Source organism: Homo sapiens, chromosome 12 (assembly GCF_000001405.40).
Source record: "Homo sapiens chromosome 12, GRCh38.p14 Primary Assembly".
NCBI lineage: Eukaryota > Metazoa > Chordata > Mammalia > Primates > Hominidae > Homo > Homo sapiens.
In genome coordinates, this window is record NC_000012.12 from 4,405,076 (window position 1) to 4,466,023 (window position 60,948).

At 44.3% G+C, this 60,948-nt stretch overlaps 1 protein-coding gene across 3 annotated transcripts, besides 5 other annotated features; it reads right to left on the reverse strand.

The window, feature by feature from the left end:
- Nucleotides 1-29,066: 29,066 nt before the first annotated feature.
- FGF6 (fibroblast growth factor 6) lies at nucleotides 29,067-40,740 on the reverse strand. 3 transcript variants are annotated; one of them, NM_020996.3, is made up of 3 exons: nucleotides 40,150-40,740; nucleotides 39,058-39,161; nucleotides 29,067-29,316 (listed from the first exon to the last, which is right to left on the reverse strand). In NM_020996.3, the coding sequence occupies exons 1-3, from the start codon at nucleotides 40,493-40,495 to the stop codon at nucleotides 29,140-29,142; spliced, it is 627 nt and encodes a 208-aa protein (NP_066276.2). In that variant the 5' UTR covers nucleotides 40,496-40,740; the 3' UTR covers nucleotides 29,067-29,139. The 3 variants fall into 3 exon arrangements, with proteins under 3 accessions (NP_066276.2, XP_016874484.1, XP_016874485.1); XM_017018995.2 differs by lacking the exon at nucleotides 29,067-29,316 and adding an exon at nucleotides 33,802-36,321; XM_017018996.2 differs by lacking the exon at nucleotides 29,067-29,316 and adding an exon at nucleotides 36,672-37,377.
- Nucleotides 35,171-35,922: an enhancer, noted in NCBI's record as "NANOG-H3K27ac-H3K4me1 hESC enhancer chr12:4549412-4550163 (GRCh37/hg19 assembly coordinates)". NCBI's record gives its function as "activates a minimal SCP1, AML or CMV promoter by ChIP-STARR-seq in primed H9 embryonic stem cells {active_cell/tissue: H9 hESC(primed)}" and the evidence as "EXISTENCE:reporter gene assay evidence [ECO:0000049][PMID:30033119]".
- Nucleotides 35,923-36,673: an enhancer, noted in NCBI's record as "NANOG-H3K27ac-H3K4me1 hESC enhancer chr12:4550164-4550914 (GRCh37/hg19 assembly coordinates)". NCBI's record gives its function as "activates a minimal SCP1, AML or CMV promoter by ChIP-STARR-seq in primed H9 embryonic stem cells {active_cell/tissue: H9 hESC(primed)}" and the evidence as "EXISTENCE:reporter gene assay evidence [ECO:0000049][PMID:30033119]".
- Nucleotides 36,674-37,424: an enhancer, noted in NCBI's record as "NANOG-H3K27ac-H3K4me1 hESC enhancer chr12:4550915-4551665 (GRCh37/hg19 assembly coordinates)". NCBI's record gives its function as "activates a minimal SCP1, AML or CMV promoter by ChIP-STARR-seq in naive H9 embryonic stem cells {active_cell/tissue: H9 hESC(naive)}" and the evidence as "EXISTENCE:reporter gene assay evidence [ECO:0000049][PMID:30033119]".
- Nucleotides 45,429-46,131: an enhancer, noted in NCBI's record as "NANOG-H3K27ac-H3K4me1 hESC enhancer chr12:4559670-4560372 (GRCh37/hg19 assembly coordinates)". NCBI's record gives its function as "activates a minimal SCP1, AML or CMV promoter by ChIP-STARR-seq in primed H9 embryonic stem cells {active_cell/tissue: H9 hESC(primed)}" and the evidence as "EXISTENCE:reporter gene assay evidence [ECO:0000049][PMID:30033119]".
- Nucleotides 45,748-46,042: a silencer, noted in NCBI's record as "tiled region #794; K562 Repressive non-DNase unmatched - State 21:Repr". NCBI's record gives its function as "represses a minimal TATA promoter and a strong SV40 promoter by Sharpr-MPRA in K562 cells {active_cell/tissue: K562}" and the evidence as "EXISTENCE:reporter gene assay evidence [ECO:0000049][PMID:27701403]".

Sequence of the window (60,948 nt, forward strand, 5' to 3'; positions counted from 1 at the left end):
AGACTTTGGACTCTGGACTTTTGAGTTAATGCTGAAATGAGTTAAGACTTTGAGGGACTGTTGGGAAGGCGTGATTCGTTTTGAAATGTGAAGATATGAGATTTAGGATGGGCCAGGGGCAGAATGATATGGTTTGGCTCTGTGTCCCCACCCAAATGTCATCTTGTAGCTCCCATAATTCTCACATGTTGTGGGAGGGACCCAGTGGGAGATAATTGAATCATGGGGGTAGGTCTTTCCCATGCTGTTCTTGCGACAGTGAATAAGTCTCATGAGATCTGATGGTTCTAAAAAAAGGGGTTTTCCTTGCACAAGCTCTTTCTTTGCCTGCTGCCATCCATGTAAGATGTGACTTGCTCCTCCTTGCCTTCCACCGTGATTGTGAGGCCTCCTCAGCCACATGGAAATGTAAGTCCATTAAATCCTTTTTCCTGTATGAATTACCCAGTCTCGGGTATGTCTTTATCAGCAGCATGAAAACGGACTAATACAGGGGGTGTAAGCCCCAACTCATTAAAAGCTTTCTTTCAAGTGTGAAGGTTCTTGGAGCTCCTTGCTTGTACCTCTGGATTAGCCACAATTCAAGGACAACAGGAAAAGTCCCACCCAGCATGTACGGTATTTTAAATGAGACCATCCCAAACACTCCTCTACATTTGGTAGATGGCAGGAGATGGGCTGTAGGATGACATTGTTCCCATGGAGACACCCAGGTGCTGGGACTTCGGGACTCAGAAAGGTGGCAGCAGAATTGTTGTGGCTCTTGAGGCTCTCGTGTGATGGTCTCAGACGGAATGTGGAATAGGACAAGATCAGGAACCCCAAGGCCTAAGAGCTAATGAGCTCTGGTAGAACCGAAAGCCTGAGCTCTATAAGCTTGACTTTAAGGCACATTCTAGGTTCATTTCCTGGTAGTTCTTCATTAGTATTTAGAAAATTTATGTTTAGTGTCAGCTTATTTCAAAATACTAAAAAGAATTTAAAGCTGGTGAGGGATTTTGTTTTTTTAATAAGAGCATTTTTAATAGACCAATAGGTACACAATATTTTGGCTATGTATAATATAATATGTTGCTGTGGAGATGTCCTGTATTTCTGGTGACAACACTGGAAACACAAAAATCAAGAGGCATTGAACTGTATGGACACACTTGTGGGGACAGTGGACAGAGTATTTAAGATTGGGACTGTCCTGGAAGATCTAGAACATGTGCTCATTGTTCCTGTGGAGTGCAGCCACCTCCCTTGACCCAGTCGCTCTGCTGGGTTCTAGGCTGCCAGTACAAGGGATTTGGGAGCCAGAACAAAAACTGAATATTCAAGGTCTAATGGGAGCTTAGTCCCATTCTCAGATGGAGAAACTGAGGCCCAAAGAGAAGTGTGTTGTCTATAGTCATGTGGTTAATAAGATATTTAGATTTAATTCAGGGAAGTACACATTGACTATGCATGTCTATAAAAAACAGCCAGCTAGAAAGTGAAGGTAATTTACCCAGTCACTCAGATGTTTGGCCCACAAGATGTCCAACAAGTGTCTTCAGACATTTTTTTGTTGTTGTTTTGCACTAGTTTTTTTTTTTTTTTTTTTTTTGAGATGAAGTTTCACTCTTGTTTGCCCAGGCTGGAGTGCAATGGCACAATTTTGGCTCACTGCAACTTCCACCTCTTGGGCTCAAGTAATTCTCCTGCCTCAGCCTCCCAAGTAGCTGGGATTACAGGTGCCCGCCACCACATCCGGCTAATTTTTTATATTTTAAGTAGAGACGGGCTTTCACCATGTTGGCCAGGCTGGTCTCGAACTCCTGACCTTCAGGTGATCCACCCACCTTGGCCTCCCAAAGTGCTGGGATTACAGGCATGAACCACCATGCCCTGCCTGTTTTGCACTAGTTTTTAATGGTTGTCATTATCTCTGGGTGTGAGAGTATTTTACAATTTACAAAACACTTTCCTATCTATAGTCTTCATCCTCTTAATATTTGTGCATCGTGGTGTATCAGGAATGCATTTGGCTGCAATTATCAGGAAACCCAACAACAATGGCTCAAACACAGAGGGGGCTATTTTTCTCACATAACAATAAATTCATAGATAGGTGTTTGTTGGTGATGGTTTAGTGGCTGACATCACTGTGATTCTTTACCCCGTGGTTGAAAGATGGCTGCTCTAGCACCAGGCATCATATTCATTTTTCAAGTCAGGAATAAAAGAGAGGACACAGGTTGCTTCCCACAGCCCTGAGAATTCTTCTCATTGGTCAGAAGTGTGTCACGGGCCCACCTCTGGCTACAGAGAAGCTAAGTAAGTGACTTTTACCTGGAGTTGGACACATTGCGGGCCCAAGCATAACTGAGTTCCATCAGCAAGGCAACCAACAGTGCCTGCCATAGGTGGGCCTCAGCTGCTCCTTCTCCCCTGCCTGGTCAGCAGGGATGTTTGGCTTTGCTGCATTTTCATTCCCTTTTTCTGCACGAACCTATTTATATAATAACCTTCATTCCTCCTGTGATTACAGAGGAAGAAAATGCTCATTGTAAAGCCCTAGAAATTTCAGGAAAAAATAGAGAGCAAATCATCTATAATCTTATACCTAAAGATAATGACAAATGTTAGCATTTTAGAGTATTTCCTTCCTGAAATTTTCCCACACATATATAAATGATATTACATTATATGTTTGTGATTGTATCATGCTTTTTTACTCAATAGTATATTGCATGTTCCCAGGCCATTAAAGTTTTTCAAAGCAATAATTATTTTTTAATTTTTACCATTTTTCTGATCACCATAGTAACACATGCTTGTTGTAAAACATTGATGTTTAACATATGAATATTCCCTATATTTCTGCCTCATGAGAAAACCACTATAAACAGTCAGGAACTTTATCAGAATTTTTTGAACTATTCCCACGTTATTGGACATTCAGGTTATTTCCAATTTTTCATTATTAAGGACAACATTTTGTTGAATATCCTTATACATGGATTTCATTCACATTTCTGATTATTTTCTTTGTGTAGATTCCTAGAAGTGGGATTACTGGGTTAAAGGCTATGAACATTTTCAAAGCTCCTGATGCATATTGCCAAATTGCTTTCTGGAAGGACTGTACCATTTATACTCTGACTAGCATTTTATAAGCATGCCCAACTTACTCCACACTCACCAGGATTTCAGAATCTCTTTCAGCCCTTTTGCAAGAAAGCAATGTGGCTTAGCAGAATGCATAGCAGTCAGAAGTTCAACTAATTTTGACTAGTAGTCAGAAATCCTGATTTTAAGTTCTGAGTATGTCAGAACTTGTGTGTGACATTAGGTAAGTCACTTTATTTCTCAGTTTACTTAAAAAATATTGTGTAGTGTAGTGGACACTGTTGGTTACTTTTTTTTGTTTTTTGAGAAGGAGTCTTGCTCTGTTGCCCAGGCTGGAATGCAGTGGTGCGATCTCGGCTCACTGCAACCTCTGCCTCCCAGGTTCAAGCGATTCTCCTGCTTCAGCCTCCTGAGTAGCTGGGACTACAGGTGTGCACCACCATGCCTGGCTAATTTTTGTATTTTTAGTAGAGATGGGGTTTCACCATGTTGGCCAGGCTGGTTTCCAACTCCTGACCTCGTGATCCACCAGCCTCAGCCTCCCACATTGCTGGGATTACAGGTGTGTGCCACCGTGCTCAGCTGGTTACCTTTTTGGTAATTACCTCCTCTTTATTTCATTGTAACGGAACCCTGATCTGTTTAGATGTGCACCTCTCCTCTCCATAGCCTTGAGCTGCAGGAGGTGCTGACCTCCGCTTTGACGTGTGGACACCGATTAATATCAGCAGAGCTGATCAGACTTTTTGGCCTCAGACCCCTTTACAATTTTAACAATTATTGAGAAACCTGAAGAAGGTTTGCTTATGTGGGCTATATCCATTGATGTTTACTGTATTTGATGCTAAAATTGAGAAATTTAAAAACTATTAATTAATTTGAAGGTAACAACATATGGGAGGCCGAGGCATCTGTATGGACCACTTGAGCCCAGGAGTTTGAGACCAGCCTGGGCAACATAGCAAAACCCTGTCTGTACTAAAAATACAAAAAATTAGCTGGGCCTGGTGGCACATGTCTATAGATCCTCCCACTTCGGGAGGCTGAGATGGGAGCCTGAGGTGGGAGGATCACCTGAGCCCATAGAGCCAAGGCCGCAGTGAGCAGAGATTCAGCCATTGAATTACAGCCTGGGTGATAGGAGCGAGATCCTGTCTCAATAAAAAAAAGATAACAACATATAAGCCCATAATGTGTTAATCTGATTAACATATTTTAATGAAAATAACTATATTTTCAAAAAATTTTAGTAAGTAGAGCAGTATTGTTATGCATTTTTGCAAATCTTTTTACTGCCTGGCTGAGTAGAAGACAGCTGGATTCTCATATCTGCTTCTACATTCAATCTGTCGTGATCTCACACATTGCGTAGTCTCTAAAACTTCTTTGTGAGAGAATGAGGAAGAAAAAGGGGATAATGTTAAACGAAAATAATTTTGGCCTCATGGACCCCCTTAAAGGATCTCCAGGGACCTGAAACCACACTTTGAAACAGCCATGGTGATCCCATTCCCTTTGCGAGTAATTGCTGCAGGAGTGGGCTAGTATGCTTTCCTTTGGGAGCATGAATTTTCCCAAAGCCCACCGGCATCCTCTCCTAATTCCTTGCTGGTCAAAATGAATTTTTGCTCCCAAAGGAAAGCGTAAGAAATATATATGTTATTTTGTCTGTACGTGACATCAGGAAATGCTTCAACAATTTTTCTTCCAGCCTGAGGATGACAAAAGCCCGTGTGAAAAGCAAAGACTAGGGATGGTGTGCAGGCCAAGCCGGGGGCCGTGCTTAGAGTCCACCCTTGTTGTGTGACATAGAAAATGGATTTGGAGAAGGCATGTTATAGCAAAATTTGGTATGAGGAAGTAGAGGTGCCACACGCACCGTACCCTAAAATGGGGACTGGGGTGGATTGAGAAGGTGTCTCTGCAGGCAGCAGGAATCAAGAAGCCTGCTGTTCCAGGCTGGGAAGCTGGTGACTCTGTTATGTGGTTGTGAATTAATGGATCCCACTATTTTCCTTTGAACTTGGGGACAGTACGTGCCCATTGAGAGCACTAGGGGAAATGGTTTAACATTTAGGATATTAATGTGCACCGGCTATTATTTTGGTGGCCTTTGGTGGAGTCCTGTAAGAAAGAAACAAACTTATGCCTGTCTTAGAGCAGAGAAAGCAGGAATCTTATCTGCAGGAGATATTGGGGCCCAGAAAATCCCTACTGGCCAGGTCTCTCTTAAACACCTTCCTTTAAGCTTCTCCACTGACACACTGGACAGGCTTTGTCAAGATCAGCTTGTTGGTGGGGACTCCCTGCCTGAGAATATTTTGGACTGTCTCCAGGCAGAGGTCTTTAAAGTAGCTCCAGGGAGATGGGCAGAGCACAGAGGCCAATGACCAGGAGACTCAAAGAACATATATCCAGACAAAGTCTTTGACCCATGCTTAATAAGCCATGGAACTGACCAGAAACAAATTGATGGAAGCCTGCTAACTTTTAAAAGCCATACTGTCAAAGAAACCCTAATCTTGGCCAAGAAAAGCCATGGCATTTTTACTCTGTAGGGCAATCCCCACACCTTGAACCTATGGCTGCTAAAGCCCTTTTAATTTATTTAGTATTATTATTATTTTCAGATGTGATCTCTCTTGCCCAGAATGGTCTCAAGCTACTGGGCTCAAATGATTCTCCTATTTATTTTTAATTTTTCTAAAACTTTTACAAGTTTTGAGAGGGGAGCTTAAGTTTTAATATTTTGAGATTTGCTGTATAAAGTCTGCATTTACCCTTATTATCCTTAATTATTTTGCAGATTTTGATATCATTATATCTCTGCCGTTTTCTTAGTACTCACTTTTTTCTCTTTTAAATCTTTTTAAACTTAGAACATGATCTGGCTGATCTCAAAGAATTATGGAATTTTAAAGCCAGAAAGGACCTGATATGACTGTTCTCGAGTATTGGTTAAGTGACCTGCCTCATAAACCTTAAAAGAGTGACTTTATTTAGTATACTTCTAATACAATTTTTGTGTACCAAAATGATCTTTGGATGCAGTTTTCATGAAGACAGCTAATACATAAGCTGGTGTTAATCTGTGCTTCGTTGACTTCTGGTAACGGTCCTCTTTTTCTCCCCTTTTATGTCATCTTCCTGGTGAAACTGACCACCAGTAGAGGACAAGGGTGCACTCTCTTTCTGTAGTAGCTATATCCCCCTTCATAACTGTAACACTGGTCTGAGCACAGGAGATACTTAATGAATGTTTACCCACGAATGGGCTAAATGAATGGAGGCAGCCCAATGCCTGAGACTTGTCCTCCTTTATGGCGAGGCATAAATAACATGCAAATTCTGGAAACAGCAATAGGGATACCATTCCAGTAAAGAGAAGAAGAGACTTGTTTCCGGCCAGCATCTGCCAAAATTGGTCCAGGAAAGAGGACAGCAATGATGATTATTTCTCAGAAAATATTTTGCCCAGGCATGGATACAATTGCCCTGGGAAACAAAACCATGTAGAGGTGCAGAGGCCAGGGGTCTTTCTGACCACCTTACTTTTCCCCTACTCCAACTTCTCCCCTTTTTTCCCAGGCATGCTCATCGGCAGTGTACCCCAGTGTATGGTTCAGATTCCAAGAAGCTTTGGAACTTGGAAAGGGTCTGAATCAGTAGGACAGAAGGAAAGAGAGGCAACATCCAGAGGTCTTGAATGTTACGCTGCAGACCTGGACTAGTTGTAAATTGTCTGTTTCCTTGCTAATGAAGAGAGGCAGAGGTATGGCTCATACGGAAAAGTAGAAGCTTCAGAAATCATGTGTACAACACTTTGGGAGACCTTAAGAAGTGTAAGAGATACTCTTTGGAGCACACATCTGCTGATGTGAAGTTTTCAACAGAAATAAATATAATGGAGGCTCTATACAAGAGGCCAATGAAGACCAGTTTATTCAATGTAGTGAGGTCTGAGTAAAAGAACGTAAAAGAAAGTCTCTTTGTTAGTGTCTGGTTAACATGAGCTGTTTGATTTAGTTTTGATTGTTCAACAAGTTTTCTTGTCTTCTGAGTAAAGGCCATCAGTTTGACCATTTCTGAGAGATTTGCTCATCCTGGCTCAATTAAGGAGGACGGTCAAGCATAAAAATCATATAGGAATCTGGACTGATTCCTAAGAAAGCCTCAAGTGTTGAATGAGTCTATTGTAGACCACGCTTAGCTGAAACCTTTGGCACTTGGGATGGAATTTGCTTTATTAAGATGGGGAATGTTGGACTCTTCCAATTTTTTGTATTTATAAAATTATGACTGGTACTAACTCTTTTCTCTCCTTCCCTTGTGGAGGGCTTGAAGAAATTAAGGGTAACATTTAGCTTGATGCTGCATAGAGGGGAAAATAGTGAAAGGGCAGGAGAGTTCCTGCCCTCCCTTGAGTTCAAAGAGGAAGTTGAAGCTCATTATCATATAATTATAGGGAATATTGGGGGCAGCGCCAACACACTGCCTCAGAGGCTCACATGTGGGCACCAGATGTAGTTCCTATGAGATCTGAAAAGTAGTATTGTTCCTGCATAGTTGGAAGTGGCCTCAAGTTATTTATGCCCTCTGGGGCTCACTTTTCTCATATGCAAAATGAGAGGGCTGGCTGGGACTATTTATTCTGTACTCAAGCTATACATTATATCACCTGGGCAGCTGCAAAATATAACAATATAACAGACTGCACCGCAGGTGAATGATTGAAAAATGATTCTGGATTCAGAAGCCACAAATGACTCAAGTGGAAACCAGGCATCAGTATTTTTTAAAAGCCCCACAGGTGATTCTTAAATGCAGCCAGGTTGACAACCACCACCCAGGTGATCTCTGTGGTCTCATACAGCAAAAGCTTCCAAATTTTAGAGCTAATGGACAGCTGAATAACGAACGGCACCTGCATTGCAATCATTCTTTCCGGTTTGTAATGGACCTCTGAAGGGATACTTGTAGGAATGTACTTATTTTATAACTGATGATGGGCAAGGATGAACTTTTTAAAAAGTTCGGAGGGCCTTGATTTCAACTTGGGCCGTCTAGCTACATTAATCCTTTTCCATGTGGGGTTGTACCCATGAATATGCTTCTTGTGACCTGGAAAATGGTATGGCCAGAAAAGTATAACCGGTTTAAGAAAGGCTTGATAATTTGGTTAATAATGCAAGCAAGGAACTTTCAGGAATAATTCTCTAGCCCATCAAATCATCTACGCACCCAAAATCTTTACTGAATGGCTGCTTTTTCTAGAAGATGTTGTCCCAGGTGAATTCTTTTAGATTGCTCTGGGAGCTCTCTCGAGCTCCTGTCAGAGAGATTCTACCGAACAGAGAAAGCTACGCTTCCATGCTGGGATCGCTTTTCTCCTCCTCTGATATTGTTAATGGCTAACAATGAAGATAGCGTGGATCCACCTTCTCTTCCCACGCGGGCACTTCTGTCTCTGTAGTGTCAAAATAGTAGCAGCTAAAGTTGATGAAGTTCTTACTGTGTGCCAGGCATTGTGGTTTTTTGGTTTTTTGTTTGTTTGTTTCAGTTTTTTAAAATAGTTTGTATTACCTCCTTTTTTTCTTTTTCTTTCTTTTTTTTCTTTTCTTTTCTTTCTTTTTTTTTTCTTTTTTTTTTGACAGAGTCTCGCTTTGTTGCCCAGGCTGGAGTGCAGCAGTGCGATCTCAGCTCACTGCAACCTCCACCTCCCAGGTTCAAGTGATTCTCCTGCCTCAGCCTCCCGAGTAGCTGGGACTACAGGCACACACCACCATGCCTAATTTTTGTGTTTTAAGTAGAGACGGGGTTTCACTATATTGGCCGGGCTGGTCTCAAACTCCTGACCTCAAATGATCCACCAGCCTCCGTCTCCCAAAGTGCTGAGATTACAGCCGTGAGCCACCATGCCCAGCCTGTATTACCTCATTTAATCCTCCCAACCACTCTAGGAAACAGGCTGTATTCTATTATTACTCTGGACTGAATATTTGTGGCCCCTCCCCACCCAAATTCATATATTGAAATCCTAATCCCCAGTGTAATGGTGTTTGGGGTGGGGCCTTTGGGAGGTAACTGGGGTTAGATGAAATCCTGAGGGTAGAACTCCCATGATGGGATTAATTCCTTTATAAAAAGAGGAAGAGACACGAGATTACTTGTGAGAACATAACTGGGAAGAGGACCCTCACCAAGAACCTAACCATGCTGGCATCCTGATCTCAGATTTCCAGCCTCCACAACTGTAAGAAACAAATTTCCATTGTTAAAGCCACCCAGTGTATGATATTTGTTACAGCAGCCTGAGCTGACCAAGACAATTTTTTATTTGTTTGTTTTGGTTTTTTTGGGGACAGGGTCTCTCTCTGTCACCCAGGCTGGAATGCAGTGACGTGATCACAGCTCACTGCAGCCTCAAACTCCTGGGCACAAGTGATCCTCCCACCTCGGTCTCCCAAGTAGCAGGGACTACAGGTGCACACCACCACGCCCAGCTAATTTTTTGTATTTTTTGTAGAGATGGGTTGCACCGTGTTGCCCAGGCTGATCTCAAACTCCTGGGCTCAAAACAATCCACCTGCCTCGGCCTCCCAAAGTGCTGGGATTACTGGTGTGAGCCACCTGTAATTTTTATAGGCGAGTAAACAAGGACTTGAGAGGTTAATTAACCCGTGCAAAGTCACAGGGTTAAGAGATGAGAGTCAGAACACCACCCCAGCTCTCCGGCCTTGCCTTGGGTGCAGGGACTGGGCACTATACTCCTTGGTGTCCTCCCACGGCAGCTAACAGTGCTGAGCACACAGTGGCACAGAGTCAGAAAATGAACTGGGGTGGGCTGAACGGAAAGGGAAAAGAGCCTGGCTGTGGGTGAACTCCCTCACTGGCGAGACTTCCAGAACAGGTGCACCAAGGCAGCTGTGAGCAGCGTCCTGAGAACTGCTAAGAACTGAGCAGGTATTTGGGATATGCTCAGCCTCCAGGGGAGATGCAGGCTTGTTGGCCCCTGTCGGTTCTTTCCAGCTCAAGGATTCAATATTCCGTTGATTCCTAGAACTGTTGGCTGAAAGGGAAATGTTTACGATCAACCACAGCACGCTACTAAATGTGACAGGAATTGTGCGCGTGTTTGGCCTGATGCTTATCTTGTGGGCTAGCCGGTGACAGGCAACCATTTGCTAGCATGTCATCAGCTGCACAGGGCTTTCCCCAGCAGCTTCCTTTCCAATTATTCACAGCTACTGTAAGGGTGGGAGAATGAGGGCACACGGGGGAAGGGAGCTGTCTCCCTGCAGCCATGGACGACGAGCACAGAAGGAGCATGAGCTGCTCAGAGCAAGTATGATTTCTGGGGCTCTCAAAATGTCTGTGTTTGCCCTTTGTCCTTGTTCTCTCTCCAATCACTTAAGCAGATAACTCCTACAAATGCAGGTGAAGTGAGGGTAAGCAGAATCTGTCACTCCATGGCTAGAGCAAAGAAATTACTAATGCACGTCAGGAATATTCACATACATCATTTGACCCTTAAATCCACACTGTGCAGTTGGTACTATCATCTTCATTCCATATAAGTAAATGAAACTTGGAGAGACCAACTGACTTTCTACCAGCTGGGCATGGAGCTGAGATTCAAACCACATCTTCTCTATCTATTTCCTATTCTTTTCACTTACATTGATATGCTTAAATTTGTAAGGATAAAGAACAGATATGGGGAAGGAAGAGCAGGAAGGAAGAAGTTTCTGAAGGGTGCAGAGGGGCGTCGGGGAGAGGTCTATCAGGTGAAACACAGGACACCCAGGGAAACTTGAATTTCAGAAAAAGAATGAATTTTTAAAAATATAAATAAGTACCAAATATTCCATGAAAGCATACTTGTACTAAAACATTTTTCATTGTTTATCTGAAATTCCATAATTCAGGTATTGTGTTTCTATTTGCTAGATCTGCAGCCCTACGCAAGGAGTATGAGAAGATCCACAGTAAAGGATCCTGAGAGCAGACTTCATGGAATTCAAAGTACGCGGCCAAGCTAAGTCCACATTTCTCTCCCCAGTGTGTGTGTGCACGAGAAACCATGGCATGTCTCAGGTCTGGGGTCTGGTTGTGTGTCCCGAGTTGGTTCCTTCTGGTGGGTTCGTGGTCTCGCTGACTTCAAGAATGGAGCCTCGGACCTTTGCGGTGAGTGTTACAGCTCTTAAAAATGGCACAGACCCAAAGAGTGAGCAGCATCAAGATTTATTGTGAAGAGGGAAAGAGCAAAGCTTCCACAGTGTGGAAGGGGAACCTGAGCGGGTTACTGCTGCTGGCTGGGGGTGGCTAGCTTTTATTTCCTTATTTGTCCCTGCCCATGTCCTGCTGATTGGTCCATTTTACAAACCCGTAGCTAGCTACAGAGCGCTGATTGGTGCATTTTTTTTTTTTGTTTGTTTGTTTGTTTTGAGACAGAGTCTTAGTCACTCAGGCTGGAGTGCAGTGGCACAATCTGAGCTCACTGCAACCTCTGCCTTCTGGGTTAAAGTGATTCTACTGCCTCAGCCTCCGGAGTAGCTGGGACCACAGGTGCCTGCCAGCACACCTGGCTACTTTTTTGTATTTTTAGTAGAGACGGGGTTTCACCGTGTTAGCCAGGATGGTCTCGATCTCCTGACCTCGTGATCCGCCTGCCTCAGCCTCCCAAAGTGCTGGGATTACAGGTGTGAGCCACCGTGCCTGGTCTGATTGGTGCGTTTTACAAGCCTCTAGCTAGCTCCAGAAAAGTTCTCCAAGTCCCCACTGGACCCAGGAAGCCCAGCTGGCTTCACCTGTCAGTTGGAGGGAAGGAGAGAGGGACCTAAGAATTCAGTGTGCTGCCACAGCAGGCAACCTTGATGACATGGTGCTAAATGCAATGAGCCAGACACGAAAGGACAGATGTCGCATCATTCCATCCATGTGAAGCACCTGGAATACGCACATTCATAGAGACAGGTAGCGGAATGGTGGTTTTCGGGGGTTGGGGGTGAGGGGCAATGGCGAGTTAGTATTTAATGGGGCAGAATTTCAGTTGGGGAAAATGAAAAAGTTCTGGAGAGGGATGGTGGTGACGGTTACACCACATTGTGAATATAGGCAACACCACGACACCGCAGAGTTAAACAAGATTAAAAGTGCAAATTTTATGCTATGCATATTTCATCACAATTATACACAGAAAGATTTCAGTTCGAGGTCCTGCCCTGTCCTTAAAAGAGCTCTCTAGAGAGCAGCAGCCAGCTCGCCCCCGGGTTGCCCTGGACATGAGAAACACAGAAATACACATGAAGCTCAGGCTTCTCCTGTTGCTCAGCATCCAGGGTGCAGGGGCCAGGCATTCAGCGCCAGCCAGGAGCGGGAGAGGTTTATGTGGCTCGGTGGAGGTCACACTGCAGACAGAGGCTCAGGGAACCCAAGTCTCCCAGCCTCCATGTGGGGCTCATTCCTCTGCCTTAAAGGGAGAGGAACACACAGCCCTCCTGCTGCTCCTCCTCCCGCTCCAACCCGTGTAATGAGCTAATCTCCGAAAAGAGCTTAGAGCTCTTCTCAGAAAGATGCTCTATAAATACAGCATCCTCTTGCTAACCAGGACTCCAGGGGTGAGGAACAGATCACTGGAGGGATCCAGATGGGGGGAAGGGGTCCCTGGGGGACTTAAATTTAACCCCAGAAACTGGGCTCAGGTCACTGGCTGCGACAGCCCTGTGCGCTGTCCCCAGGAGAAACCATCCGGAGAATACTGTTTATTCTTTGTAATTTAGGGGCTTTCCCTGCCCCCAGTCACTGCCTAGGAGGATCATGGATTAATATGGGCTTTTGGATAGAATATGAATTTTTATCAGCAGCTGTTAGGACATCTTCCCTGATCTTTGCTTTAGGGGCCCAGGCTCTGCTAAATTCAGACCAGACAGAGTTAGTTGCTTCTCAGACAGACCTTACAAGGAAGCAGCAAGGCCAGAGAGGCGTGGGGTAAACAATTTCAATGAGAGTTCTCAATCTGCCGTGGGCACACGTCACCAGGGGCTTCTGAGAGCTTTTGCTCGACCTTCTCCAGTTAAACAAACTACTGCAGTCCTTCTCTCCCCGTCACCCCAAACTGCACTTTTAATAACAAATATTTTATAACACTATCTTTACTATTTAAAGTGAAACTGATGGTCAATATAATAGTACCTACACATATCACTTAAAAAATTAATATAATGCCTTAACTGTAGAGAAAAAAGGGAGCAGGTAACTTAAAAGATTGTATTTCAAGATCTAAATGCTCAGGCACAGCCACATTAAGACAATGGAGGATTCAGATGCTCATAGTTAGTTGTAATGAATACATTTGGATTTAAGAATGGCAAGAAAGTGTTCCACTAAAAATTATGTGCCGTTTTTGACATTTGAGATAGGATTAGGTATGTCTGTGTAAATGCATATAGTGAGAGAATCACTGCGATTGTGAGAGCTACAAATGTACTGATAACTGACGGGTTATCATGCTAGGGTTTTTCAAAGTGGTGCACTGTGCTTGAAAGGTTTCACACAAAATACAGACTTCCCTAGATTTATACCCTCGTTGGGAAACTTTGCGTTTTAAAGCGACAGAGAAAAACATTCTCTGCTTTATGTAAAGCAGTTTGATTCTAGGCTCAGATTTATAAACAGGTGTTCTACCTACATGACATTCTGAAAGCTGAGCAATTGCAGGACAATTCTTCATGATGGAGACTGTCCTCTGTGTTGCAGATGCCTCTCATCTGTGGCTTCTGTTCACTGATGCTAGCAGCATCCCCAGTCACTGTGATAACCAAACACCCTCCCGAACTGCCGAAGTGCTCCATCGAGATCCACCGATGCAACAGGGCTGAAAGTGCCTAGTCCTTACAGAGATGTTCCTTTCATTTCATTTCCTTTCTTTTCCTTTCCTTTCCTTTCCCTTTTCTTCCCTTTTCCTTTTTTCCTTTCATCTTTCCATATGATTCTAAGAAGTGGGATCCAGGAAAGGCAGAAAATAACTCTGTCTTCCTGTGTGGAGTGGCTCAGGAAAAACCAGATGAGTCGACTATGAGGGAACACTAGGGCAAAGGCCCTAAAGATCTTACTAGGAATCCATTTTCTAAAATCATTATATTAAAAAGATAGAGGCACTCATATGTTTATCGTAACAGTATTCACAATAGCACAAAGATATGAAATCAACCTAAATGTACATCAGTGGATGACTGGATAAAGAAAATGTGGTACATGTGCACGATGGAATACTATACAGCCATAAAAAGAATGAAATCATGTCCTTTGCAGCAACATGGATGGAACTAGAGGCCGTTGCTTAAGTGAAACAACTCAGAAAGTCAAATACCACATGTTCTCACTTTTAAGTGAGAGTTAAATAATGTGTACACATGGACATAGAGTGTGGACTGATAGAAATTGGAGACTTGGAAGGGGGACAGTGAGAGGTGGTTGGGCGATGAGAAATTACTTAATGAGTACAATGTACATTATTTGCATTATGGATACATTAAAAGCCCAGACTTTGCTACTAAGCAATATATCCATTTAACAAAATCGTGCTTGTACCCCTTAAATTTAATCTCCTAAGAATCCATGAACAGTAGGGATTCTCATAAGAATCCATTTTCTTTCTTTTTCTTTGAGACAAGGTCTCACTCTGTCACCCAGGCTAGAGTGCAGTGGTGCAATCACAGCTCACTGCAGCCTTGAACTCCCGGGCTCAGCCTCCCAAGTAGCTGGGCTACAGGCATGTGCCGCCACACCCGGCTAATTTTTCCACTTTTTGCAGAGACGAGGGTTCACCACATTGCCCAGCCTGGTCTCGAACTTTCGGGCTCAAGCAATCAGCCTGCCTTAGCCTTCCAAAGTGTTGCGATTACAGGTGTGAGCCATGGCGCCAAGCCAAGAATCCATTTTCATTCAGACTTCTGTAAGTGATTTACACTTCACACAACTCTTTCCAGCGTATCATCTCATTTGAATCTACACACTGATTCTGCTTGGTAGGCAGGGCTGGAATATAAGCTGCACTTAAGAGATGAAGACATAGAGGCAGAACGAGCTTAAGTGATTTATTTATCCAAGGTTATTCTCTATCTCATCCCTGTGTATATTTCCTTGCCAGCCCTCCCATGACATGCAGTAATGCTGTACTGTTGCCTGGGAAACTCATGGATGTGTCTACTCTCTGTTAGGATGAAAGCTCCCAGCAGACAACAGTCCGCTTTCTCTCTAGTTCACTGTTGTTCACAGGCACCAGCATAGTTGTTTAAAGCTAGTAGGTTTAAAATAAATATTTATTTCATAAATGAATTAGCAGCCTCCTTGCTTCCAATCCTTTATCCTCTTCATAGAATTCTCCTCTTCAAATAGTCGAATCACCTCATGCCACGTCATTGCAAAAATCTACTGTGGTTCACTGCTGTGTAGAAGATAATTTTAAGCTGCTTAGCTTGGCATTCAGGCTCTGTCTTCAACTTCCATTCCGCTCTGCACCCATAAATGCCATCCATACTCCAAAACAGCCTGCATCACTTGCCATTAGCAGCTAACATTGATTGAACACTTACTGTAGGCCAAGCACTGCCAAGCACTTTGCGTGTATTATTCTATTTAATCTTCACAAGGACTCTGTGAAATAGGCACTATTGTCTCCATTTTAATGAAAAGGGAAACTGAAGCTTAAATAACTTACCTAAGATCATGCAGCTCTTGAGTGGCACACCTGGGACTTGAACCCCCACCTTTCTGCCCCCAAGTGTGTGCACTAAGTCCCACGTTAGGTTGAACTTACTTTGCCTTTACACCTTGGCTGGGGCCCGTGCTTGGGTTCTTTGCTCGGGCTGGGATAACCCTTTTCTTCTCCATGTGCCTGCCTCCTTGCTGTCCCTGCCTCAGTGGCCTTTCATCCATGAGCCTTCCCATCCTACCTACTCTGGTGAGCCACTTTTTCCTCTGCAATACAATGCATTCTGATATAAAGCAGTATTAGCTGGGCAGGAGACTGTCCTCCACAAGGGTCTGTGAGCTCTTTTTAGGCAAATACTATAATTCATTCTTTATTTTTTAAAATTACTTTATTTTTAAATTGAATAATTGTACATATTCAAGAATAATTGTACATGTTCATGGAGATACATGGTGATGTTTCAATACATATAATAGTGAATAAATGAGAGTAATTAGCATATTCATCATCTAAATTTCTATCATCTGTTTGTGTTAGGAACATTTAACATCCTGCTACCTATTTGAAACTACATAATACGTTGCTGTTAACTATAGTCATCCTACAGTGATGTAGGATACTAGAACTGATTCCTCCTACCTGATGGGATTTTGTATCCTTTAACAAACCTCTCCCTATCCCTCTCCTCTAAAATCAGCATCCCAGTCCCAACTTACAACTGGTGTTCAGTGACTCTTTCTTAGACAACTCAGGATGAAGTTTAGTGATGACATTATTATTAAGGAAATAGCCACAAGGGGGCAGTACTAACGGGTCTGAGAATGGATTACCCTCCCTGTTCCACCTGGGAGAGGGATGTTCTGCTCCAAAGACCCTTCCAACTCACACGATGGCCCTGAGGGGCAGATGAACCAAGGTCTAATATAATGAAGTGTGCACAACCAAAAGGTAAACAGCAATGGGAAGCGTGGGAGGAAAATTGGAAGAAAGTTAGAAAAAAACACAGTTTTTTGGAAGCTCTTGAAAACTTTTGGAGTTTTAAAAATGTTCGGATAATATAGGGAATATAGTTTTTTTTTCTTGCAGAGTGTTATTTGGTTTTCTTCATACAACATTTACAACTTTAGTTCCCTAAACATAATTTTGTTAGCAAACTAAGAAACACATAACACATTCCGTGTTATTGAAGAAAACTCACATTTACGTCCATAAAGAGGGCTAAAAATAATTAATGCTATTTTCTACTGTGCTTCCTCAAATTTTCTATTTTTCTTTCTCCACCTTCCTCCTAATTGTTGTTTATGGAGATTACAAGTTATATTTTCACTCATTGTTATTGCTGTTTTGCCTGTTTTTTTTTCCTAGTTAAAAAGGAGTGGAAAATCATAAAAATTTTGAGATATGTTATTTTCTAGCCCTAATGGAACCTGCAGCTAATTCTGGCAAAAGATGGAGCAGGGCTGGGTGGAGAAGGATGGAGAAGGGACACAGAATATTGACGGGCCTTACGGGCCTATGCTTAAAAATTCATGGGATTCATGGGATTCAAGGCCAGGCATAGTGACTCACACCTGCAATCCCAGCACTTTGGGAGGCCTAAGTGGGCAGATTGCTTGAGCCCAAGAGTTCAAGACCAGCCTGACTAATGTGGCGAAACCCTGTCTCTACTAAAAATACAAAAATTAGCCAGGCTTGGTGGTGGGTGCCTGTAATCCCAGCTATTCTGGAGGCTAAGGCAGGAGAATCGTTTAAACCCAGGAAGTGGAGGTTGCAGTGAGCCGAGATCGCACCACTGCACTCCAGCCTGAGTAGCAGAGTGAGACTCTATCTCAAAAAAATAAATAAATAAGAAAAATTCATGGATTCATCCATATCGAGGGTTGGAAAATAAAAGGATTCTGAGAAGTCTTTCTGAGGGAAAGACTTTTCAGGGGACCTTTTAGGAAGGCCTGGAATAGCTTCACGAGTGAAGAGAGACTTCAGTAAGACCCCATGGAAGGCTTGACATGTGTCTCTGAAGCTGAGGGGCACCGTGGACCACTGTGTGATGCCTACCTGGAAAATTCCAAGGCAGGAGAGAGTGTGTTTCCGGCTGCTGCAGTGCTAAGAGTGAAGGGCAGGCTGCCTCTGCCCTGGGCTTGGGCTTCATTCCCAGAGTTTGCAGGGGCTCGGATTTTCTGCATGTTTCCCAGAGACCAGGCGTGAGCCACACATGAGAGCATCCCTAGCTGCCACCCACCGCCTACTGCACAGCATCCCCAGCCACCACCCCCAACCTAACCCTCAGCCTCCCCAGCCGCCACCCACCACCCAACCCTCAGCCTCCACAGCCGCCGCCCACCACCCACTGCACAGCGTCCCCGGCCACCACCCACCATTCACTGCATAGCATCCCTAGCTGCTGTCCACTACCCACACCCCATCCCCAGTTGTGACAACCAAAAGTGTCTTCAGGCGTTGCCAAATGTCCTGTAGATGTCAAAATTACCCCCAGTTGAGAATAGCTGCATTTAAGGCAACTGCATATCACACCCAAAAGAATAGGCCCCCCAGCTAGGGCTACTTTTGATGATAGCGACCACTTGGGTGCCTGGTAAATGCACCAGCTGCTGACTTCTGTCTTGGCACAGAAAGTTAGAATGACACCCTGTGTGAGGGCAGCCTTCCCCAGATGGCAGCAAGGCACCGGTTTGGACTGAATGTGTGCTCCCCAAGTTCATATGTGAAAGCTCTGACCCCTACTGTGGCTGGATTGAGAGATAGGGTCTGTAAGGAAGTACATGAGGTTGTAAGGGTGGGGCCGTAATCTAGTAGGACTATGGCCTTATAGGAAGAGAAAGACACCTGGGTGTGCCGGGTCTGTGCTTATGCCCAGAGGAAAGGCTGATTAAGGATGTGGTGAGAAGGTGGCCTTCTACAAGCCAGGAAGAGAGGCCTCACGGGACATCCATCCTGCCAGACCTCGATCTTGGACTTCCAGCCTCCAGAACTGTGAGGAAATGGGTGTCTGTTGTTGAAGACACTGTGTGTGGCACACTGCTCGGGGGCCCCAGCTCTGAGATGGCACTGGATGGGCATCTGTGCCACCAGAGGCAGGCCCCAGGGGTCCCTGGCACCACAAGTAGCCGTGCCTCAAGGTGATGTGTGCCCGCTCTATTAGACGCCATGTGTCCCACCAAAACCAGATGGGAGGGCTCTTGTGTTCTTTGTAAGAAAAATGAATGGCTAATATTGACATTTACAACCAACCCTTCAATTGGCCAGCCTAGCGACCCTCCAACCTCCTCTGCGACCTAAGCCTCCCCAATGCTGCAGTCACCAACCTCCCTTCTCTCTTCACGGAAACCTCTGTAGGAATGCTCAAGGAATGGAATATGCTGGTTGGTTGATTTTGAAAAAACAAACAGCATTAAACTTGTTGGGGGGTGTGTCCAAAATTTTGTGTTGAAAAATCTTTTTGAAGTTATGCATTCATTTTTAAATAAACATGCTTGTTAAGTGAGTATTTTGTGGGTTTAGCGTTTTCATCCTGAGCATCATTTGTCTATAGGATGATTGGACTGTAGATGAATACAGTATAGAAGTCTTAATGGATCATGGACACATTCCAGAATGTCCCTGGGGTATTGTTTTCACGGTATCTGTTATTAGCTTGTTTTCTTGGCATTTTGGCTTTTTTTCCTCCTAGAACTGGAGGAAAGGAGGAAAAGCAGCTGTCCTGGCCAAGTATCTGTGTGTGAAATGAGGTCGTGGTGTCCGTCTGCTTGTGTTTAGCACCATGGTGTTTAGTCTCAGGGCCCTGACAATAGACGGATAGCAGCAGGGCAGCAGAAGGCTTCTTGTTAGTCCCTTTAGGGGACGTGAATGGTCAGGCAAAGAATATGAAAGCTCTTGGGGTCTCCCTCAGAAAACGGAGGGGGCTGGTTCTTGTGTGCTTTAGAAGAATCGGATTCAGCCCGAGAGGCACTACCTGGAGTCAGGGCTGTGCTGTGAGCCACACATGCGGACTTCTTTTTCTTTTTTCTTTTTTTTTTTTTTTTTGAGATGGAGTCTCGCTCTGTCACCCAGGCTGGAGTGCAGTGGCGTAACCTCGGCTCACTGAAACCCGGGTTCAAGCCATTCTTCAGCCTCAGCCTCCCGAGTAGCCGGGATTACAGGGTGAGCCAACACGCCCGGCTAATTTTTGTATTTTTAGTAGAGGCAGGATTTCACCATACTGGCAAGGCTGGTCTCGAACTCCTGACCTCAGGCGATCCACCCACCTTGGTCTGCCAAAGTGCTGAGTTTACAGGCATGAGCCACCGCGCTCGGCCCACAAACGTGGACTTCTTTCCGTCCAGGCATCGCTGCTCTCTCCAGCGCCGTCTCCTCTAGCCTGGAACACTCCTGTGTGGGAGCCTCCAGATTGTTCTCCCTGCACACAGGCTCACCTCACCACATCATTTTACGGGAGACAGTTCTGATGATTATTCTAGAACCCCTACCTGGTCTTGTTAACGTTTTTTTTTTTTTTTTGAGACAGGGTCTCGCTCTGTCACCCAGGCTGGAGTGCAATGGGCGCGATCTCAGCTCAGTGCAACCTCTGCCCCCGGGTTCAAGCGATTCTTGTGCCTCAGCCTCCTGAGTAGCTGGGACTACAGGTGTTACAGGAAAGGGGTCCCAATAAAAACCCCAAGACAGAGTCCTTGGATCTGATCCAAGAAAGAATTCAGGGTGAATCCACAAAGCAAAAGCAAGTTTATTAAGAAAGTAAAGTGGTGAAAGGACGGCTGCTCCATAGACAGAGTAGGGTGTTTCCAAAAGTACGAGGAGGAACGTGTCCACCCGAAGTACAATACTCAGTTATACATAGGATAAAAACAGATCACGGGGAGATGTGTTCTGCTACAAGGGTTTCTGATGAAGGATTAGTTTTCTTAATTACTATATGTTGCAAGAATCAATATTATTATCTTTAAAGCAAAATTAGGAATGTTTTTGTTCTCAAGATATCAGGATATCAGGACACTCTGATTCATCTAGTCTACTGTAGATGAATATATCTACTGTATTCATCTACAGTCCAATCATCCTATAGACATCCTATAGACCAAAGTCTGTATGTGTTTATTAAATATCAATCTGTTCCCTTAACCATAAACATCTGGAGGCTAGGAATACCTAACTTCCTAGGAATGCGGCCCAGCAGTCGCAGCCTCATTTTCCTAGCCCTCACTCAAGAGGGAATCACTGTGGTTCAAACACCTCTGACACAGGCTCATGCCACCACACCTGGCTAATTTTTTGCATTTTTAGTAGAGATGGGGTTTCACCATGTTGGCCTTGAACTCCTGACCTCAAGTGATCCGCCACCTCAGCCTCCAAAGTGCTGCAATTACAGGTGCTTGCCACCCTGCCGGGCTAATTTTTGTCTTTTTAGTAGAGACAGAGTTTTTCCATGTGGCCCAGGCTGGTCTTGAACTCCCGAACTCAAGTGAGCCTTCTGCTTCGGCCTCCCAAAGTGCTGGGATTACAGGCATCAGCCACCATGCCCGGCCTGGTCTTGTTACTTCTTAAACCTCACTAAGGGCCTCTCAGTGTTTTCAGATTAAAATTCAAGCTCCTCTAAAGAGACTGCATATTGTGTGACTACAGGAAATATCCAGAAAAGGGAAAACGACGGAAACAGAAAGTAGATCTGTGGTAGCCGGGTGAAAGCAGGGAGGAGGGGATTCAATGTGCTTGAAGAGCATAATGAGCCCTCATCTCAAAAAAAAAATTTTTTTTTAACTAGCTGTTTGTGGTGGTGCGTGTCTGTGGTCCCAGCTACGCAGGAGGCTGAGGCGGGAGGATTGCTTGAGCCTGGGAGGTCAAGGCTGCACTGAGCAATGACTGTGCCCCTGCACTCCAGCCTGGGACACAGAGAGACACCTCGTCTCTGAAATAAATAAGTACATAATTTTAAAAATGTGCTTGAAGGGTCTTAAAGGAGTAATGAGATGCTCTAAAACTGATTTATGGTGATGGTAACTTTACCTAAAACTCATTGAGTTATACACTAAGGTTGAATTGGATGATACGCAAAATTTTAAAAATTCAAGCGTGTTAACATAGCTTCCCAGTGCTCCGGGATACAGTTCCTGTCCACCTGTCTTGAGCTCCATCCTGCCCATGCTCCTCTCATTCTGGATACAATACTGATGCTGCTTAAATCCTTGCAGGGACCATGTTTTTCCCCAGCTCTACCGGCAAACACCTGCTGCGTCCTTCCTTCCTCACAACACTCTTCCCCTGCCTGCCAGCCCCCACCCCTGCCCTAAATCTGGCTGAGACCCTTCAGAGCTCAGCCTTCCCAAGGATGGATTCTCTCATCCACCAACAGGAGGTCCTAACCCTGTTCTATGCTCCCGTAATAGGCTTGAAGTTTCTCTTTTGTGCTGCTCATTACGTTTTGCTGTAATTATTTTATTTATTTATTCATTTATTTTTATTTTTATTTATTTATTCATTTAGACGGAGTTTCACTCTTCTGGCCCAGGCTAGAGTCCAATGGCGTGGTCTTGGCTCACCACAACCTCCGCCTCCCAGGTTCAAGCAATTCTCCTGCCTCAGCCTCCCAAGTAGCTGGGATAACAGGCATGCGCCACCACGCTTGGCTAATTTTGTATTTTTAGTGGAGACGGGGTTTCTCCATGTTGGTCAGGCTGGTTTCCAACTCCCGACCTCAGGTGATCCGCCCACCTCGGCCTTCCAAAGTGCTGGGATGACAGGCGTGAGCCACCGCGCCCGGCCTTATTTTTTTATTTTTATTTTCTCCACCCTGAGACGGAGTCTCACTCTGTCACCCAGGCTGGAGTGCAGTGGCATGATCTCGGCTCACGGCAACCCCTGCCTCCTGGGTTCAAGTGATTCTCCTGCCTCAGCCTCCTGAGTAGCTGGGATTACAGGCATCCACCACCAGGCCTGGCTAATTTTTGTATTTTCAGTAGAGATGAGTTCTCACCATGTCGGCCAGGCTGGTCTCGAACTCCTGACCTCATGTGATCCGCCCACCTCGGCCTCCCAAAGTGCTGGGATGACAGGCATGAGCCGCTGCGCCCGGCCTATTTTGCTGTAATTGTTTATTTAATGTCTGTCTTCCTTGCCAGTTTATAAACCCATATATAGTTTTCACAGTGATAGTCCCAGGGCCCTGAGTGGTTTCTGCTGCATAATAGGGTGTTAGAAATATTAATTGCATAAATAATACAGGAATGAGGTGCAGAGTCCAAAGGACCAGGCAGCTCTTCTTCCAAGAGAACATAGATTTATTTGGAACCCAGAGTTGCTCGACTGAAGGCACATTGGGATCACCCCCAGAGATGGCATGAAAGGGGCGAGAGAGTGGGGATGGCCACAGCAGGAACGTGGCACGGAGATGACAGGGCTGATGACGGGAAGCTCAGGAAGGGGCAGTGTGAAGGGAGGGAGGAAACTCGGGAGGCTGTGGGGTCCTCCTGACGTAAACTCTCCAGTCATCTTCTTTCTTTTTATTTAACCTATAAAAAGATGGCATAATTTATAGTCTCTCCCAGCTCAAATGTCCTGCCATCCCAGTCATCCTACTAGATGGGTTCTTCAACGTCAGACCCACCTGGGATGTGTATTAAACGTGTAGACTCCTGGGCATCGTCAGAAAATCTGGGAGCGGGACTTGGAGATCTATGTCTTAACGTGCTCTTGGGTGATTTTTTGTAATGCAAGTTAATGAGAGCATGGGGACTGCATCTACCTTGTTCACATGTGTATCCCAGAAACCTAGCCTAGTCCGGGGCAGGGTTGAGGAACTCAGTATATCTTGATGGGTGAATAAATGAATGAATGAACTCTATAGTCACAGAATGTGTATATTTGGTTTTGACCAAGGCAGAAAAGGAAGAGGGATGCTGCCTCGCTATAGTCTTCCATCGCTGTCTTCACCCTCCTGGGCCAATTTCCCCATTGGCAAGCTACAGGGTAGTTGGACTGAGTACGCCACAGGACTTCTTCCTGCCTTAATAATCAAGAGCACCATGAATCGGTGCTTTCGGGTTCTCTTTGCCTGCCTTCCTGCAAGGGGGGAAAGAATCAAGAGGAAAATCAACGGCAACCCAGAGATTTGTTGTCAGTTTTAATAGGAGGAGTGGAGTCAAAGAGTTTAGAGAAATGTAGAAAAAGACCTTTTACTTTTTGCTGGAACATGATATGGTTTGTGCATGGCACATACATATTTAAAAAAAAGACGTATCACATTTCACAACCACATGACCGAACAGCATCTGGGTTGTGCTATGCGCTGTGCCTAGGCTGGAGGGCAGCTCTACCCTGGGACCAGCCTGAGGTACTCAGCGATTTACAGAAAGAGGAAACCACGCAGGACACAGCTCTCTGGTGCCGGAATTTCAGTCGTTCAATGAGGTATACAAACATGGTTCTGCGTTGGCTATCTGCATGATGGACCAGATTCAGGACCTGCTTGGGGCATAATCGCATCCTCCACCTGTTCTGGGAAGAGGAAGCATCAACTCAGATGTGAGCAGAGACTGGAGTATTTCTCTCTATTCTTCTGGCCTTGTCCCAAACATTCCTCTCTTTGGAGTTTTGCAGGGAGGTAGCAGAATGAGTGGCTGGTTCCTTCAGGGGACGAGCAAGTATTAGAGACCCACTTTGTAGACACAGGCATGGTAAGTGGCAGAGAATGCTTCCTCAGTGACAGCTGACCCAGAGTCTTTGAGGAAAAACATTGGGATAGAAGGATGAAGGAGTTTTCTTTTTTTATTTTTATTTTTTGAGACAGAGTCTCGCTCTGTCACCCAGGCTGGAGTGCAGTGGTGCAACCTTGGCTCACTACAAGCTCCGCCTCCCGGGTTCACGCCATTCTCCTGCCTCAGCCTCCCGAGTAGCTGGGACTACAGGTGCCCGCCACCAGGCCCAGCTATTTTTTTTTTTTGTATTTTTAGTAGAGACGGGGTTTCACCATGTTAGCCAGGGTAGTCTCGATCTCCTGACCTCGTGATCCGCCCATCTCAGCCTCCCAAAGTGCTGGGATTACAGACATGAGCCACCGCTACCTGGCCAATGAAGTTTTCTAGCTTGTGTCCACATGAAAGGGACAGAAGGAGATAGAGGGCAGAGGGGAGATCCTCGTGTCTTGGAGGACATTTGTAGATGTGCATTTTAGTAGATATGTTTGCACCAGTGACTGTGGCACAGAATGGGCAAAGGCAGTGGACAAGGGGAGAAAGGAGAACTATAGCTCATGGACTCTCCTATTTCTTTTTTCTCTCAGGACTTGCATAGAACAAGAACTTGAAGGGTCTGAGGTCTAGGACAAGAAAGTGGCCCAGAGCCAGCGTTGAAGGAGAATTGCAAACTGCCCAGGACAGGATGAGGTCTGGAGAGAATTTCAGGCCTGGGTTTCTGGGCAGGAGAGGTATCTGTATGTCTAAAGAGGAGAGAGGTTTGGCCGGGTGCAGTGGGTCACGCCTGTAATCCCAGAACTTTGGGAGGCCGAGGCGGGCGGATCACGAGGTCAGGAGATTGAGACCATCCTGGCTAGCACGGTGAAACCCCATCTCTACTAAAAATACAAAAAATTAGCCAGATGTGGTGGCGGGCGCCTGTAGTCCCAGCTACTTGGGAGGCTGAGGCAGGAGAATGGTGTGGACCCTGGAGGCAGAGGTTGCAGTGAGCCAAGATCACGCCACTGCACTCCAGCCTGGGTGACAGAGCGAGACTCTGTCTCAAAAAAAAAAAAAAAAAAGAGGAGAGAGGTTTGTACCCTGAATCAGAAGGCAGAAGAAAATGTTCTTTTTGTTAGGCCATAGACTGGCCCTGACCAAGGGCTTGGCATGTGTATTAGGGCACTGTGGGATGTGGCAGCAGAGGGGAAGGCTGTGGAGGATGATGGTAGGGTATGAATTAGAAAATTACATGCTGCTTTCCCGAGAGGTTCAAAAATGTATGGGAAGTGGGAAGGGAAGGGGTGTTACAAGGCAGTGAATGATGAAACAAACATAATCAACAGCTTGAACAAGGCATTTGGAGTTTTCTGGTTTCCTATGAGGTTCATCCATTGCCCTGAAACGGGTGGAGGTTTTACAAGGAGCCCGAGGCTGCCCCATTGCTTCTAAGCTAACCTCTAAGGCTGCAGCTGAGAAGTGCATCTTGAAGAGTGTGCAGATATGCTGCTCTCCTCTTTATTATTTGCTCTTGAAGAGAGAATAAAACAGCCTCTTGGCCCTTGGAACTCCAAGTTTGCATGGAGCTGCCAAAGAAGATTCAGGACGAAAGAGAGGTGAATTAGCTACAAAACTCTATAAACCAGGCTCATTGCTCAGCACTTGGGGGATGGAGGGCCCAAGTCTCAGTACATCCTCAGTGGGAAAGTGGGGTACACTCTGGCTCCCCTGCATATAGCAGTGCCTTCTGCAGCCTTTGGGAGCCAATGGGCCTGACAACTGAATTCAGGACTCAGTGGACATGTGACCAGATAGGAAACAACTCTCCATGCCCGGGCACAGAAACGGAAGCTGGAGAGAAGGGGCTGAAATGCATCCTGCTGATCTTATTCTGGTCTTGTCCCTTAGCTCACTTCTGTAGATGGGGATTGACTTTTCTTAAGTCTAAGTCACTTACAGGAAAACAGAAAGCCCTTGAGAGAATTCCTTTGCATGGGAAGGATTTTAAAGAGTCACCCACACATACCTGCATCCAAAGGTGGTATTCAAAATACTTAGCAACCAGCTAGGTGTCGTGGCTCATGCCTGTAATTCCAACAGTTTGGGAGGCTGAGGCGAGTGGATTGCTTGAGCACAGGCGTTCAAGACCAGCCTGGCCAATATGGCAAAACCCTATCTCTCCAAAAATAAATATAAAATTAGCTGGACCTGTAGTCCCAGCTACTTGGGAGGCTGAGGAAGGAGAATCGCTTGAGCCTGGGAGGTGGAGGTTACAGTGAGCCGAGATCACACTACTGCACTCCAGCCCGGGTGACAGAGCGAGACCCTGTCATAAACAAACAAACAAACAACCCCCAAATACTTAGCAATTGATACAGCATGGGCCCTGGTACCAGTTAGACAGACACCCAGCCCCTCCTAACCGGTGCGGGTGCAACTGCTATGCAGTGGCTCAATATCATGCGTGCTTGATCATAGGCATTTCGTAGCTTCTGCTTCCCACTCCTAGCATGAAAAATGAAAGTGGACATTTGGGGAAATGCCTTGCCAGGATTTGAGCAAGGTTATGATCCTCTAGAGAGATGAAGGACAAGGCTGGCAGCCCAAGGCTTTGGAGACTCTCTTGAAGATGGCTCCTTTCCTGCCACGTGAGCTGAAAGATCTTGGAAAAAAGGAAAGCATGCTATGGGACCTAAAACTTCCTTCTCCTTTTTTCTCTGGATCACAGTCACGCCGTCCGCCAGCCATCCCACATTCCAAGCTCCACTAGGAACTGATATGCACCTCAGGTTTGGAGTGCCTGCATTTCTGATGGACCCTGTTCAAGAGACTGATTGCACTGGACAAGACTCCCTAAAAAACAGTGGAGAGCTTTATCCCCGCCTCCAAGCAGACCCACACTTCAACATTCCACGGAATCAAGATGGACCAGTTTTCTCCCTTTTCTACAACATCCAAGGGTTGGCCATGTGCACACGTGTTCCGAGGCTTCTACAGTCTCTTCCATCTTCATGTACCTGGGTGTGGCCTTTTCTTCCTCACCCAGCACATGTCCTCCCTGACATTTGCAGGGCAGAGGAGGTGGCAGGTAAGGTGTCTCCCCCTTCGATTGCCAACCTCCCATCTTCAGCTCAGAATCCCTCAACCCAGATCTATCTATAGATGGATGCAACTGCAAATAGCGAGGTATGTTGAAGATGAAGGTATTTGCAACAGATGAAGGATTGTCTTGCAGGCCGGGGCCCCCAAGAGTCGCAGAGGTCATCAGGTCATTTTGTAACTCCATGGTTCACATATGCCAAAAATATTTGCACTCTGATATGGCTCTCTCTGGTTTCAGATTTAGGAACATTCCAATGGTTCAGGAATCTGAAGGCTCCGGGCAGACAACATTTATAGTCACTTGGGGAACCTCTGCTTTAAATATTCTCAAAGGACAGGAGGCAGAAGGCACTGTGCAGCAAGGAGCTGCTTCAGCTTGGCTGCTTGACTCTGTGGGATTATCACTCCTCTTCTACTGCAGGGAGGAAGAGAGCACAAACTCTGGAGGTCACGGTGCCCATTCTGCTGCATCCAGGCACAGCGCGTATGTGAGATGAGGATGAGCAAGAAGGAAGTGAGGGTATCAGATGAGAACTTGGGTGCGTTTCTTGGACATAGTTGGAGAGGAATTACCATCTGTAGTCCAAAGCCTCTCTACTTCCTTCATGCCCTATTTTGTCCCCCTACTCCTCGCCAAAGAGGTTGCCATTATTAGGATCCTTGTCATCTGAGGTTAAAATAAGACCAGTTCAAAGTGAGGAAACGTTATGGGCAGGCAGCCTGGCCCCTGCTTGTTCCTGGAGCCATGCACAGCCTGAGTTCTCCAGGCAGAGTGGCTCTCCTAGAACATCCAGTCCCTTCTGCTGCCTCCACAAGCCTTCCTCAGCTGCCCTAGATGCTGCTCTACCCCTTTCCTCCAAGAAGGGAACCGCTTCTCCCCCAGCCTCCCTGACAGTTCATCCCAGTGTCCCCAGAGCCCTCTCTGGCAGGAAGCTTGAAGTGCCTGATCACTCTCTTTCTGGTTTGCAGTTCAGCCTCACACCCTCTCACTCTGCCGTCTCTGCACTTTGAGGACAGCTGCTCCCTGCTGACCTATGCAACCCATGTAGTTAGTGGCCTCTGAATGGAAAGATGATTGGAAAGAGGCAGAATGGGAGCACACATCAATCTTGCTGGTTTGACAAGTGACATTCTTACAGGCAGATTCCTGCAGCGATGATGCTAGGAGAAAGAAACCTGATGCTTTGAAATGCCATTGCTCTGAGAATGTGTATAAAGCTGTATGGATATACAACAATGCACACAAACTCCTACCCTGGCCTTTTCCTATGCACATGGTCACATTCCACAAGTGTCACCGATACCTTCTCTCCTCGAGGGAGGTCAGAGCATGGGATAAATTGCCATTCTAAAATTGCTGATTTTAGCCCTCGTTTGAATGGGCTACATGCCGTGGGGTCCAGTGGCCAAGGAAAACAACTGAGGTCTCCCCAAGCACAGGATAAGCCTGATTCAGAAGCCATGGAGGGCAAGGGGAATTCTTCGCTGGTGCAAAATTTCAATCGAACAGATGATGCTTTAAATCTGTGAGCCTTCTTTTGTGGGTCCTTAGATCCTGGGAAGGAAATGAGTGACAGTCATGATCGGGGACACCTTGCTGCCCCGCTTTACCCGTCCGTATTTGCTCAGGGCAATGTAGGTCCCTTGGTACAAGTCTGACTCGTAGGCATTGTAATTGTTGGGCAGGAGGGTTTCTCTGAACTTGCATTCTTCTTGGAAGCTGGGCTGTGGAAGACATGGGCAAACAGCAGAGACTGGGTTACAAATGAGGAGTGCTGCAGATGCCAGCTGGGCCGCAGAGAGTAGGCCCCTCTGCCAGGTGCCCTTCCCTTCTCTTTGTGAGACAACCACCGTGAGGTCTGAGCATCCTGGGTGAACAGAATGGTGAAAGGTTAGGATGGGAAGAGGCTGCAGGCTCTCATGGTTTCCTCTCACCTTCCCTCCTTTACGATAAGGAAACCAAGGCCCAGGGACACAGGGGATGGTCTGTGCCACATGGGGTAGAGCTGAGGCTCTACCACTCAGGTGTCCTGACTTCCAGAGTAGTTTCTACTAAGTCCCTAGATGGTAACTTATTCCATTCAAAGAACAGACCAGGAAATGACACAAGCTGTTTTCTCAAGTCCACTCTGAGAGGGAGTCTACTGGAGCAGGGATGAGAGCTCAGGGTGCTATTTCGTGACTTTTCTACTTCCTAATTGTGTGACCTTGGGCAGGTTCCTCCCCTTGCAGCCTCAGTTCTCTTTTCTGCAGACTGTGTGTGGTGGGGGAAGAAGGAGAGAGGCGGTTGGTGGAGGGGGAGGAGACACAAGTGATCTCTTAAGCCCTTTCCAGCACTGCCTGTCTCTTTGTTTCTGCTTGTGGTTCCTCAGTCTGTCTTTCCTGGTTTAAGTCTCAAGTTTTCTATCCCTCAAAAAGGCCCATTCTCAGTTTTGACTTTGAGTCTAGAAGAGGTCTGGTACCTCCTAGACCAGGGGTCCCCGACCCCCAGGCTGCAGACCCATACCAGTCAGCGGCCCATACCCGTGCGGGACCTGGGCTGTACAGCAGGAGGTGAGCGGTGGGTGAGCGAAGCTTCATTTGTTTTCCAGCCACTCCCTATTGCCTGCAAGACCACCTGAGCTCCACCTCCTGTCAGATCAGCAGTGGCATTAGATTCTCATAGGAGCAAGAACCCTGTTGTGAACTTTGCATGTGAGGGATCTGGGTTGCCTGCTCCTTCTGAGAATCTAACTAATGCCTGATGATCTGAGGTGGAACAGTTTCATCCCCAAACCGTCCCCCCATGTCCCCATCACTCACCCTGTCCATGGAAATAGTCTTCCATGAAACTGGTCCCTGGTGCCAAAAAGGCTGGGGACTGCTGTCCAAGACAATCATAGTTCTCCAGGGACATGCAGGAACAGAAATGGTGAGGAGCAGGAATTTTTATGGGGAAAAGGACCTGGTTCCCAATGTGACAGGTGAGGCCAAGGAGCCTGGGACCAACAAAAAAATGGCCCTTTCCATGCTAATTTTGTAGAGTGTGTGTGGACCACCTGTTCAGAACATGAACGCTGGACTTCCTGTCACATGAACACTGGACTTCCTGTCACATGAACGCTGGACTTCCTGTCTCGCATGCACAGATTCATTCCCAGTACATCACCCCAAGTCCTCCTCTTTCCTCTGCAACCTGCCTGGGTGGCTGCCCTAAGGGAGTATGCGGGGATTTCCTGCTCTTGTGGGGAAGCAGCTGGGTCGGGGCTAGAAGAACAGAGAGCGAGGTGGGAGCCAGAGACCCGGGATCTACTCTTGAAAAGAAATATAGAATGAGAAATGGATGGAGGATAACTTCTGACTCCTTCTTGCTTGAGTATAAAAAAAAACCCGCTCGATGGCTACTGGGCTGTGCCAGAGGTGTCCTCTGACCTTCTGTAAAGGAATCGTACTGCTAGTGTCCCATCTTGCTGGCAGTGTAGCTGGACGAGAACCTCTTGCTGTTCTGAAGGGCTGGTTAGTAGCTTGCTCCTCAGGGCCCCAAGACTCCCAGAGCCCTTTCAGTGGACCTCTCTGGCAACATTTAGAACAGCCATACTTTCTTTCCCAATAGACTCCAAGATCCCTGAGATGAGGACTGTGTCTTGCTTGGTACATGATGCTGAGTGGATGGTGGTTTAATAGCGACAACATGGCTGGTTTCAGTGGCTCACACCTGTAATCCAGTACTTTGGGAGGCCAAGGCAGGAGGATCACTTGAGCCCAGGAGTTTGAGAGGAACCTAGGCAACATAGCAAGACCTTGTCTCTACAAAAGCTTAAAAAAAAAAAAAAGGCAGGTATGATGGCGCATGCCTGTAGTCCCAGCTACTCTGGAGGCTGAGGTGGGAGAACCGCTTGAGGTCGAGGCTGCAGTGAGCCATGATTGCTCCGCCGCACTCCAGCCTGGGTGACAGAGTGAGGCCCTGTCTCAAGAATAAATAAATAAGTAAATAAGGACAGCACAGAAACATAAGGAGACCCCTGCATGGGTGGCTCTTTCAATGTGATGTGAGCGTGGGTGAGGGGACAGCCTTGCCTATGGGAACACGGTGAAACTGCCCTCATATGTTTTCCCCATCTTCTTCTCTCATGCTTGCAGCTTATTTACAAAGCACTTTCACTGATGTTAACTTGCTTGAGATAAATGTGAAGGCGTTCACTAGCCATGTCAACAGGTTAATGCCACACCGGGGGGTGGGTTTTTCATAAGCTTTCCTGTTTTCCTCGTTAGGATGCTCAGTGAATATTTGTGGAATGGATGAATGAAGGGATGTCTTAAAGGTAAAAAGGATGAACTAATCAATGTAGGTCAAGAACATATTTGTGCCACAGCTTTAAGGTTAGACTGATGACAATAGCCTCTTAGCTACGTGAGCCTGGGGAAATCATTTAACCTCTAAAGCTTCAATTCCCTCATCTGTGAAGTAAGAACAGTAAGAAAAATTGTGTCATAGAACTGGAGTAAGCATTAATTGAAATTATGCATGGAAAGTCCTGGGAACAATGCTTGCTATACAGTAGAATTAAAAACAAATTAGTAGTACTAGTATTCTTCTCCAAGTAAATAATGAACTACTTTACATTAAAAGCCTCGAAAGACTGCCTTACCCTGGATCACCAGTCCCATAAGACTTGCTGGGGGTTACTGGACAATTTAGCTTTTAAGCTCTGCGGTTTTTGATGGAGTGCCTGGGAGACAGTAAGCTTGCATGGAAGAGCAGGAAGCCAGAGGAAGGGCAGAGGCTGACGCTGGCTCTGAACCAAGACCCCTCATTAGGAGCCTCTCTGGACCCTGGTTTCCTGCCCTGTGCACAGGACTTCAGTCGTTGGTGGGCAAGCTTGGGAGCAGCAGCACCAGGAAAAATTCAGCTCAGAACTGATTGAAACATTCCAAGTAAAGCTACACTAATGAGAAGTCCAGTACAGGTCAATGAACAACATAGAGTCCAGCAGTAGATCCCAACACATACATGGATGTAAAATGAAATTAATCTGAAATGAATATAAAGTAAAAGTGTTATTTTAAATCACTAGAGAAAACATGGTGTTGGAACAACTGAATGGTATTTTATTATAATGATAATAAAGTTTGATGTGTATGACTTTATCCCTTACATCAAAATAAATTCCAAAGGGAGTAAAGATTCAAATGTAAAAAAAAAAGAACCATTAAAATCCAGAAAAAGTTTTTTTTAATAAACTCAGAATCAGGAACATCTTTCTAATCAGGACAAAAAAAATTAAAACCATTTTTAAAAAGTAATAAATTGTCTTCTACTTGAAAAATATTACCTTAAAAGAAGAACAGAAATGGTAAACTGGATGAAAATACATACAATACACATATGTCAAAGAATACATTTTGTTACTATATTCAGAACCCTAAACTCACTGGAGAATGAACAGCATTTATAAAACAGAAAATTCCCAGGAAAAGAACTATCAATGGCATTTGAGCAGAAGAGAATATGCCTAATAAGAGAAATGTAAGTTATAACTGTGAGATCCCATTTTTAGTGGCCAGATTTCAAAGAGAAAAGCGTTTGACACTATGCTCTCATTAGTGAGGGCACAGAAACTAGGAATTCTCATTTAATGTCCTCTGATGTGTATACTGTTATAATCTCTATAAAGAGCAATTTGGCAGCATCTACCAGAATAAAGGATGAATATAGCAACTGATCAGCAATTCCACTCCTAGAAATTTATCTTACTGATATATTCCCACACACGCACAAAAGTTACTACAGCATTAAATAACAAAAGACCAAAAACAATGTATCTATTAAGAGAGGAGTAGCTGAGGTGGCTCATGCCTGTAATCCCAGCACTTTGGGAGGCCAAGGTGGGTGGATCACGAGGTCAGGAGATTGAGACCATCCTGGTCAACATGGTGAAACCGCATCTCTACCAAAATACAAAAAATTAGCTGGGCATGGTGGTGCATGCCTGTAGTCCCAGCTACTTGGGAGGCTAAGGCAGGGGAATCTCTTGGACCGGGGAGGTGGAGATTGCAGTGGGCCAAGACCGCACTCCAGCCTGGTGACAGAGCGAGACTCTATCTCAAAAAAAAAAAAAAAAAAAAAAAAAAAGAGGAGTAACTAACTCAATTATGGTAGATCCACATGATGGAATTCTATAAGCCTTGAAAAGATAAGAAGCCTCTCTGTAATGACATGAAATGGCCTCAAAGATACATTGCTAAGTGAAGACACAAGGTTTGAAAAAGTGTTGGCATAGTACGCTCTTGTTTGTGTGATTTTTTAAAAAAGATGATACCGGTGCGTGCACGTGTGCGTTAGCTATTTCTGGAACGATATACTGGAATGAAACACTGGTAACTGGGGCTGCCTCTAGGGAGGAACTCAGTGGCTTCAAGACAATGGTGGGAGTGAGACTTTCCATAGAATATTCTTTGATACTTTTTTCTCCTTAAAACATGTTCCTGTGTTACCTAGTCAAGTACGTAAATTATTTAAAGTGGGAAGGGAATTTAGGGTAGCAAATGGGCCAGGAAACGAAGCGAGAAAACATTTTGATCAGAAACTGGTGGTCTCCTTCTTGTTGGGTCACGGCCCCTCTCCACCCACCAGCCTCCCCCCTGTTCTAACTTTGTATGTCCCTGGAGAGTAACCCGCCCAGTCAGTTCCAGAGAATTTATTTCTGATCTGGATGGTGGTTAAGGGAGAGGTTTCGTGTGTTGTTTGCAAGCTCTAGTGAGGAAATGAAATCTTGAGGTGGAGGAAGGGGAAGTGGGAGGAACTGAGTGACTTGGACAAGAAACTCTCAAGCCATTGCCCACTTCCCCGTGCCTAGAATGTGCCCATTTGAGAACCCAGCCTCTCCTAAACATCTGGATCTCCTAAAACATGATTGTTTAAGCATGCATGACCATGGATGCGTAGATTGTACTTTGCTTCTCTGGTCATTCGATTTTGGATCATTCAAATCCACTCCCCCTCAACATACACACTTTTTTTTTTTCTGTTTCTATTTTTTTTTCAAGTTTACTACTTTTTTTTCTTTCCATTCTGCCCTTTTCTCTAGCCTGTCTCATATCCCTGGCCTTCCCCAGAATCCTGTACAAAACTAAAGTGAAAAAAGACAACTAGTAGAGGAAGCTTGTGTTAGAAGCCCTAACCTTCCCCTTGCTGCTCTCTCTCCTCCGCCCTCAGCACCCACATCTGTGGGGTTTGGAAGGCCAGGAGGCCTGTGGCATGAAGGAGAGATAGTGCATTTTTTCTGAATGCTTCAGGCTGATGGGATTTTCCCGATGCCCAGAGTGATGCTCAAGACCCAGCCCCTTAATTCATCTTCATCAGAGCCCTGAGCTTTGAGTTCTCATGGCTTGGGAATGTTGGCCCCTCAGCTCTGGTGAAGAACGCACTCGAGCCAAGTGAACGCCATGTTCATAAAAGCAGCTACTGTATATGATTACTTGAATAAATGAAAATCATTCCACTGGGTCACATTTCCTGGGCCTGCCAGGCTCAAGCCCCAGCATGAAAATATCTTCAATTTGATGTAGGTCTATTCAGACTTATGTGCATTTGGCACTCACTATGGAGAAGGGCATTTCTCAGAGGAGCAAGCATATCCATGGGGTAGAGGTGCCTCCAAAGTGTGAGGTGGACAAGACAGCCACCCTCTCGCCTTTAGAGCTAAGTCACTTGGACCAACGAGGATCTAATCCTGCTTTTAAACATCTTCACCCTGTGACCGCTGGGGCCATTTGTCCCTGTTCCTCCTGGCAGTGTGTGTTGGATGGAGAAGGATGGGGTGGAAGGATGTGGGCAAGAAGGAAAAATAAACCAATTCTTTGTCCTAAGACTTTCTTCTGTAGCCCCTGACTGCTTCTTTTCCTGTCTTTAGCTGAAATATCATCAGCTCTGAAGATGCCTGCATTTTCCAACCCTTTTTCCTAGCACACAATTGAACTGTTGATTTAGGAATGTTGGAAAGTGTTTTCATCAGGTGTTTCATTCTTCTCACTCCAGTGCAGCTCTTTGTAGCAGGCGGGGATTTGTATGCAGAGCCTCAGGCCCTGCATAAGGGCATGCACCTCCCGCTGCTCTCCAGCCCCATCTCCCAGCACTTCCTCATGGTGGGTGTCCTTCATCCCATTCCCTCAGGAGTGCTGTTTTCTGCTACAGTGGCAGCTGAGCCAAGGCAAGGCTGGTCCTCCCAGCCTTGTAATGCCCCAGATAATAATGTAATGCCCCAGATAATAATGCAATGCCCCAGATAATAATGCCCCAATGTAATGCCCCAGATAATAATCAAAGGTCTCTGGAGGAAATCAATTTTGTCCTTTGCACATTGTCATACTGTTGACGAAAAGCATGTAAATGCGGCTCTTCTTAGTAAAACTGAAATCACTTGAAAGCACGACCGAATTGCTGGTATCTTTTTACTAGTATATATTTTTCTCAACCAAAGGATTCTAATAGAACCACTGTCAGGTGGAGATCCTTGATATTTTGTTTTCTGAATTTCAAAGGGGACCAAGGGGGCTAGAATTCACTGATTTCTGCCTCATCCTCAGAGAGCAGAGATCCAGGCCCAGAGAAGTTCAGTGACGTTGCCCAAAGTAAGACGAGTAGCTGGAGGGTAGGTTGGCCAGGAACTGGAACTCGGGTCGCGGAGCCCTGAGACGGGGCTGCACACAGCTGTGGCTGGACGTGTGACCCTGGAGACCGGGTGTCCGCAGCTGCACAGGGAGGATGAAGATCAAATGCACCTCCTAGGGGTGCTGTGAGATCATGCTCGTGAAGCCCTCTGCAGCCTGTGAATCCGAGCACAAGCAGTAGGCTAGTGCTCAGGGCAGGGCAGCTGTTTATATTGTCTAAAGGGGGGCCTGGCAAACTGCCCTGAGCCTCCACACCCCTCTTTCCAGGAGACAGACATGTGTGAAGCCACTTCTAGCCAGGTTTCCTTGGCCCTTGTTCTCTGCCCACGAGTCGTTGCCTTGTCCCCCTCACCAACACCTCAGCCCCAGCCCAGTTTCCCTCCCCCACCCATGAGAAATCCCATGAACTGGCAGTAGCAGCTGAGCCTGGGAGATGAGGCAGCTCCGGGGGCTTAAAAGGAAATAGTGTGAATGAAATCATCACCCAGCAGGAGTCTTCCTGGCTCCGGGGATCAGTTGGCAATTGTTTTTTTAGACTGTGATAACGGCCTCTGAGGGGCGGAGAGGGAGGGGTAGAAGTTGCTCAGGAGCATCTGGTCCTGAGCCACACAAAACGTCAGGTGCCCCAGGCTTGGGGCACAGCTGTCCAGCCCCACTCTCTGTGTGCAGGCCCGGCTGGCCCTGAGGTCCAGGGAGGAGAATCTCCCTCCCTGGAGAAGATGCTCTTTGGCCAAATGCTACTGAGGGTGAAGGTAGGAGGGGTGGGAGGGTGGAGGTGAAGGGCGCCGGGTCTTTTCCCAGAAGTCTTCCTTTCTCCTGGACTCTGCTTGTTTAGTAAGCCCAGCAGTTCATCAACCTGCCTAACCCCCTTTGAAGTCATCAGCCAGTAACGGTGCTGCAGAGTGAGGGCTGGGGGTGGGGTGGTGGGTTTCAGGCATTAGGAGTCAGCCTCCTTTCCTTTTTGCTATTCTGAATGCTCTTCCCCGCTTTGTGGCGCTTTCTCTGATGGTTAAATCGTATATTCCCTTCCCGAGCCTTTCCCAGCTTCTCCTTCCAGGGCCAAGAGATTGAAAGTGGGAAGTGGGTAAATTTCCTCTATATTTGTGCATTTTCTCCTCCCCACAATTAAATTCCTTTCTGGGTAGGAAGAAAAAAGTAATAAATGGTTTGTTGATAAAGGCGACAAGGAGAAAGAAGAGTTTATGAAATTTGTGCTTTCTCCCAGGAGATTTACTTGCTAAAACGTCCCTTGCTTGCATGGAGTCCCACAGCCAACAGCCTAAATTCCCGGCTCTCCCGACCCTATGGGCTTCCGGGCATTATGCAGGCTGGGAAGAAGGGGTTCTTTGGGATGCCCCACCCTACAGAGGGGAAACCTGCTCCATCAAAACCTGGGTTGGTCCCAGGCCTCTTCCTGTCCTCGCCATCACTTTCCCAGAGAGCGGTAACAAGGATATGTCTCTTCTGTCTCATCTCACTCGCCCTCCAGCTTTCAGGTTCAGTGTAACATGGGGAGTGGGTGGTCCCCTGCCCTCCAGAGGCCATGTAGCCTGCTGACCCCCAAGCCTGCCTGTTCCTCAGAAACACCTGGCAAATTTAAAATACAAAAACAAATGGATTTCCAGGCCCACACGCCAGCTCTGCTGAATAAGAATCTCCTAGGTAGGTACCTGGAAATCCATACTTTTAATAAGTTTCCAAGGTGACAGAGATGCAAACTGTCCACAGACCCGTGTGGGAGACCCACTGATTGTAGTGCATGCCGTATGTCCACATAAACCAACCCAGACTGAGAGATGTTAGCACTAAAGATTATGGGGTGGAGGCCACCTGGTGAACCCGTTCTTGTATTTCATAGACCTCCTCTGTTGGGACAGCTCCCCTGGGACCCAGTGCCAGTCCTGGATCTATTTCTTCACATCCCAGTCCTCAGTTTATCCTCCAAGGGGCAGTAGATCAGCTCTCCACACCCTCCCCATAAATAACTTTGATATTTTTTGAGGCCTGCTCTGAGGTCTTCCTTTTTAGCTTGCTTATTTCTGTCAAAGGAACTCTCCATTTCTTCAGCCTCATCGGGATGTTTGCCCCGCCATATTTTGGAATAAGCCAAATGATGGGCCGAGGGCTGCAGGAAAGAGTAGGTCAGTGAGAGCAGAGGTTTTCGTCAATGTGCTTAGAAGCTGGTTGCATTAACCCAAGTGCCAGCATTGGCACTCCCAGAGGTGACCTATGGGGGTGGGGATGGGAATGGGTGGGACTGGTACCAGCCTAAAGTGTATAACGGGTAGGCTGCTTCTCTAGCGTACGTGATCGGAGACCAGAGGATTGAAAACCCTAGTGCAGAATCTCAGCACACTGATGAGGATGAAAATAGCCTCCCATTCCACTCCTCCTGCTGCGCACGAGGCTGGGGCATCTTGCAGGGCGCGTGTCATGGAGCAGCGCACCCAGGCAGAGAGACAGACTTGCTCTCGGGGCCTCGCCAGTGCAGGGAATCACACCTGCTCACAAGCCTGGATGCCAGAATGTGGGTTTCCCTCTGGCCCACGGGCTCCCTGAGCTGTGGTTTCCGTTTAAGCACACGGGCTCCGGCCGGCAGGTGGGAACAGAAGAAGCACGGGCCAGGGCAGAGGACAATCACCCGTGAGGCTGAAGAAGCACAAGCTGCAAGGCCCCTCCCTTTCACAGGCTCCTCTCACAGCCTTTCCTTTCCCATTTAGATAGTCACTTCTCTACTCAGGACTTCATATTATTTTCTTCAACTGTGTAAGCATCAAGCCTTGTAAACCTGGCACTTCCCCGGCCTGGTGAACTCACCGTTGCGTACAATCTTCCTTTACTGTTCATGGCAACGAAGAGGGCACTTCTCACTCCAAAGAGACTCACCACGCCTCGCTCCACAGTGGAAATTTCCAGCAGGCCTGACAAGGAAAGGGGGGCCACATTACCTAAGGCTTGTGCAAATCAGAGTGGGAACTTGAGCCGACAAGGGCATCTCAGTCCATCCCCCTTCTCCTAGAAAGCCAGACTCTCCATTGCCCCATCCATGATCCCTCTAACTCTAGGAGACCCTGGCTGCTGGACTCATCGAGTGCTGCCATTGTGCTGTTAGAAATCCAGTTCTGCAAGGGAAGGTTCTGATAGCAGAGTTAGGGGCTGCAGTGACCACTTAGCTATCTGTTTAAGATGAGCTTTGAATCTGGGCTTTCAGTGACATAATTACTTGAGGTCCTTGACTTGAGTAAAAAAATAAATTCTGATTCTTCTTCTTCTTCTTAATGTGTACTCTACATGTTTCAACAAATCTCAACCCACTTAATCTTGAAAACACAGCAGCCACACCATAGCTGATGGCTTTCTTGGATCCTGCAGCCCCCATCCTTTCTTGGATAGGAGACTAACCATACAGCAAGCTGGCAGCTTGCAGGCAGCTTGCAGGATAAGAACCTGGGGACAGAGGGAGCCGCTGAAATAAAAAGAAGGATGTGCTTCAGTTGGACATTTTGCAATTGAATTTCCCTTCCTTCTCCAAGAAAGAAGCTGAATAAAAATGAGCTTGTGTCAAATTTGATCCAAGTATACTAACTGATTCTCCCTACCCAGGCCTTGGGGGCTTCCCAGACTAATGGTTCCTAATGGTCTTACAAGGCATCAGATGGGCCAGTAATGCTGAAATAGTTAGTGCCACTGAGGATCTAACCAAGGCGATGGCAAAGAACACCAGGATGCTTGGACCGCAGTATATTGAGCTTGCACCCAGGCAGGGTCACGTGGAATCATCTAAGTGGTGAGCAGCATTTCTGCCCCCTTTATCGTGCATCCTGTCCGCTAGAGCAGGGCCCCTTCACCTTTTAGCCCTGCATGAGCCCAAACCCCCAAGCGTCCCGACTGGCTGCAGCTGGCACTCACTGTAGGGGTTCTCCTCGTGGGTCCCGCTGATCCGGCCGTCGGGGAGCACCTGGAGGTGAAAGCCGATGCCCACGTTGCAGTAGAGCCTCCGCTGCCGCTTGATCCCCACCAAATAGCCACTTTCCCAGTTCACCCCGGCAATCTCTCCAGCTAGCCCGGCGCGAGACCTGGACAGCAGGGTGCCCCAGCCCCTCGAGTCCAGCAGCGTGTTGTTGGCACGGGTGCCTGCAGGCGAGGGCACCACCATGCCCACTAGGATGCCTAGGAAGACGAGAGCCCACAGCGTGCCCTGCAGACGTCCTGCTCCCCGGGACATAGTGATGAACAGTTTCTGTCCCAGGGCCATCCACCTTGCCTCTCAGGCACGTGGTCAGAATTAATGGCCCTAAAAATACCGCCCTTCTTGTTTTTCTCCCTCCGGCATGGCGGCAGGGGCTTATTTTTGGAAGGCAGATGAAGGCTGCTGACATGAAACCAAAGCCTCCATCGGGCACTCGGGTTGAGAGCAGAGGGACCCAGGCTGAGCCGCGGCCGGTAGAGACCATGGCTCGGGGACGCTCTCTAGCTCGCCCGCTTGCTCCGTCCCTAGTTGATGATATTTGATTTGACCTATCTTTATAGTTGCTTCAGCAGCCCGGCCCTCCCCTCCACCCATCATCGCCCTGACGTCAACCCGCCCAGCTCACTTATCCAGGGCTGTAACATTAACCTGCTCTTGGGCCTGGCTGCCTCCCCAGACCCCCATCACCCTCCACACTCCCCAGGGGTTCTGGGAGCCACTGTCATTCCAACTATGAGGCAGGAATGAAGTGAGCAGGGAGCATCTCTGGGGGAGGGGGGAGCTGGCTGGGGGCCCAGGGAAAGAGAGAGGCGAGAGGCCACCCAGGACCCATATTGGGCAGAAGTTCTTTGCCTGGCAGCGCTGGCTTCCTTATTTAGAGGGCAATAGGTAGAGGCAGGGATGGGAAAAGGCTTGTGGTAGTGATGACCGTAGCCTCAAGTCACCCTTGAGATCTTTTCATGGAAACAGCTCATGGTGGAGGGGAACACTGAAAGGCCAAACCCTTTCAGCAGGAGGGCACAGACATTCTCAGGGGGTGGGGATGGGGGTTGTTCAAGGAGCTTTAAGATTGTGGAGGGAAGGAGGGCAAGGGCAAGGTTTGCCTGCTCACTGTCCTGGTCCCGACATTCACCTGGGGTGGAAGTTGTGTCTGGCCTTTGACACAGCCCCCTGGCCATTCTCCCTGGATTTATCCCTGGCATGTGACTGATATTATTCCCATTTCACAGATGAGGAAGTTGAGGCTTAGAGAGGATAAATGACCTGCCCGAGTTACCATAGCTAATAAGTAGCAAAGCCAGAACTTCTAAGGTGTGCCTGAGTCTAAAGCCTGTGCATGTCTAATGCTTGCAGTAGAAGTTGGCTGGCCCATAGAGTCTGTTTAGCTCCTTAAATGCCAATAGCACATCACAGAGTTATTTCAGTAGCATAAAATGATTTATTTCTTAAAAAAAACTTGAGTGTCTTTGATGTACATGAGAACTTCTATATTTGCAGATAACTTTTGCTGGGCTGATATTACACTCAGAAACTAGTAAAAATATTTCTGCCAGGAAGTTATTCCTACACTGATTTATCTTATTCCCATATTACTTTTAAATAGATTACATGTCTAACTGAAGTGAGAAAAAAAATGTAAAGCTACCAGAAAACTCACTGCACAAATTTCTATACAATATAAGACAGAACTATTAATACGTCTCTGAGGGTGAATAAGTTAACAAGGGTCGCTGGGGAATTGAATTAACTTGAGTTAAAAATCCTGTTTCTTGTACTTCAATCCAGGCCTTAATCTGTTGGTGAGACATTAGCACTGATTTTGCCGGGATTGGAGAGAGTATGTGTGGGGTGATGACAGTGGCATACAGATGGATTTGAGTGTCCTGAGCAGTAGAGCTGGTCCCAGCAGGCAGCTCCCTTAGCCACACTCTACACCCACATTGCAGGCTGCAGGCAGCCTGGAAAAGCTCCTGGGGTGAGTTCCATGGCCCAAGGACTCTACTGAGGCACCACCGCCTTCCCTCTGATTCTAAACCTTCTGCTGTGCCCTGGGTCCCAGCCTCTGGTCTGTGGCTTCTACCTGCCTTCTCTCTGCCCTTCTGCCTCGTTCACTGGGTTCGATGCTTTGGTTCAAATTTCTGTCAAGCCATGTGTTTAGTGTTGCCCTAGACATGCCTTCTGAAATCCTGTGAAGCCCAGATGTCTGTCTTTACCCTCAGCTGGTAAACTGAATGGGGAGGGACATAGGCACCACTTGTTCCTACTGTCACCACGGCCCCCTGACTTCCCCATTGGCTTCCTCTCCCTTCCACTGCCGTTGTCCCATACCCAATCTCATCATCACCAGCACTGCCATTTCCCATGAGGAAAGATGATGCCTTATAGGCTCAGATTGAGTCTACTATGTAGGCCTTTGTTGGAAAACTGTTTTTAAAAATCCTTCTGCAAAGTAAAAGGTTCATGAATAATCCGAAGACAAAGTTGTCAACAAAAAGAACTTCACTTTGGATTTCCAGCTGGGTTTCATATAGTTAAGCTTTCATGGATGCAAGAGCAGTGGGGACACTTTCTCAGTGATGTTGTTTGGAATCTTGTGTTAATTATGCTGGTGGTCCTCACTTAGGGAAGAGACAGTCCAGAAACATGTTGGATGGTAAGGAGAAGTCAGTCTGAAGTTAACACTTGCCTTGGATAATCGGAGAGGTGCTCACCAGCAGAGCTCAGAATCTCTGTGGAATTTCTTGGAACCCATCCACTTTGGGACTGCCTTAGGAGAGAGATTAAACTATAACAAGGTCCATGTCATATACCAATAAAAATGGTAACGCTCCTTAGATTCATCTCTTCCTGGATTCCTCTCTGTGCAGAGGTTCTGGTTGATGTCTCATAAAGCAATGGGCTTTGGAATGGGGACACCTGGATTTGAATCTCAACTCCACCATTTAGTAGCTGTGTGACCTTAGGAAAGTTCTGGACCTCTCTGAGCTTATTTTGTCATCTGCAAAATGATATCATTACTTCCTAAGGTTGTTACAGTGACTAGCAATAATACATACAACTGGCCAGTGCAGAGCGCAGTATAGCTATTTCCCAGAAATTTCCCTGAAACACATTGAAAATCTCTCACCCAATTAAAGAGGACAAACCCAAAGTGAGAAAGACCATCTCTCATCTCACGGTGTGGGAGAGACACGTGGGCTTCCAGTTCTTCATTGCCATCCGCCACAGCATATGTTGTGATGGCTGCTAACATATGCAGAAGCAGGCAGCCCAGATTCCTCAAATGTTCTGAAAACCAGTGAGAGCCTTGGTGTCGTCCCCTGTTAAATTTAAAACTTAAGTAATTCATGCTATTAAAAAGCCTGGGTCTTATTTTTATCGGGTGATGCGATGAGGCCCTGTTCTGAATGTACCTCCCCTGCCTGTCTCTATAGCAACTTTACTGTGCTCATATAGCCATATATTTTTCCTGAAGGCTAATTAGGTTGACAACTGCTAGGTCTTCTTGGCTTACCAGATTTGCACTTGACCCTTCTCTTGGGGCTTAGGGACCCCTATGGATGTGAAGTGATAGAGAAAAGAGTAACAGGTGGAAGAGGCCTCTCTCCATGGACCCCTCTTGCAAATAGTTGGCCAACAGCCTTTGGGGATTGTCAATCACTCTCGCTGGATGAGCCAAGATCCAGTGGAGGTGAGTGGGAAAATACGTTAATGTCTATCTCCTCCCACAACAGGGTCCTTGTCCCCAAGGGGGATACCACAAAATACAGATTTGTCAGATTTGGCAATGCTTAGCCACACCAACCTTCCGCATCATCTGCATGGCAGAACTCCCTCCGTCACATCAGGTGGTTGCTCTCTGTGACTGCTGTGTGTTACATAATCAGGATCAAATGCCTGATGGGTGACCAAAAGGGAAAGCACATAAAACTCAGATGAGCCTCATCCACGTAGATTGTGAAAAGCTGTGCTTACTTGTACTTTTTACATTTGGTTTTGAAAAACTAGCATTTGCCTTTTTCTATAGATAATTTGGAAAATGTGGAAAATGATAAGGTGGAAAACAAAATAGCTGTTTGTGCTTAGTGTCTTTGTCTCTTTTGTCTCAAAGTCTGTCTTTGTGTGAGCTTGGCACAGCGGCCTTGAAGCCTCCCTGTATCTCCTCCCCATCTTGCTCAGACAGGCAGCTCTGCACCTATCCCTGGTTTTTTTAGTGGTAGAGATTGCTCACAGGATTTAATCGGCATGAGATGGACATGTGTAGAGATGAGGATCGAGGAAGGATTCCTGCCCTAGGCCTGAGCAAAGAGGGACATTTGCAGCTCATAAACTTGCTACATGAGGGAGAATTCAAGAGAAACAGTTTCAACTGATCAACAGTGTCCAGGTTGGACTTCCGCAAAGACAAGGCAGCCATTATCTTGCTAGCTATTCCCTGGGGAAACCTAAACTTTGTACTTTCCTAGTAGAACTCAACTTTTCCCAGGCCTCACCCACTTACACAGTGGGAGCCATTAACAGTTATAATCCACATTTCCCTAGTTCTTGCTTCTTCCAACTCATGTGGAACTTCACCCCACTACAAACCACCCCCAAGATATTTCTGCAGTTTCAGAGCATGTCTCACATATGTTCACGAGCATGTGACTGCTTCTGCCTGGGCACATTGCCAGGCACCTGCGTGGATCTCCCTGTTCTCCAGCCTTTCCACCTCCTGCTGGGCAGCCCGGGGGTGTTCCCTTTCTCACTATAGCTCAGCACCTGAAGCCCTCAAGGAGCCAGAACTGCTTTATGTTCTGTTTCAAAGCCAGGAAGAATACCTTAGTCCCCGTCTTCATGTTATACCTATTAAGGAAATACCTGGCCAGTACTACTCATGCCCTGGCAATCTGCTGATTTGAAGTTCTTTTCAGACTCCTTGCCCTGCAAAGGACTCAGTCTTGTTATGGGTTAAGCTGATCAGGTGGGATTCCCATTTCCTTCCATGTGGATTATTTTTCTGGAGGCCCCTCAACCCCTCAGACAAATACACTTCTGCTGGGGCCGGCCTATCTGCATTGTCTATATGTGTCTGAATCCTGGCTTGAGTTCAGACTGGAGACCCTGCCCCACTCCCAGAGACCCCTACAATGGGGAGGGAAGGAGCCCCTGAACACGCAGCTTTGTGGTCTGGTTGGTCACCAAGTATTTGCAGAGTTTTCTGGGAGAAAGATTCTCCTCTCCACACTAGCAGTCATCTTCTTGCGTTAAAGTGCTTCTTGATCTATCCCTTCAATCTGAGCCCCATGTGGCTGTGTCTCTCAGCATGACTTCCTATCTCCTAGCGCTGTCTTTCTTCTCTGTCTCACTCATGCTCTTCCCTTCCCCCTCCTTACTATGCTCCAGCCATAGATGCAAGTCTAGAGGCTCAGCCAACTGCCAAGAAAGCAGCGCCTCAGGGCTGGCTGACCACCACGGCCACACATCTCAGCTGAATCTGCAAAGGGGCAGAGGAGTCAGATAACTTTCTGGAACTTCGGAACCTAAGGGATTTTGGCTCCGCTCAGAGTTTTGCGGTTTCTCAGATTTGCCTCTCATGATCATCGTCTAATAATACCTGCTGCATGCTGAGGCGGGCATGCACCCTGCCAGCCACCATGCAAAGTTATGTAAAAGACTCAGCCCTTAGTGGCAGGCTCCCCAGTGTGACACAAAAAGGCCCTCCCTGTCCTGACCTCTCCCGGCCTCTCCAGCTCCATCCCCTGCCTCTCCCTCTCTGGGAATTTTTGCTTCAGCAACCTCAAATGGCCTGTTGTTCCCAGGCATACTGTGTGCTGTTTCTGCCTCTTGTTTTTGCTCAAAGTGTCCTCCCTTTGCCTGGTGAATTGCTTCCCTTTTAAAGAGTCAGCTTAAATGTCACCTCTGGAAGTAATCCCTGACAACCTTCCACCTGTCTCTAAACTGGATTCAGTGGCCTGTTCCCCTCCCTGCTTTCCCTGCCTCATTGATATTTCACGTGATTATGTTTGTCACTGCCCTTACTGGGTTTATAACACTCTGACAACCCTGCCTCATTGATATTTCGCATGATTATCTCTGTCACTGCCCTTACTGGGTTTATAACACTCTGACAAGGTGCTGACTTTGATAGTGAAATCCTTAAGGCACCAATGGCGTCTTACCTGTCTCTGTATCTTCAGAACGGAGCACCGTGCCCGCCATGCAATACAGTTTATGAAATGTTTGAATAAGTGTTGTTGAATTAAAGGCTTTAAATCCATGGATTTCACTAGACGCGTTATTCTCAAACAAGGGCCAGCCCTCTGTAGAGGAGTGATCAGAATTTTGGTAGGAGTGGGATATTAATTTGAAAAAAGCACTTTCAATATAATGATTTGCATTTTGTCATTTAAAATAGTTACATTGAAGAATTCTGCTTTCACTATGATGGAGAAACTTGTATTGCACTTGCACTCCCGTAATAAACAAGAAGAAAATGGGACAAATGAAACAGCAGTTTTTAAACATTGGATAACAGGAAGCACAGGACTCTGACCCCTGAAAAAAAGGAAACAAATAAGATGGACCCCATGATCGCATCTTCTTTCTGCCTGGAGGCACTCTCCAGATCTCAGAGCAGGAAAGGAGAACCTACACAGAGTGCAGTGGTGACCGTGAGTGGAGGGTTCAGAGACTGAAGTTTGGCGAGGCTAAGGCAGTCACAATTTGCAAAGCAGAGGAAGCTGCGTAGAGAAAGGGCTGCAGAAATCGGTATATAGGTTTGCTCTTGTGTTTGTTGCTGAAAGCAAAGCCACACAAGTACGGATGAAACTCCATGAAATTAGGAAAAGCACTGCCAGAAAGCAGTGAGGTGAGCAATCCTGAGTGCTCACACGGGGCAGCTTTGTTCAGACCAGCCAGGTGGAGAGGACTAGATGTTCTCAGCGGAGAGTATTCAGTACAGACCCCAGAAGGGTCCTGTCTTGGTAATAGGGATAAATAGGCTCTGCAGGAACTGGATTTATTCTTTTGCCCCAAATAACGAGAACATCGCAAAAACACATCAAAGAACAGTTTTCAAGACATTAGACACCAGGCAACAAAGAACAGTGATTCTTGAGAAATGAGAAGCTGAGATGAATCCTACACTTCTACCAGCTGACTGATTTAAGAGAGATTTCAGGCATGATGCAGGGAGAAGAAACCTTGTTGGATCCTGGAAAACACCTTGAATTGAGGAGATGAAGCTGACTGAGAAAGACTAAGGCAAAGAGGGCTTTCAGGGAAGAGTACCAGAGAAGAGAGAGCTGCACAAAAAAAGAAGCTAGAGATGCATTGAGGGACCCCCCTCAAGTGGTCACAGAGTACTGATTAGCACATGTGTACACTACCTGAGGCTGGAGAAGGAACTAGGGAAAAAGATTAGAGGGAGCAGTATCTGGAGCTCGTACAAGACTGGAAACAGTACCTGTTCCCACCAGCCAGGCTAGAAAATATCCTCATTCCTGGGGTGTTGGGTTGAGTCTTGCCTCGCTAGTGGGGAATAATTATCCTCAGACCAAATGCTGCTCTGATCCCACCTAACAAATACTATAAGCAAACACAAAAAGGATCAATCTGTTTTCAAGTATATTAAATGCACTCTAGGAAAAAATTCAAGAATATTTATAGAACATCAGGCCGGGTGCAGTGGCTAAGGCCTGTAATCCCAGCACTTTGGGAGGCTCAAGGCAGGCAGATCACAAGGCCAGGAGTTCAGGACCAGCCTGACCAACATGGTGAAACCCCACCTCTACTAAAAATACACAAATTAGCCTGGCGTGGTAACGTATGCCATAATCCCAGCTACTCAGGAGGTTGAGGCAGGAGAATTGTTTAAACCCGGGAGGCGGAGGTTGCAGTGATCTGAGATCATGCCACTGCACTCCAGCCTGGGTGACAGAGTGAGACTCCATCTAAAAAAAGAAAAAGAAAAAGAAAAGGAAATAGAAATAAAATACATACAGCCCTGAACAGGGCAAAATTTTTATATTAAATTGACATATAGTAAAAAATGCCAAGTCATGCAGAGAGGTAGGATAATATGAGTCATAATGAGGAGAATAATAATAAAGTTGAAACCAACCTGGAATTAACACAGATGTTAGAATTAGCAGACAGAGACATTAAAACGGTTATCATAACTGTATTTAATATGTTCAAAAAGTTAAAGAGAAGAAATGTTAAGTAGAGACATGGAAGATGTAAAAAAGATCCAAATTAAACTTCTGAAGATAAAAAGTACAATGCTTGAGATGAAAAATACACTGGACAGGTTTAATGACAGGTTGGACATTACAGTAGAAAGCATTAGTGAAAGTGAAAACATAACCATAGAAACTTTTCAACATGAATCACAGAGAAAAAAATAATCTAAAAAATGAACAGAACAGACTTCTGGGTTATGGTCCGGTATATAAGTAGCTTGAAAGTTGTCATTTGATCCTAACAACAAGTAAAAGCCCAAACACACTAAAAAATAATCAACACTTTTTCTCAAATTTGTTAGAGAGATGATGTCATATGAGCTGTTGCTTGAAATACTGGAGAGACAGACAGGTGAATACAAAGAATCACAACTTGCTGGAGCAGACACCCAGGAGCTGAAACCTCCATGGAAACCAGAGCTGGGGCAGAGAAACCTGAGCTGTAATTGTTCAATTGTTGGAGGCTCAGTGAACAATACTGAGTGATAAAAACTCCATTGGAGGGTGGTTGGGGGCGGTACACTTTTGTGACTTTTGCCTCCAGAAGCTCTACTAGGTTCTCATGGTGGATATCAGAGAAATCTAGATCAAAAACACTGTAAGAGAAATGAAGAATGCCTTTGATGGGCTCATTAGTAGACTGGACGTAGCTGAGGAAAGAATCTCTGAACTTGAGGATTGACAATTGAAACTTAAAAGCAAAGGGAAGAATGAAAAAAACAGAACAGAATATCCAAGAACTCTGGGGCTACAGAAGATGTAACATATGCACAATGGGAAAGAAATAGAACCAATATTTGCAGCAATAATGACCGAGAATTTCCCCAAGTTGATGTCAGAAGCCAAACCACAGATATAGAAAGTTCAGAGAACACCAAGCCAAATAAATGGCAAAAACTACATGTAGGAAATTATATTCAAATTTCAGAAAACTGAAGATAAAAAAAAATCTTGAAAGGAGCCAGAGGAAAAAACACCTTACTTACAGAGCAGTATTGGGGCATACCCTGAAGTATGGTGCCTTGGCATGCTGATTACTTTGAACTGAAGGTTGGAAAGGTCTCAGGAGGAAGGTCTTTCTGACTTTCTTCTGCATTCCTATCTCCTGCCCCTCCACAAAGTGAGTCATAGGAACCAGAAAGAATCCAGCTGGGCAGGGTGGCTCACGCCTGTAATCCTAGCACTTTGGGAGGCCAAGGCGGGCAGATCAGCTGAGGTTGGGAATTCAAGACCAGCCTGACCAATATGGTGAAACCCTATCTCTACTAAAAATACAAAAATTAGCCGGGCTGTGGTGGTGCATGCCTGTAATCCCAGCTACTCAGGAGGCTGAGGCAGGAGAATTGCTTGAACCTGGGAGGCAGAGGTTGCAGTGAGCCGAGATAGTGCCCCTGCACTCCAGCCTGGGTGACAAAGGGAGACCCTATCCCGCACTCCCTATCCCCTACCAGGAAAAAGAATCCTTCTTCCCCAAGGTGAGTCATAGAAACTAGAACCCCTCTCCCCCAAAGCAAGAGATAAAAATGAGGAGGGTCACTCTCTCCCTTTTCTCTTCTCCCTTGAAGACCCTCATTCCAGAGAGGTCCTGCTCCATTCCTAGGAGGAAGGAAAGCTACACAGAGAGGCCAAGAAAAATCTGAACAGACAGGCATTGCCGCATTTCCCCTTTTCACTCTATCACCGTTAGATCACACCTTTTAGTCCAGTTCCATTTCTACTTGGCTGTCCATTCTTCATTGCACATAAGCACAAAAACAAAGTTTCTCCTGAGTCCTTGTGTCTTCATTTCTGAAGTCTTAATTTTTCTTTCATTTTTAAAGGATAATTTCACAGGGTACAGAACTCTAGTTTGGTGGATTTTTCTCTCAACACTTTAAATATTTCACTCCACTCTTATTTGCATGTTTTTTGAGGATGCCAGATATAATTCTTATCTCTGCTCCTGTGGGAACGAATAGATGTGATACCTTTCCTCACAAATCACAAGGTTCATGGCCAATGAGAAAAAAATGATTAATAGCAACAATGTATTCAATTATGTATGTTTATGTATGTATAAGATAATTATGTATACTTATGTAGAAATGAAATGAATAATTATACTATTATACAGTAAATGGGAGGGAAAAATTAGAAATGTTTTATTATAAGGTACTTACACTATCTGTGAAGTTGTATTGTGCTATTTAAAAGTGAACTTGGCCGGGTGTGGTGGCTCACGCCTGTAATCCCAGCACTTTGGGAGGATGAGGCAGGCAGATCACTTAAGGTCAGGAAGTTTGAGACCAGCCTGGCCAACATGGTGAAACCCCGTCTCTACTAAAAATACAAAAATTAGCCGGGTGTGGTGGTGCATGCCTGTAATCCCAGCTACTTAGGAGGCTGAGGCAGGAGAATTGCTTGAACCTGGGAGGTGGAGGTTGCAGTGAGCCGAGATGGTGCCACTGCACTACAGCCTGGGTGACGCAGTGAGACGCCATCTCAAAAAAAAAAAAAAAACCACAAAAAAAGTGAACTTGAGGATAGGCATGATGACTCACACCTGTAATTCTAGCACTTTGGGAGGCTGAGGTAAGAGGACTGCTTGAGGCCAGGAGTTTGAAACCAGCCTAGTCAACATAGTGAGACCTCATCAGTATTAAAAAAAAGAAAAAAAGAAAAAGTTAAATAAATAAACAAAGAAAAGCAAAAAGTAAAAGTGGGCTTGAATTTATTGTCAATGCATATTGCCAACACTAGTGCAACCACTGGAAAAAAAGTAAAAAAAAAAATAGTTGATATGCTAAGAAAGGAGAGAAAAGAGAATTATATAAAATATTCAATTAAAACTAAAAAAGGCATAAAAAGAGCAGACAACAAAAATAGGAACAAATACCAAGGACAATGAATAGAAATAAAGGTACAAACATGAGAGATATTAATTCAAATATATCAATAATCACTCTAAACTTCAATAGTCTAAATATACTAATTAAAAAACAAAGATTGCCAGAGTGGATCCAAAAACAAGACCCAACTACATGTTGTCTACAAGAAATCCACTTTAAATACAAAAACATATATAGATTAAAAGTACAGGAGTGGAGAAAGAAATACTCATTAACACTAATCAAAATAAAATGGGAGTAGCTATATTATTTCAGACAGTGCAGACTTCAGAGCAAGAAAACTTATCAGAGATAAAGCAGGACATTATAGAATGATGAAGGTGTCAATACTCTAAGAAGACATAGCAATTCTTAATAAATGAATCCACTATTATAGGTAGTGACTTCAGCACCCCTCTATCAGAAATAGACAGTTCTAGCAGGCAGAAAATCAGTAAGGGCATAGTTGAACTCAACAGCAACATCAATCACCTGAATATAATTTACATCTATAGACGACTCCATCTAACAACAGCAAATTTCACGTTATTCTCAAACATACGTGGGATATTCACCAAGTTAGACTAAATTCTGGGCCATAAAACACACCTGAAAAAATGTGAAAGAACAGAAATAAAATAATGTCTGCTCTCAGACTGTAATGGAATTAAACTAGAAATCAATAACAGAACTATAGATGGAAAATCCCCAAATAATTGGAGACTAAACAATGCACTTCCAAATAACACATGGGCCAAAGAAAAAATTTCAAGATAAATGTAAAAATACTTTGAACTAAATAAAAATGAAAAGACAACTTACTGAAATTTGTGGGATTCAGTGAAAGCAGTGCTTTAGGGAAATTTACAGAATTGAATGCATGTATTTGAAAGGAAGAAATATCTAAAAATCAATAATCTAGGATTATTGATTTCACCTTAGGAAACTAGAAAAAGAATAGAAAATAAAATCCAAATAAAGAGCAAAAAATAATAAAAATTACAGTAGAAATTAATGAAATTGAAAAGAGAAAATCAATAGAGAAAACCAACAAAATCAAAAGCTGATTTTTGGAATGGGTTGATAAAATATATAAGCCTTTTGCCAAGCTAACTAAGAAGAAAAGAGAAAAGACACAAATTCCTAATGTAAGAAATGAAAGAGGGCACATCACTACAAGTTCCAAGGGCATTAAAAGGATAATAAAGGAAAATTATGAACAACTCTATGCTCACAAATTTGACAACTTAGGTAAAATTAATCAAGTCCTTAGAAGACACAGTCTGCTAAAACTAAAACAAAAAAAAAAAATAGACAACCTAAATAGGCCTATCTCTACTAAAAGAAATTGAATTAATAACTAATAATCTTCTAAAACAGCACTAGGCCCTTACAGATTTATCTGGTGAATTCTCCCAAACACTTCAGAAAGAAATTATACCAATTCACTACAAACTCTTCCAGAAGATAAAAAGAGGGAATCTTTTTTAATTCATTCTATGAGGCCCACATTACTCTAAACCAAATCCAGACAAGGACATTCAAGAAAAGAAAATCACATACTAACATCTCTCATGAAAATCGATGCAAAAATTCTCAGTGAAATATTAGCAAATTGAATTCCATTAATTTATAAAAAGAATTTTACACCAGAACCAAATGCAGTTTATCTGAGGTATGCAAGTCTGTTGCAACATTCAAAAATCAATTAGTGTAATCCATCATATTAATAGGCTAACAAAGAAAAATTACATAATTATATCATTAAATGCAGAAAAAAGCATTTGACAAAATCCAACATCTATCCACAATAAAGAAAACTCTTAGTTTACTAGAAATGGAGGAGAACTTTCTCAACTTAATAAAGAACATTTACAAATGCCCAAGAGTTTACATCATACTTAATGGTGAGAAACTAGACGCTTTCCCACTACTGTCAGAAATAAGGCAAGGATGTCTCCTTTAACCACTGCTTTTCAATTCATACTGGAAGTTCTAGCTCATGCGATAAAACAAGAAAAGAAAAGGTATACAGATTGGGTAGGAAGAAAGAAAACCGTCTTTGTTTGCAGATAATATTATTGTCTGTGGAGAAAAACTTTAAAAAATCAAAAAGTCTCCTAGAACTAACAAGCAGTAATAACAGTTACAGGATACAAGGTTAATGTACAAAAGTTCATCACTTTCCTATATGTCAGCAATGAACAAGTGGAATTTGAAATTAAAAACACATTATCGACTAGGGCGGTGGCTCACGTCTGTAATCCCAGCACTCTGGGAGGCCGAGGCGGGCAGATCATCTGAGGTCAGGAGTTTGAGACCAGTCTGGCCAACATGGTGAAACCCCGTCTCTACTAAAAATACAAAAAAACTTAGCCGGTCGTGTTGGTGGACACCTGTGATCCCAGCTACTCGGGATGCTGAGGCAGGAGAATTGCTTGAACCTGGGAGGCAGAGGTTGCAGTGAGCCAAGATCGCGCCATTGCACTCCAGCCTGGGTGACAAAGCAAAACTCTGTCTCGAAAAAAAAAAGTATTTACATTGGCACCCCTAAAGTGGAAATACTTAGATATAAACATAACAAAATATGCATAAGAGCTTTATGAGGAAAACTACAAAACTCTAATGAAAGGTATCAAAAAATAACAAATGGAGAGACATTTGATATTCATGGATAGGAAGACTCAATATTATCAAAATGTCCATTCTTCTCAACCTGATCTGTAGATTGAATGCAATATCAATTAAAATCCCAGTAAATTGTTTTATAGATATCAGCAAATTTATTCTAAAGTTTATATGGAAAAGCAAAAGACCCAGAATAGCCGACAAAATATTGAAGGAGAAGAACAAAGTCGGAGAATAGACAGGACATCAAGACTCACTATAAAGCTATAGTAATTGAGACAGTGTGGTACTGGTGAAAGAAGAGACAAACAGATCAACGGAATAGAATAGAGAGCTCAAAAATAGACTGACATAAAGATAGTCAATCGCTTTTGACAAAGGAGCAAAGGCAATATAATGGAGAAAAGGCAATCCTTTCAACAAATGGTGCTAGAATACTTGGACATCCATGTGGAGAAAAATGAATCTAAACAGACCTTATACTTTTCACAAAACTTTACTCAAGATGGATCATAGATCTATATGTAAAATGCAAAACTATGAAACTCCTAGAGTATAACATAGGAGAAAGCCAATATGATTTTGGATATGGCAGTGACTCTTTAGATGCAACAGGAAAGGCACAATCCGTGAAAGAAATAATTGATAAGCTAGACTTCATTAAATTAAAAACTTCAGCTCTGTGAAAGACAATGTCAAGAGAATGAGAAGACAAGCCACAGACTGAAAATACTCGCGAAAGACACATCTAACAAAGGACTGTTATCCAAAGTACACAAAGAAATCTTAATACTTAACAATAAGAAAATGAACAACCTGGATGAGAAATGTACCAAAGACCTTAACAGATACCCCACCAAAGAAGATATACAGATGGCAAGTTAGTATATGAACAGATGTTCAACATCATATGTCATTAGGGAATTGTAAATTAAAGCAATGAGCCATCCCTACATACCTATTAGCATGGCAAAAATCCAAAATACCACACAAAATGCCGGTGAGGATGTGGAATAATAGCAACACTCATCCATTGCTGGTAGAAATGCATAATGGTATAGCTACTTTGGAATATTGTTTGTAAGTTTCTAAAAAGAACAAAACATATTCTCACCAGCAATCACACTCCTTAGTATTAACCCAAATGAGGTGAAAACTTAATGTCCACACAAAACTTGCATGTGAAAGTCCATACCAGCTTTATTCATAATTGTTAAGACTTGGAAGCAATCAATATGCTCTTTAATAGGTAAATAAGGCTGGGTGCGGTGGCTAACGCGTGTGATCCCAGCATTTTGGGAGGCCGAGGCAGGTGGATCACGAGGTCAGGATTCGAGACCAGCCTGGCCAATATGGTGAAACCCCATCTCTACTAAAAATACAAAAATAAGCTGGGCATGGTGGTGCATGCCTGTAGTCCCAGCTGCTCAGGAGGCTGAAGCAGGAGAATCGCTTGAACTCGGGAGACGGAGGTTGCAGTGAGCCGAGATCACACCACTGCACTTCAGCCTGGGTGAAAAAGTGAGACTCCAGCTCTAAAAAAAAAAAAAAAAAAAGTTAAATAGATGAATAAACTGTAGTACATCCAGACAATGGGATGTAAACAAACAAGCAAACAACAACAACAACAAAGAGCTATCAATCTATGAAAAGACACAGAGGAAACTTAAACACATATCACTATATCACTAAGTGTAAAAACATAATCTGAAAAGGCCACTCCTGTATGATTCCAACTATATGACATTCTGGAAAAGGCAAAACTATAAAGACAGTAAAAAGATTAGTAGTTGCTAGGGGTTGTGGGGTGGGAAGGATGAATAGGTAGAGAACACAGGATTTTTAGGGCAGTGAAACTATTTGGTATGATACGAAAACAGTGGATACATGTCATTACACATTTTTCAAAAGCCATAAAGTGTACACTACCAGGAGTGAACTCTTACGTAAGTTATGGACTTTGGATGATAATGACATGTAAAAGGAGGTTCATCAATTGTAACAGAAATACAACTGTGATGCAGGATGATGATAGCGAGGGAGGTTGTATGTATGTAGGAACAGGTGATATATGGGAACTGTACTGTGACCCTAAAACTGCTCCGAAAAAAACTAACATTTCTGTTGAAGAGAGCATCATTTAAGCAACCTAATATATGTGTAATGGGAGTCTCTAATACAGGGGAAGGGATGGAAAAAATATTTGAAGAAATGCTGGCTCAAATATCCCAAATTTGAGGAAAACCATAAAGTCACGGATCAAGTAGAGGAAACATAAAGAAAACTATGAGGTGTGGGCCGGGCGCGGTGGCTCATGCCTGTAATCCTAGCAGTGTGGGAGGCTGAGGCGGGCGGATCACGAGGTCAGGAGATCGAGACCACAGTGAAACCCCGTCTCTACTAAAAATACAAAGAATTAGCCGGGCATGGTGGTGGGCGCCTGTAGTCCCAGCTACTCGGGAGCTTGAGGCAGGAGAATGGCATGAACCCAGGAGGCGGAGCTTGTGAGCCGAGATGGCGCCACTGCACTCCAGCCTGGGCAACAGAGCCAGACTCCGTCTCAAAAAAAAAAAAAAAAAAAGAAAACCAAGAGGTGTAACATAATCCAATTGCTGAAAAACTGGATAAAAAAATCTTTAAAAAGTTTCACTTTTCTTTTTTGTATATATTTATTTTTATTTTATATATAATTGATACATAATTATATATGTTTGTGGGGTACAATGTGATGTTTCAGTACACGTACACATTTACATAATGATCAAGGCAGGGTAGTTAGCATGTCTATTGCCTCGAAGCTTTATCATTTCATTGTGGTGATAACTTTCAAGATCCTCTTTTCTAGCTATTTTGAAATTTACTCTACATTGTTATTGGCTATAGTCACCACGCTATGTAATTGAACATCCCAACTTATTTTTCCTAGCTGTAACTTTATACCCATTGACCAGCCTTTCCTTGTTTGCACTCCCTCTCCTAACCTCTAACAGCCACTATCCTATTCTGCACTTCTATGAGACCAAGTCTTAGATTTCACATGTGAGTGAGATCATACTGTGTTTGTCTTTCTGTGCCTGGCTTATTTCACTTAACGTAATGTCATCCAGGTTCATCCATGTTGCTTCAAATGACAGGATTTCATTATTTTACATAGCTCAATCGTATTCTATTGTATATATATACAATGTTTTCTTACAAAAAAATCTTAAAGCATTTGGGAGGCCGAGGCGGGTGGATGACGAGGTCAAGAGATGGAGACCATCTTGGCCAACATGGTGAAACCCCGTCTCTACTAAAAACATAAAAATTCGCTGGGTGTGGTGGCACGCACCTGTAGTCCCAGCTACTTGGGAGGCTGAGGCAGGAGAATCACTTGAACCTGGGAGGCAGAGGTTGCAGTGAGCCGAGATCGTGTCACTGCACTCCAGCCTGGCGACAGAGCGAGACTCCATCTTGCAAAAAAAAAAAAAAAAAAAAAAAAGAATCTTAAAGCAACCAAAGGGAAAAACAAAGTTGAGGATGACCATACATTTTTGTAGGATATATTGAGAGCAAGAAGACAGGGACCAACATCGTTAAAATACTGCAAGAAAACAGTCAATCTAGAATTCTATGCCTAACAAAATATATTTTAAAAAGGCAAAATGATGACATTTGCGGCCAGTAAGAGTTAAATATTAAAGTGAGTCCTTTAGGAAGAAGAAAAATGATGCCAGATAGAAATGCAGACTACATAAAGGAATGAAAAGCACCCAAAATGGTAAATATGTTGGCAAATATATAAGATTTTTTAAAAAGTCATTTAAGTATATTTAAGACATAATTGATTAAACACAAATAATAACAATGTAGCGTAGAGTTTATAATACATGTAGAAATAGAATTTATGACAATAGCAGAAAGTTCAGGAAGAGACAAATGTTATAAAGTTCTTATGTTATACAGGAAGTAATAGAATGACACTTGAAGGTGGACTGTGATGTTAAAAATGTGCTATAAACTGTAAAGCAACTATTAAAAGAATAACAGACTTACAGTTAATAAGTCAACAAAAATGGGATGTTTAAAAGTACTCAGTTAACTCAAAGAAAAGCAGAAAAAGAAGAAAAAGGGAACAGAGATAAGACAAATAGAAAAATAGTGATGTTAGATTTAAACTCAGTCATACCAATAATCACATTAAATACAAATAGTACAAATATGTCAATTAACAGCTGAGATTGGCATATTAGATAAAACAGAATGATGATGTATGTTGCCTAGAACAAAGCCATTGTAAATATAAAGATACAAATATCTCAAAAATAAATCAAGAGACAGCTTGAGTGTCTAAAAGCTGGAGTGCCAAAATAGATTTCAAAGCAAAGAATGCTATAAGCAACAAAGAAGGTGATTTCATAATGGAAAAGGGGTCAAATAATAGAAGTGAGCATAACGATCATAACTATTTATGCACCTGATAGTAGAATTTTAGAAAACATGACGCAAAACTGATATAATTACAGAAAGAAATAGACAAATCCACAACTACAGTCAGAGATTTCAATACTCTGTCTCAATAAGTCATAGAACACGTAAACTGAAAATTAGTAGGGATGGAGGTTATCAACAAATCTTATCTAATATGAATTTCAAGAGCTCTCCATCCAGTAATAGCAGAATACTCATTATTTTTAAGGGCACATGGTACATTTACCCAAGTAGATCATGGCTTCACTGGTAAATTTTACCAAACATTTAAGGAAAAAATAATATCTGTTCTACACGAACTCTTCCAGAAAATTGATGAAGAGGATACTTCTCAATTAAACCAGCATTTTTACCACACCCAGATAAAAACGTTAGAATTAAAATAATAACAGCAAACAACAGCAATTATAGCCCAATATCTTTCATGAACATAGATGCAAACTTTTTTTTTTTTTTTGAGACGGAGTCTTGCTCTGTTGCCCAGGCTAGAGTGCAAGTGGCAGAATCTTGCCTCACTGCAAGCTCCACCTCCTGGGTTCACGCCATTCTCCTGCCTCAGCCTCCCGAGTAGCTGGGACTACAGGCGCCCGCCACCATGCCCAGCTAATTTTTTTGCGTGTGTATTTTTAGTAGAGACGGGGTTTCACCATGTTAGCCAGGATGGTCTCGATCTCCTGACCTCATGATCTGCCTGCCTCGGCCTCCCAAAGTGCTAGGATTACAGGCGTGAGCCACTGCATCCGGCCAGATGCAAACATTCTTAATACAATTTTAGCAAATCAGTTACAACAATATATAAAAGGATAACATATCATAACTTCATGGGATTTTTCCCAAAAATGCAATCTTAGTTTAACATTCAAAAACCAATGTAATTCACCATTTAACAAACAAAAAAAGGTTATGATAATCTCAATGTACACAGAAAAAGCATTTGACAGAATTAATATCCATTCCTAATGAAAACTCTCAGAAAATCAAGAACAAACTGGAAATGCCTAAGCTTGGTAAAGGGCATCTGTGAAAAACCTATTCTAACATTATACTTAATGGTTTAAGATTAAATACTTTCACCCTAATATTGGAAACAAGTCAAACATATTTGCTGTCATTACTTCTATTTGACATTATACTAAAGGTTCTAACCAGTGCAATTAGGCAAGAAAAAGAAGTAAAAGTCTTCTATATTGGAGAGAAAGAAGAAAAACTGTATTTGCAGAGAATATGATTCTCTGGAGAGAAAGTCCCAAGGAGTTAACAACAACAACAACAACACCACCACAAAAAAGTTGGTAGTATAACGAACAGCCTACAAGTGAAATTAAGAAAATAATTCTATTCACAATAGCAGCAAAAAAAATGTAATACTTAGGAATAAATTCAGCCAAAGACATTCAAAACTTACACACTGAAAACTACAAAGGATTGCTGAGAGAAATGTTAAAAGATCTAAATAAATGCATAGTCATTTGTGATGGTTAATTTTGTGTCAACTTTGTTGGGTTACGGAGCGCAGCTATTAGGTCAAACATTATTCTGGATGTCCCTGCGAGGCTGTTTTTAGATAAGTTTACCATTTAAATGGGTAAACTTTGAATAAAGCATGCTCTCCTCCATAATGTGAGTGAGCCTCACCCAGTCAGTGGAAGGCCAGAATAGAACAAAAGGACTGACCTCCCCTGAGCAAGAAGGGATTCTGCAGCAGGTGGTCTTCAGATTAAACCTCTACCTCTACATGTACAAAACCAACTACGTATACAAGACCGTATACAAAAATCAACTCAAAATGGATTCAAGACTTAAACGTAAAACCCAGAACTATGAAATTACTATAAGAAAACATAGGGGAATTACTTCACAAATTGGGTTGGGTAAGGAGTCTTTAAATAAGACCTCAAAAGCACAAGTAACAAAAGCAAAAATGGACAAATGAGACTATATCCAACTAAAAAGCTTTTCCAAAGCAAAAACAAAAATAAAAAAAAAAACAGAGTTGAGACAACCTACAGAATGAGAGAAGGTATTTGCAAAGTATACATCTGTCAAGGATTAATATCCAGAATAGATAAGGAATTCAAAGAACTCAACAGCAAAACAACAACAACAACAACAAAGCAAAGCAAAACAAAAAAAGTCTGATTTTAAAATGGGCAAAAGACCTTAATAGACATTTCTTAAAAGAAGACACACCAATGGCCAACAGGCATATGAAGAAATGCTCAACATCACTAATCATCAGGGAAATGCAAATCAAAACTACCGTGAGCCACCATCTCACTCCAGTTAGAATAGCTGTTGTAAAAAAGATGAAAGAAAACAAGTGTTAGTGAGGATGTGGAGAAAAGGGAACACTTACACATTGTTGGTGGAATTGTAAACTAGTACAGCCATTATGAAAAACAGCATGGAGTTTCCTAAAAATATTAAAAGTAGAACTACCATATTATGCAGCAATCCTACTACAAAGTGTAAGTCCAAAGGAAATGAAATCAGTATGCCAAAGAGATATCTGCACTCTCATGTTTATTGCACCACTATTTACAATAGC

Bases quoted from the DNA above. Each gene is read 5' to 3' on its own strand.
- FGF6 (NM_020996.3), bottom strand. From the start codon at position 40,495: ATGGCCCTGGGACAGAAACTGTTCATCACTATGTCCCGGGGAGCAGGA. The intron at 39,162-40,149 runs GTGAGTGCCAGC...TTTCCTTGTCAG, and splicing joins CCACGAGGAGAACCCCTACA to GCCTGCTGGAAATTTCCACT. The intron at 29,317-39,057 runs GTGAGTTCACCA...TGTCTTCCACAG, and splicing joins AAGGAAGATTGTACGCAACG to CCCAGCTTCCAAGAAGAATG.